This window comes from Denticeps clupeoides, chromosome 5 (assembly GCF_900700375.1).
Source record: "Denticeps clupeoides chromosome 5, fDenClu1.1, whole genome shotgun sequence".
NCBI lineage: Eukaryota > Metazoa > Chordata > Actinopteri > Clupeiformes > Denticipitidae > Denticeps > Denticeps clupeoides.
The window spans coordinates 390,183-462,271 of NC_041711.1; the positions used below are offsets into that span (position 1 = coordinate 390,183).

At 47.7% G+C, this 72,089-nt stretch overlaps 3 protein-coding genes across 4 annotated transcripts; all 3 read right to left on the reverse strand.

Annotated features, from left to right (window-relative positions):
• Positions 1 to 669: 669 nt before the first annotated feature.
• LOC114789849 (gap junction alpha-3 protein-like) lies at positions 670 to 5,397 on the reverse strand. Of its 2 annotated transcripts, none has more exons than XM_028979255.1 (2): positions 5,262 to 5,397; positions 670 to 3,950 (listed from the first exon to the last, which is right to left on the reverse strand). In XM_028979255.1, the coding sequence occupies exon 2, from the start codon at positions 3,931 to 3,933 to the stop codon at positions 2,728 to 2,730; it is 1,206 nt and encodes a 401-aa protein (XP_028835088.1). In that variant the 5' UTR covers positions 3,934 to 3,950; positions 5,262 to 5,397; the 3' UTR covers positions 670 to 2,727. The 2 variants fall into 2 exon arrangements, with proteins under 2 accessions (XP_028835088.1, XP_028835090.1); XM_028979257.1 differs by lacking the exon at positions 5,262 to 5,397 and adding an exon at positions 5,120 to 5,189.
• Positions 5,398 to 31,483: 26,086 nt separating this feature from the next.
• Positions 31,484 to 32,257, reverse strand: LOC114789805 (gap junction beta-2 protein-like). Its single transcript, XM_028979203.1, has one exon. It carries the CDS (start codon positions 32,255 to 32,257, stop codon positions 31,484 to 31,486), a length of 774 nt encoding a protein of 257 aa, XP_028835036.1.
• Positions 32,258 to 42,992: 10,735 nt separating this feature from the next.
• Positions 42,993 to 44,333, reverse strand: cxcr4a (chemokine (C-X-C motif) receptor 4a). The gene is made up of 2 exons (XM_028980468.1): positions 44,282 to 44,333; positions 42,993 to 44,199 (listed from the first exon to the last, which is right to left on the reverse strand). Exons 1-2 carry the CDS (start codon positions 44,294 to 44,296, stop codon positions 43,132 to 43,134), a joined length of 1,083 nt encoding a protein of 360 aa, XP_028836301.1. The 5' UTR covers positions 44,297 to 44,333; the 3' UTR covers positions 42,993 to 43,131.
• Between the last annotated feature and the right edge of the window lie 27,756 nt (positions 44,334 to 72,089).

Genomic DNA, 72,089 nt, shown 5'->3' on the forward strand with positions numbered 1-72,089 from the left:
GCCACCCCCCAAACCACCCCCACCCCGTCTCTAACTGTTTTTGTTTGGGCTCAATCCTGCCCATTCAGAGCACATAAAGAAAGAGCTTGGCTCAGCAGGGTCATGTGGGATAACCCACAGGAAAGGCGAGGGGCAAACTATAGGCGGCGATTAGGTCCCCTAATGTCCGATGAATTGTCAGTCAATCACATGATATGAACCCATGTGGCCATTTGGTAATAAGACAACAATGCGGCCAAAGTCCAGGCTGTGCTGCCCTGCATTGTGTTGGTGTTTCTTTACATTCCGTCAGTGCACAGAACCTGTAAAATATGATTATGTTCAGTCTCCTCATGTATTAGCACCTTCTCCCCTGCAAAGGAACTTCAGCAGCTCAGAGGCTTGAGTTCTGTCCTCTCAATTATTCTTATAAATCATAAAAACTGATATTTTGAGCTCATGGTACAAAAATTTTATTTGGCAACAGTTTTGTAAACATTTGAGGTAAATGAACATTTACATAAACTTGATCTTACAAATTTTTGTACACAAGGCACTTCTTTCATAACAGCAATGCAGCAGGCCTCTCTTTTTCTTTGCGAGTATGTTCCGTAATTTTCTTTTCCCTGATGGGCCAGAGAACTCTGGTTGCTCTGAGAATGTGAAAAGTCCTGATAAGTGGTTCCGGGAATGACTTGCATGGCATCTGAGCATCAGATAGATGAAGTGCCGTGGTCAGATGGCATGGCCTTTCTTTCTGAAAGGATGGTGATACGTCGTCAGGGTTACAAGACAGAAGATTCTGTGAAACATCGCCAGGCTATTTGCATACAACATTTTTCAAACAGTCAAGGGATTAAAAAAAAAAGTCTTCTTCAAATTATTGCCATAAAATCGGATTCCATACAGCAGGTTACAGTACTGTAGGTTTTTACTTTACTCTCCTCCTTCCTCTATGAGCCTCTTGAAAAGAACCTTTTCGGTTTAATGTGCAAATTTTATTCTTCAGTGTAAACTTTTAGGAATAGAAAGGGACATAAACATGCAGCTCTATTTCTACAATAATAAGGGTCAAAAAACATTTGTCCCAAAAAAGTTCTATGCATAACTACAACAACAACAACAATTATTTATTTGTATAGCCCAAAATCACAATCGGTATGTCTCACTGGGCTATTTATTACTATTTATCATCATTTCCATGTATAATACTGTTGAGGGTGTATTTTCTGTTATATAATTCAGATAATAGATGCACACATGGTATAAACATCATTTTTTAAAGTCAGCCATTTTTGCCGTGACTTTTTTCAGTGCTCAGCAATAATAGGAAGCATTAATTTTACCGTCTTTGAGGTGTCGTACAGGCAACTCCGTCTGTATTTTAAACGGGCAAGTGTAAATGTACGTACTTTTCCAATCCTGTCCAGAACGCTGCATGGAGCAGACGTGAACACTTTGTGACCTGCTGGACGTGGTATGAGGGAGTAGGAGGATTTAAGGATAAATGGTCAGACTCTTCGGTAAGTGCTTTGAGGGGGGGAGTCCTATCTTTGCGCCCGGGGGACTGGCAAGCATGCCACCTCACAGAACGCACATATGAACTAAAGCAGCAGTGCACAGCAAGCACGTTCACAGCCAAAAACATTTCCACAGCGCTTACAGAACAGCGAGAAGGGAAGAGAGCAAGGGGTGAAAGATTGTCCGATTATTGATCCCCATCAATTCAGGACATACTGTAAAGTGCCAATGGTTTGGTGCCTTTGCAAATGCTACTCATGAGAAACTAGTCTAGCTCTGGACCAAGACACTTTTCTGAATCTGGGAGTTTAACAGCTATTACCTGAATTTAAAAGGGGTTACAGTTGAGTGAGTAAAACCGGGAAACTGCTTTAGAGAATGATCACTTTTTCAAAGGGAGCCGTTTTTATACTAAATAAACTGGCAGGAATTTACATAGACAAAAATGCACCAGATTCACATTTCTACTGCTGAACTTGATATGTTTTACATATCAAATGTTCCACCTGCTAGCTGTTCTAGTGCCTTGTTCCAGTGGCAGCTACCATATCTTCACACCTATCTTCTAATGCTCTAATGTACAGAATATCAGCGAACCTCAACTCTCTACAAACACTGCAAACATTATAATGGTGGGTTTAACTATGTACTGTATATTATTTATATATGTACACTTCATTTTATTTTTAGGCATTGCATTTATACCAATATACCCTGATGAAACTGCAAGGATAGGAAGAATATCTCTCTTCAAGACAATAAAAAACAAGACCTCCTGGTTCCAATCACACACACACAGTTCTGTTAAGGCCTAAAGACAAGTCTCAGTTTGGGATCTAAAATCGATCTTCTCACCAGAAAGTTTAGGAGATCTCCAAATCTCAAGTCACAGTGTGAGATCTTCCCACTCTTCATCGGTCTTTAAAGGCAGAGTAACCATTGGCAGACAATCACCGGAAAGGATTCACAAAAGAGATGGAGATAAACGTACACTGTTTAAAAGAGTGGTGACTATGGGTCCACCTCAAGATCTGCCACAACAAAAGGGGGGAAAAAAGAGTTAAAAGTGCATACCTCTGCCCAAATTCCTCCTCAAAACCGTTTCAAAGTTGAAATAAAAAAAAGCCTGAAGTGGTGCTAAAGTCCAAATTGAATTAAAAACCCGGCGCGTCTTCATGGTTCCGTTTGGCAGCAGGTGGGTGGCTGGCGCTCTCTGGATGACGGGGGTTACACGGCCAGGTCGTCGGGCCGCGCCCGGGCGCCGCTCACCTTGCTCGCCCGGCTCAGCCTGCGGACGTCTGTGGGCGCAGGAGGCGGTTGGTGCATCTCCACTGTGGTGGTGGTGGTGCCCTGAGGGTCACCGGCGCCGGGGGCCGGATCTCCCGGCTGCGGGGCGTTGCTGAAGGAGCAGGTGGAGGAGGATGAGGACGAGCAGGGTGGCGTGGGCTTGGCTTGGCTCATCTGCAGCTCGGCGGCGGCGGCGGTGAGCTGGTAGTTGCTGGTGCTGCTGCTGTAGAGAGAAGAGTGCTCAGGATCGCGGTCTTCATCAGCGGCCGTGGACTGGGTCAGGACCACGCTGTTCCCGACCACGGTCACGTCGGCGTAGTTTGGCAGGCTGCTGAGGACGGGGAACGCCGCCGCCGCCGCCACCTCCCTGCTTTCATCGGGCAGCGATACGCGCTCCGTGACAAACTTGTTGGTCACGCCTTGCTTGACTTTTTTCCAGCCCAGGTGGTAGATTTCTAAGAGGTTCAAAAAAAGGGACACACAAGCCACCACAAGCATGAATATGATAAAAATGGTCTTTTCTGTTGGCCTGGAGATAAAGCAGTCCACCGAGTTGGGGCAGGGCCACCGCGCGCACTTGTACAAGGGCCGGAGCTGGAAGCCGTACAGGAAGTACTGGCCCATGATAAAACCCACCTCGAACAGGGTTTTAAAGATGATATTGAATATGTAGGTGCGCAGCAGAGCCCCCCTGATTCGGATCTTGCCATGTTCGTCCCGGATTGGGGGCTTGTCTTTCCGCCCCCCTCCCCCGCCCGCTCCGTTCCTGTAGAGGTCTTCGTCCTCCTTGAGCCGGAGGGACTTGCGCATCTCCTCCTCCTTCTCTTTGCGCTTCTCCTCCATGCGGACGATGTGCAGGACGTGGCCCAGGTATATGAGAGTGGGTGTGGACACGAAGATGATCTGCAGCACCCAGAAGCGGATATGGGAGATGGGGAAGGCCTCGTCGTAGCACACGTTCTCACAACCAGGCTGCTGTGTGTTGCAGGTGAAGTCCGACTGCTCATCGCCCCAAACCTCCTCCGCTGCGGCACCCAGGACCAGAATCCTGAAGATGAAGAGGACAGTGAGCCAAACCTTCCCGATCACCGTTGAGTGCTCCTGTGCGTTTTCCAACAGCCGGCCTAGAAAACTCCAGTCCCCCATACTTTAGAAGTTCTAGCCTGAAGAGAGAGGACAGGCTGGTGTGAGTCAAGATGGAGAGAACTGACACAAACACAATCATATATTACACAGGCATGACAGCACGTAGAGGACACGATCGCGCCCAGGTACTTCTCTACATCTCAACTTCCCAAGCAAATAACGCATTTAAAAGTCTGATTCTTAGAAAATCGTTCAATGACATTGAAAGACAGGGCTGCTGATGAATTAATCAATTTTGATATCAAATGATAAATAACAAAATGCTACAAGTCAGTCCAGCTGTAAATGAACCGGCTGCTTGCGAATGTCCATGAAGTAAAAACTTCACTAATTTTTCAACATGAAATTAACAGCACACATTTTTCTTTGTCAAGATTTTATAGGAATTATACTGAAATAACTGAAACAAATGCTCTCTAAAATATTCTTTAAATGTCTGGGAGCACAGTGTTCAAAAACACTTTTTAAAGACAAAGAAATCAACTGAAACATGAAATGAGACCATGATAAATACTGGTTGAAACTGATATTTATACACCAGCTACTGAAAAAATACATTAAGTGAGATCATTGTTGAAATGCCGCTTTGAATAATTAAAAATGTGAATGTTGTTGGAATAAATAAGTGAAATAAATGTGCACTTGAGCACAGTTAGTGAGTGCTGGGCTCATCAGAATGCAGAAGTGCTGATGAGGAGAAATAATTTGCCCTGATGTGCCGGCGGACGTCCCCAATGGGCCATTTAAACAGTCTAAAACAATTACAGTACCATGTCCGAGACGATTTACACCCCGTAATCATGCGGCCCTGGAGCGGCTTCATATGGGAGACTTTTTATTGCTTAATTTTACATGCTAGATACTTTGCTTTAGCTGAAATGAAGAATATGCCTGTTGAAATGTGTTTAGAATGTGATTAGAAGTCATATTTACTCTACAGTGACTGACGGCATGACAATAGAGAAGGTGCCAGATATTCTTTGTGCCTACAGGAGCAAACTGTTGAGGCATCACTGTTATTGTCATTGGCATTGTGGTACCTTCTCACGGTCAGTCATCACAGAGTTAATAGCTTTGAGTTAAAAGTTACCAGAGTGAGTGAGAAAAGTTTGGATTGTAGTAATGACCAAGATAGTTTTGACTCTGGATGCCTTCTTGGTCACTTGACCCTGACCTTCATAGCTACCTGGCAGTGCTCTGGACGCAGATGCCGGCTTCCACTGATGCCATGTTTTGAGTGCGCTGGAAATCATACAGACCTCCCTATGTTGCAAGAGCCCTCCCCTCTCCTCCCATTTCCCAAAATCCCAGCAGCTTTGACAGCTTACCAAAGTCCTTTGAAATCAGCTGGCCAAACTTTTTCCCCAGAGTGTAGTCTTCTCGGCACGCTGGAGCAGGGGCCAGCTAGTTTATGGAGGCGCTTTGGGCTTGGAGATGGGCTTCCGTGAAGCGCTGCTGCCTCCCGTTCCCAGCCATCCCGAGTGTCACATTGGGTGACCATGCATGAGTGAATTCATACAGTGGTTACCCTGCACAGGGGCATGCCACGCCCCTGTCCACTTCCAAAATTCATCACCAGGCTCCGCATAATATGTGTGGCTCCACCAGTGAATGGAAAACAACCATTTTCTTCTCATTTACAAATTGAAATGATCTGATGGGCTTCCGTTCCTGAGTGTTTACTGTTCACATTCCAGCCAAATTCCTTGGTTCCTGGTCATGATCCAGGCAGTAAAAAAAACGTGTGAGTGTCTCAGTATTGAAATTAGACTTCATTACTTTTATGTCTAAATTTGACCTAAAAACAAAAATAACCCACAGTGAATGTTACAACCTAAACCTAACCTAAACCTAGGTTGAGCTCAGGTGCATCCTGTTATAACCACGGACAAACATCTCTGGAAATGCAGGCTTCAATTTTATTGGTCATATACACAGTCATACACAGTACGATATGCAGTGAAATGCTTTAGCGACTGTACAGATCTCAATATTGCAAATATTGCAAGTATCCAGTTACTGGTTTTTACTGCAGCAGTTACTGTGCAAACGGAAAAAGGCAGGGAAAACCATTATAGATCCCTCACACCATGGACACAGACTTCCTGATGGGAAGGACCCCCAACTATGAATACAATCTTTTTATTCACTCTGTTCTAGTTTCTATACAGAAGTCAGACAAGAAGAAGGTTACAAGTTCATCTAAATATTCTCTAAAGAGGAAGGTCTTGAGCTGCCGTGTGAAGGTGCTCAGTGACTGAGCTGCAAGTTCATTCCACCACCGAGGGGCCAAGACGGAGAAGAGTCTAGATGAGCATATTCCACCTAAAAAGTCTGATATCTGTGTGAAGGAAGGAGTTCCTGTGGCGCTCAGTGGAGCATTTCAAAACTTGTTAGTCTATTGCTGAAAAACTCCTCTGCACTCCCCTCCATCAGCATCCTCTGCTCCGCCACAGTCTCCAGCGTGTCCAGTTTTACTCCCACCACGCTGCCAGCCTTCTTGATCAGCTACTTTCATGCTGTCCCCCAGCACACCACTGTGTAGAAGATGGCACTGGCCACTATGGAGAGCCCTCAGAGAGCCCCTGGGCATCACCGGTGGTTATGGTGTTGAAGAAGGGGGTAAGTGGCGCTTCTGTGTGGATTATAGAGAGCTGAGGGATGTCCAGGATGACCAGAGGAGGAAAGTAGGTAATTTTGTAATTTGTCATTTTTTCATCTGTTTTTGAAATAGGTCATTTTACTTTTACTCAAGTACATTTTGAGCCAAGTTCTTCCTCAGATTGACAAAGTTCCGTGGATGCAGAATGAAACGTCTCTACCTTAAAAAAAGAGAGAAAGTCCAGTTGCCGAGACTCAACTTTCAGACGCTATAAAAAAGTGCTGGTCCTTCAGCTGGTTAATTACCAGCCAATCAAAAAAAGACCAGGCCTACACAACAGCCAATCAGAGAACAGCAGTGTTGTTTCTGGGCAGAACGCAACAACCAATGAAAAGGCATCCGGGAATTCCTCACGTTATTCTGCTACTTGCGAGGGGGAAAAAGTACTGAAAGAATGTATTATGGAATAGTATCCTTTATTTTGTACTGAATTTAAAATGAATTTGGAGTAAACGTTGCTTAGTTACTTTACTTGATGTAAAATCCAATCCAGCAGTAGTTAGGCAGAATAACGTACAAACTATGTTCAGACCACCCCATACACACGAGGGTTCTAATCACTCCCATCTGACGCTCATTTGGCGTGGGTGATTCGAACCCTTTATATGTTGCTTTTCTCCCTCACTCTGTCGATGTTGGGCTGCTTTTCCTTTATTAAAATCCTCTTCTTTTCAGATGTTGAGCACAGCAAGACCTGGAACGGTGCGTCTTCCTCCCTGGAGATACCAGCTGCCTGGTGTCCAATGATGTAGATGAGGACGCGTAGATTGATCCGTGGCAGGGGGGGTGTTATGGATTTGACCGTCCGTCCCCCTCGAGTGCTGGGCAGCAGAGGTCCTTGGGACATGGGACAGTGATGAGGAAGAGTGCTTCTGCACCCACCAACCTCCCCAATCGCTCACGCCGCTCTTGTGGGTGGTGCCGCACTCACCACGTCGCCTATGGAACCTGCCCCCCCCTGCCGAACCCAGAAGTGGCAGAACCTTCAGCTGTATGGGAATGTCCAACCAGCTGAACCGAGGGTCGCCGCCCGTGGGTCTTGGCATAGATTAGTAGAGTCCTTTATGTTTGTCCCCTCGCTCCCTTGTCCTGCATTATTGAGTGTTTTAGGCCATTGCGCTGGTGTCTCTTTTCCTTTATTAAAACAGGTTGAGCGTTTGAGCCTCCTTTGAACACCACGGCATGTCCGTGTTTTTATCATTTTAGTGTTATTCATTTCTCAGCGAAGATTTGATACATGACAGAAAATCAAATGTTATTTAGCCTATTTGGGGAGAGACTATTATAATGTGAGAATATCCCAGTCATCCTGTGTTAAGAAAATGTGACCTATAGACTGCTTGTTCAGCTAACAGGCTGTAAATGTTTAGGGTACAGACACTCGGCCTTGATGCTAATTATCCGGGTAATATTCAGCGGCCACGTTGTCATTGTGTCAGACAAGTTGTGAATTTGTTGTAACATTAAATCTTGAAGTGACGCGCTGAGCTCTTATGGATAGGGTTAACAATTTTTGGAAGATGCAAATGATTCCTGGGTGCCTTTTCATTGGTTGTTGCATTTTACCCATATTACTGTTATTTTCTGATTGGCTCTTTTTTTATTTGGTTAATAGATGACAGGAACAAGGCCTTGCTTGTTTCATAGTGAGGCGCTAATGTGCCGCGTTCTGAGAAATACTGGACACCGAAGCCCAATGACATTTACATTTTTTGTTGTCGCTAAAGCATATTAGCCTACATGATTTTTCAGCGCGAGGGTTTTTCAGGGTTCACTTGGGTTGTGGTGGAGCCGGGAAATTCCCCCACTCCCACATTACAAGGTAATGTTATTGTCCATTTTTGGGGTAATAAATATTAAACTAATGTAAATAGTGTTTCTTCTCATACATTTTTAGTAATATCAAAGGGAACGTTTTACTTATTTCCTTCAAATTCAGAGCAAATAGGAGAAGCACTCATGTAAATAACAATAACTTACTGTGAGTAGTGTGCACACATTACACATTTTTTAAATTGTTTGTAAAGTGTACATTTACACTCGTCTATACCTGTGGACCAGCCAGGTGCCACACCCATGTGAGTGACATTTAAACCGGCTCTCCTAACTTCGACCTCAAGAGCAAGACCAATCCTCACCTCTCTGTGTCCTCGTCCGTTCCGCTCAGCGCTTTGTGGTTTTTGGTCTGGTTCCCTGCAAACGCCGCGAAACAGCGCCACCTAGAGTCACCCAACGCGGTACAACCCCGGCGCGCTGATTTCAAATCATGACGTCACACGCCACGTCTCTTTATTTACACGTTTTCGCGGCCTTTTTAATGTCTTTATTCGAAGCGTCTTTGTTTTTTTTAACACTTTTCTACAGATACTATTCGAGACGACTGACAGGATATGCGGTAGTTTAGTTGTAAATTATGAGTGACTGTTTCCTGTAATCACGTGTAAATTATGTAACCGAGTGAATTCCTGACATGTCACATATAAAGTTCACACACACACACCAATTTTATTGTATGTATATACAGATATTTTGAATTCTCCGACTATTTATTGTATAGTGAACTTCTTATATTACACTTATAATCAGGCAATAAAACTGGCAAAATGCACAAGACACTGCACAAATATAACCAATGACCAACCACTGGAACGAACTCCTAAATGGGGGCAGATGCATAAACTGCAGTCATCATTCATCCTGAATAGTGCGGTGACTTCCATATTTTCATTCATGCTCAAGGAAAACAGAATGACCATCTCTGAAATGATCTTGGCCTCCACATCTCTGGTGTGGACACCAAAGGTGCAGACAGTCCTGATCTTCTGTCTGTCTCCTGGTGAGAGCTGGCCACTCAGCATGGAGATGAGTGTGTTGAGCTGATGGACCTGCTTCTCGTTGTATTGCTTCATGGCATTCTAATCGCCTTCCTCCAGTCGGGCAAACACCAACTCTACCTCCAATGCCCACCGTATCTGTGAAGACGTGAGAGCCACCTGGAATACACACAACACACATGCAACCCTTCATCAACATACATACAAACACGGATGCAAAGATCCCAATCCCAGATACACAGATACAGGGCTCAACAAAAAACCCAATCAATGATAACAAGAATGAATATGTCCATGATAATTATACACCTAGCACTGCTTAAAAAATGTAATAAACTAGTCCACACCGCTCCCTCAGGTCCTCTGGTGTGGGTAATAGTCCAGGTTTGTTTGTGGCCTCAATAATATCGGGTGCTTTTTGAAGGTTGTCAGCCAGCTCTTTAAAATCTGTGTCGATGCATCTGGGGTCCTGTGTAAAAATGACACAGTTAATATGGGAAGAAAAACGTACGTAGAAACACAGAAGAGTGAAGAAATGAGGTTTGCACAGTCAGTTTATATCAAACATCGTGTTCTAACCTCAGCTAACTGGGAACAAATGTCAATGAATTTGCTCATCTGGTGGGACAAGGTCCTCTTTACCTCCAACCAAATGGAGATGACTGATTGAGCTGTGGAGAACCGCAGCTGCAAGTGTGAAGTCTGCTCTAGACTGTGAGCATTGTGTTTAAAGGTCACGAGAGGTTCTGAAGCTGTACTTGGTTCTCCTCCAAGGTCTCCATCAACTCCTCGTCGGCATTCAAAAGTTAAATCAATATGAATGCAGGTATATTTGAATTTAAATAAATGGCTGCCCAACTCAACCAGTGTGGTTTCTAATCCTCTAATGAGATAAAGAACACTGAAGTTAAACTCTGAAATAGTGTTGAAGATTTAACCATTTTTAAAAAAAGTGTTAATTTAACGTTGGAAAGTGTGGAGCTATACCTATGAACACGTCCATACTCTCCATTGAAGAGAAGGTCTCGGATCCGAGCAGATCTTCACTGTTCAAGTTCTCCGCCGTCAGCAGTTAGGATGCTGAGTTTGTGAATAAGGTGCGCACTGCATCGTGGGACCTGTAGTTTGTACCTTATCAGCGCCTCATATTGCCGGACCATGAGCGAGCGGCGTGGCAGCCTGAAGGACTCTGTCCTGAGTGCTGCTTTAAGTGGGCGCTGCGTCATGTGTAAACCAGTTAAATGGGCCAACGCACAGTACTTTACTGCACCCTGGTGGACAGCTCTCTGTCTCCAGCAGCTTCCCATCACAGCCTGGGAAAGCATGAATGGTTCACTTTATTTGGGTTTATATAGCTTTTTAAAAGGCTAAAAATCACTAATTCAGAGTAACATTAGAAGATTAGACACAACGCCGGTTGACTTACATTTTTACTATTGGTCTCCTGTGTCGATTCAAAATGTTCAGAATTAATTCCAGCAAAAATACTTTTTGAGAAATAACATTTATTTTTGCATTCATACATTTGAATTAAACAACAACGTTTATTTCTTATAGAGCCCAAAATCACATACAGTATGTCTCAATGGGCTTTGACAGGCCCTACAGTTGACACCCCCCACACTTGACCCTTCTGCACACAAGATAAAACTCCACACAAAAAAACTGTAGGAGAGAGAAAAAAAAGAGAGGAAGAAACGTTGGGAAGGAGTGATAGAGAGAGGGACCCCCTTCCAGGGTAGAGTGAGCCTGCAAATGGTGTCAGTGCAGGGTTGGATATGATATAATGATAAGTCCTACAGTTGTAGGGTTGGAGAAGTCCAGGATGTATTCAGTGTCATGGTATAGATTACGTGTCCATAATGATGTTACTGGTCCATTTGAAGATCCCTATAGCTGTAGTTGTAATGGTGGTGGTGGCTGTGGTGACCCTCTGGTTTGTTTCATGGTATGTCCTTGTTAAGCAGTTGTCAGGAACCAGGATTTATCTGCTGGTCTCTTCACTGGGGTCTGCCAGTAGTCTGGGTGCTTGATTCCGTGTCTCTGAGAAAAACAAACAGAAGCAGCGGCAGACGGTTGCACTGTACGACCGATACTGAAATCTGTGGTTATAGTGGTATATTGGTGCTACAGGGGTCTGGTACCCTAACTAGGACAGCCTAACTGGTGAATTTAACTTTGTCTGTGTCTAACAGGGGGACTCTGTGATAAACTGGACTTTATAATTGACACTGCGTCAAAGTGAAGTGAAATGAGGGTCTAGGATTTTAACAAAAAGCCAGAGAAAACAGATAGGTTTTGAGATTGGATTTAAACACTGAGACTGTGTCTGAGTCCCTTACACTGACAGGCAAGCTGTTCCACAACTGCGGAGCTCTATAGGAGAAGGATCTGCTCCCAGCTGTGACCTTCTGCACCTTTGGTACCAGTAGTGACCCCGCACCCATTGATCGAAGGGGGCGTGGCGGTTCGTAAGGAACCAAAAGTTCACTCAGGTACTGTGGGGCGAGACCATTTAGAGCTTTATAGGTTAAAAGTAGGATTTTGTAGTCAATCCTAAATTTGAGGGGTAACCAGTGCAGTGATTGTAAGACTGGGGTGATGTGGTCAAATTTCCTGGTTCTAGTTAGAACTCTGGCTGCAGCATTCTGTACTAGCTGGAGTTTACTCATGCACCTACTAGAGCATCCAGACAATAATGCATTGCAGTAATCTAACCTTGATGTAATAAATGCATGGACCAACTTTTCTGCATCATGCATTGAAATGATATTTCTTATTTTCGCAATATTTCTAAGGTGAAAGAATGCTATCCTAGTGACATTATCTACGTGCGAATTGAATGAGAGACCTGCATCAATGATGACACAGATCCTTCACTTCAATACTCGGTGAGATACAAAGGTTATCCAGGGTTATTGTGTAGTCAGCCAGTTTATGCCTGTTTGCGGATGACGTCGCCTAAAGGTAGCATGTATAGAGAAAAAAGTAACGGTCCTAGGACAGAACCTTGTGGAACACCAAACTCTACTTTACTATGTGAAGACGAAACACCATTGATGTCCACAAACTGATATCGGTTGGTCAAATATGATCTGAACCATTCAAGGGCTGTTCCCTTAATCCCGATAACATTCTCTAACCTGGCAAGGAGAATAGCGTGATCGATAGTGTCAAACGCTGCACTCAGATCAAGCAGGACAAGCAGCGAGATGCATCCCTGGTCAGAGGCCAACAGCAGGTCATTAACCACTTTAACCAGCGCTGTCTCAGTGCTATGATGAGATCTAAATCCTGATTGATATACTTCATGGATATTGTTACAGTCTAGGTATGCGCTCAGCTGCTGGGCTACGACTTTTTCTAAGATTTTTGATATGATTAAACCATCGTGGATGCAGGTGTAATGTACAATCTTTTATCTGACACAGTGTATGAACTACTTATGATTTATAAGATCAGATTTTTTTATTAGAAATCATTCATATCTTCGTTCTAATATGAACGCATGATGGTGATCATCAAACTTCTCTGTGAAGAGCTTTTGCGTCCAGAATAAAATGTGATCAACCAAAACGCTGGAATACATTTAAAGCGGCCGTTCCAAATCACCTTCGGCGGATTTGCTCCAATATACAAACGTTTTCTGCTACTGGAGGGCAGCTCCAGTCCCGTGTTGGGCCCTCAGAAAAAGAGACAGTTTAAAAATATAACTAGAAGCCAAAATTCCAGGGGAAATTTTGATGGGTCTGTCCGGGCATTGGTCACAGCTGCGGGCATGGAATTTGTAAAATGGGGCTTCTTTACTGTGGTACTGCAGTATCACTTCAAAGAAGTTTTATTTTACAAATCCGTTGTTTCTTTACGTTTGACGGTCTTTGCGTGGCGGTCTTTAACGTAAGACATGTTCTTTTTTGCCATTCTCAGCACAATAATAAATGGTCTGTCTTTCTGACAGACCCAATAATATAAAATAAATGTTTTTATTAGAACAGCTTTTTTTTTAAACACTGGCAGACTCCACAGTCTTATTAAATAAAAAAGGTGATGGCTGCGCTACCAATTCAAATCGGGCAGTTGTGGCCTAGCGAGTAAGGAAGTGGACCCGTAATCGGAGTGATGACAATCACTTCTTTTTTCACTAAATCGGCAAGGTCTTCTTTAACTTTAACTTTAATTCCACCGCTACATTCAACTCTGCGAGATTATCTGTGCGTAATTCACACATGTCACATGGGAATTATGCTGGGATCAGAGGAGATATCTCTGATCCCAGTAAAAATCACACGTGACATGTTCCCAGTATTCTCTTCTGTGCCTTCTGTCCTCTTCAGTTTCATTTAATGAACTGGAATCGAACTAAAGACTGTCCTGGAAGACGACGAGTTCTTCTTCATCTTCTCTGAAAACGATTGGTTCCATTTTCAGGATATTGATAAACTCCCTGTATTGAGGACATTGAAGGAGTTGCTGCATGGTGCGGAACTTCGGTGGTCCAGGACTTTTCCCAGTGAGGTACAGGAATCTGTCCTTTCCCAGTATCTGTATCCAAGTGTCCTGATGCTCCTCCAGCTTCTTTTTACATGATAATAAGTCAGACTGGTGAGTGAACATTAGCAAGACGTCCAACTGGGGAAAGAGCATTTCGCACGTATGATCACTGCAATAGTGAAACCAATAACCACAGTGCCACATATATCCCAGGACAAATTTAAAATACCATAATGGGTCACAGCCATAATTTAAAATTTCCATCAAATCCTGCATCTTGAAAGTATATCTTAGTATTTTGCTCAGTGACTTTGAGTAGGTTATGGCTCTGTCAAGACAATCATTGTCTGTTAATAAAGTAAACTATTCTACCTTTTTCATGATTGCTAGTATGTCACTGGGAGGTTGTTACAGTATTTTCATATATATCTTCCAAACATATTTACAGAATTCATCGTGTCCATAAATCATTGCAGGAAGAAGTTTATAACGGAATAAATAGTCTTCATAGGAATAATAGATAACTTTCTTTATCGGCTCTTTGTTTTTTAAAGATTCGTAAAATTTCATATTTTATTTATTAGCTTTTGTTAAAAGATTTTTTGTAGTAGTTTAAATAAATTAGCGTGAGACTTTGCCCACATTACTTGGCCATATAAAGAAGTTCTGAAATCTGTTCGGGTGTCAGGATTGACGGCAGCTGTGCTCAACACCAGTGGCCAATCCTGACGGCGCATAAATGCCGGATGTTTCCGCCCCTTCCAGGTCTCCGGCATTTTCGTGAACTTGACATTGTAAACGTGTAGGTGTTAGTATTTTCAGTTCTGGCAATCGCCACACGCCTGCGGGTTTGTTCGTGTTGTTCCCCTTTATTTCCCGTTTTTGGCCACCGGCGCATTTCTTTCTTTGTGTTTATTGTTTGTTATAATAAAAACCCCTCCCAGCATGTCAGACCTCTGCGCTTCCTTCCCCTGTAAGTCCGTAGTCGTGACATCTGACGGATGTTTAATCTTCGCCTGAGCAGAAAAAGAAAGTACGTCAATTAAATTCTTTTTTATTCTTTGTTCTTTTTGGTCTCTTCTTCTTTAGTTAGTTCTTTGTTATTTACTTTACTTTACTTTACTTTACTTTGCAGATGCGACTTACAAGACGACACCAGCAATTCTCATTCGGTTTCTGTAGATTTTGAGTTACAAAACTAAGAGCCCTGATAAGGAATAACTTGTCAGGAATAGAACATGCTGGGAATTGTTAAGTGCTGGACGAAGAGAATAGTCTGAGAGTCTTTGCAGTTGCTTACTTTGTCCTGGAAGTATCTGCTCTTTGCTGTAGTTACAGCAGCAGAGAAGGATTTCAGGAGAGATTGATACTTACTAAGTTGAAGCGGGCACTTGAATTTCCTCCACTGCCTTTCAGCTGCTCTAAGACATGTCCTGTGGCGGCGAACCTCGTCAGAGATCCACGGCGAGGGTGGTGAGAAGGCAGTCTCTCAAGGCGAGAGGTTAGTGTGGAGCAGAGGATGTCTGTGGCACAGTCAGGGTCATGAATAGAGAGGATTTCTGGGGGGGAAAGCTCAGAGGAAGCAACAGAAGACAGTCGAGTAGGGGAGAGGGTGCAGAGATTGCGGCGAAAAAATGTTGTGATGCAAAAAGTCAGCATTTTAGAGCCTGCGACAACAGCTCATTTAATCATTTTTATAATCTTTACAATAATTTGTTAAACTAGATAACAATACACTTCCAGCCTTATGCACCTCCTAACAATTGCACATCTCTGCTCTTTTTGCACATTTCTGCTGATTTTTGTCTTGTGTCCTGTTTGAAATATCCAGCATATCCTCTTACAAGCAACATCTTACATGATGTTGTCCTGTTTGTCCTTGTTCATTGTACAGAAAAGTTCTACTTTTCTACTATAGAGATGTGGGGACGTTTAGTGTGTATATTCTTTCTTCTACCAAAACGTAATTTGCATAAGGAAAAATAATGAGAGGAAAAGGAAAGGGTCATTTTCAAAATTTTATGGTATTTGCTGTGTTGTATATTCATGTGATCTCTTCGTCAAAAAAAAAATTAACAAAAAAATTATTTATATAAATTCTTTTTCTATTTAAAAATTCTTTACAGTACAAAATACTAATTTCTAAACATATTTATGTTACATATGTTAAAACAAGAAAAACCAGAAATTTCTTTTTCAAAACATGTTGTCTGTCTCAGAAGAGTGTCCCACCTGTCCTGTGTGCCATGATATCTTTAAGGATCCTCTGATTCTGTCCTGTAGTCACAGCATCTGTAAAGTTTGTCTGCAGCAGTTCTGTGAGAGTAAAGGATCTCCAGAATGTCCAGTCTGTAATAGAAGGAACACAACAGAAGATCCTCCTCTTAATCTTGCTTTAAAGAACCCGTGTGAGACCTTCTCAGTAGGAAGAAGTCACTCTCCTGTGACTCTGAATCCCATCACAGCTCACCCAGCACTCGTCCTGTCTGAAGATCTGACCAGTGTGAGAATCAGTGACAAGAAACAGAATCTTCCTGATAATTCAGAGAGATTTAATAACATCTACGCTGTTCTGGGCTCTGAGGGCTTCAACTCAGGGACTCACTGCTGGGATGTTGATGTCGAGAAAAATTCATTTTGGATACTGGGTGTCATGAGAGAATCTGCAAGGAGGAAGGGGAACATTTACAGCAGGAGTGGAATCTGGTACATGTCTTATTTTTTGGGTAAATATTATGCATGTTCTACACCGAATCCAGATTCTCTCCTCGGTGTTGAGAAGAAGTGGCAGAAGATCAGAGTGACGCTGGACTGGGACAGAGGAAAGTTGTCGTTCTCTGATGCTGATAATAACACACATATACACACTCTCACACACACTTTCACTGAGAGAGTCTTTCCCTACTTTTTTACTTGCTGTAAAAATCCTCCTCTGAGGATCTTACCAGTGAAGGTTTGTGTATCAGTAGAACAGCAGAGCTGTTCTGGTGCTAACTCATGTACCACCTCCCTTTAAGAGGAAGATGTGGTGCTGTCCTACACTGACCACTGAGAATCTGTCATGATGACTGTCATGACTACATAGACCACTGTAACAACAAACATTTGTAAACATTGAAATAAATAAACAAACAAGTAAATAAACAAATAAATGAACATGCTCGTGAACTTACTAACGGTGGGAGTTCTCTTGCGAGTCTCCCCCCATGCGCATGGTTAATTAAACTTGGATAAATTCAATTGACTTTCTTTGCAGCTCCCCAGACGGGAAAATTCCCACCACAACTTTCCTTCTGGGCCCTGGCTGCATGGTCCGGGTTCCACCCTGGTCTCCTGGAACCAAAAATGTATCTTCATGTTTCCAGTAGTCACGTCCTCGATTAGGGGAAGTGAGTTACGTGACAGTGCTCCAAAACATTGTCACGTTACACGGTGTCTTTATTTACAGTCAGGTCAGAGGGGTCAACTAGTTGGACAGAACGAATGTGTTACCGAGGCTACTCTATCTACACTACAAATGATCCCTTTTTTGTTAACCAACAAGGTCATGAAGGTTCTGGAGGGTTGCCTAAGCTCCTGTATTTGGAACTTAAAATGGCTAAATTGCAGCCAATTGTCGTGTGAAATCGTGCGAATGCGTCCTCCTTTATCGCCATGTCCAGCCCACCCGTGACAATGACATATATATGTGCAACAAGGAGCAACATTATTACCACTCATGCACCAGATTTTTGTATGTTGATATATTTCATTTATGAATTATTGATATGATTATTGAATATATTGATATGAATATGAATATATTGATATATGAATATGTCTCTGTCACGGGTGGGCTGGACATGGCATGAAGGAGGACGCATTCGCGACAGGGGTTTAATACAGACTACACACGAGACAAGGGAACATTAACACGCACAATGACCCGACGCGAACAGACACGAACAGGATAGTTTTATACAATTATATAAACAGACAGCAGGTGAACACGATCAGGGAACATTACACAGGACGAACATGAAACTCCGGATCCGGAGTAATCCCTGCCGGTCCGGATCATGACAGTCTCCTTGTCTTGTCCCTTAGGCCGTGTGATCCTGCATTGTTAATAAGCGGGACCGTGAAGATTTCGCAGTTTAACACACTCACCTTTCACCTTTTGTGTGAATTGCCCTGAACTTGCAGTCAAATATAAGTCTAAGAATCTCTGCAAATGTCAACCCTATTATTAATACTGTTATTAATACTTATTCCTTTTTCTTCCTCCCCAGCGTTATTCCAGAATATCCCACTTTCTGAAGATGTCTACTGCCAACCAGCTAGGACCCGATCGGGACTTTTCTACATTCTTCCTTTTCAGAAGGTCATTTTGCTTGGGCCTGTGTCAGTACGTACACTGATGATGCTTCTGTACCTCTGCTGACTGCAACATCTGACCTGTTTTAGGCCACCTGGTAAGCTGGGATGGGACAATTTGGGCTACAAATTCTCCCCGAATACTGGCCAGTAGTCACTTTTGGGGTCGCCTCGGCCAGACGCCCTGCTCCCGGCTCTCCTTCTGCTGCTGCCGCCACCGCCCCCTTGTCTAGTCCACTGTCCCTTGGACTTGGCCGATGAACCACATCCTCTAGATATGGTACCAGCCGGTCCCGGTGAAGCACCATTTGTTTGTTTGCCATTGTCTTCACCTGATAAACCACATCTGACAGCCGTGTAAGCACCACACATGGTCCCTCCCAGCTCAATGTTAGCTTCGGGCAACACCCTCTCCTTCGTTTTGGGTTGTACACCCACACTCGCTCACCCGGCTGGAACCCACGTCCCTTGGCTCGGAGGTCATAGGCTCTTTTCTGCCTGACCCCGGCCTGCCTCAGATGTTCGTAGGCTAACTCATGTACCACCTCCATCCGCTGTTGCTCAGCCACCACGTAATCCAAACAGCGTGTCATCCGGAGGCCGCCCACACATCAGGTCAGTTGGTGTCAGCAGCTCCCTGCCCATCATGATGGCAGCCGGGGTGCACCCTGTTGAATCCTGTACCTCGCTCCGGTATGTCAGTGGTAACAATGGCACATGCTCATCCCAATCCTGCATGGCCAGCTGAGTAGCCGGGGTCCTGTTGAACCTCTCGACCAACCCGTCGCTCTGAGGGTGGAGTGGCGTTGTCCTGGTCTTGGAAATCCCCAAGCGGCCACACAGCTCTGACACCAGGCGGGACTCAAAGTTACGTCCTTGGTCGCTGTGTAGCTCCCGTGGGATGCTGAATCGACAAAACATCCCCTCCATCAGGCAATCCATCACTGTGACCACTTCCTGGCTTCTGGCCACTTAGTAAAGTAGTCCATTACAACCAAAACGTATCTATTTCCTCGCCTAGTGGTCGGAAAGGGCCCCAGCACATCCATGGCTACTCTCTCCATTGGTGCCCCCGCTTGTAACTGTTGAAGGGATGCCCTTGACTGGCTCAGTGGCTGTGCAGACATCACAGCGTTTGCAGAACCATTCCACGTCTCTACGGCTTCCTTCCCAGAAGAACCTCTCCGCCAGCCATCGCCAGGTCTTAGTGATGCCAAAGTGTCCCGCGCCACTCAAGCCATACACCAGTTGGAGAGCCAGGGTGCGCATTCCTCTAGGCACCACCAGCTGCAGCACCTCACGAGCCCCCGTTGCACGGCTCCACTTCCGGTAGAGCACACCCTCTTTCAGCTGCAGGGCGTCCCACATAGCCTCCATACTTTTTGTTGCCCCGGCTTGTGGCGCCAGTTCCTCCAACCAATCTCCTTCCACCCCAGCACTGGCCCGATGATGGGGTCCTCTCGCTGGGCCTGCTGCACCCTGGCTGGCTGCCAAGGATCGGTGGCCTCTAGAATAGTGGTGGCCCTCACTTCGCTCTTCTCCCCCTCCTTCTCTATCCGTAGTCGAAAGTCCACGCCCAGCAGGTATGGTCTAATGTGTCTCACCCCCTCCACCAGGGCCAGCAGCTCCCGCCGAGTTACACAGTAGTTCCGCTCAGGATGCTGAGGGCGCAGCTGAAGTAGGCAATTACTCGCTCCCCCTCATTGTACTGCTGCGATAATACTGCGCCCAGTCCTGCTTCACTCGCATCCGTGTCCAGGATGAAACCCCTCGCTGGGTCAGGAAGTGCCGACACCAGTGCTGCCTTCAGCTGGTTGAAGGTGGCTTGGCACTCATCGGTCCACCTGAAACGCTGACCTTTTTCAGTAATACGATGCAGAGGACGAGCAATGCTGGCAAACCCTTTGATGAAGCATCAGTAGTAGGAGGCTAATCCTAAAAAACTGCGCACCTGCCGCATGGTTGTCGGTACCGGCCAACCTCGAACGGTCTCCACCTTCGCTGGGTCAGTGCGTATTCCCCCAGGCCCCACTACATGTCCCAGGAACTCTGTTTCCCGGCAAATCAGCTTGCACTTCTTGGGGTTTAGCGAGAGTTGTGCCTGCTCCACTCGCTGGAACACCAACCTCAAGTTCGCCAGTGCCGTCCCATAGGCAGTCGCATGCACCAAGAGGTCATCCAGGTACACGATGCAGGTGGAAGGTGGTACTGCCTCCAGGACCCTCTCCATTAACCTCTCAAAAGTAGCCGGGCTGTTACAAAGGCCTAAGGGCCTCACCACAAACTCGTAGAGGCCTCGGCCTACCGTGAAGGCCGTCTTCTGGCGCGCCTCCGGGGCCAATGGCACCTGCCAGTAGCCAGACCTTAGGTCAAGTGAGCTGAACCAGGTGGATTGGGAAAGGCTGTCCAGGGCCTCATCAATGCGGGGAAGTGGGTACGAGTCCTTCTTTGTCACCGCATTCAGCCGTCTATAGTCTACACAGAAACACACTGACCCATCTTTTTTCTTTACCAGTACCACCGGTGAAGCCCAAGGGCTTTGGGATGGCTGAATGATGCCCGCTGCCAACATCTCCTTAATCTTGTTGTCTGCCTCCTCCCTCAGTGACAGTGGGAGGCACCACGCTCTCTGCCGGATGGGTACCACATCCCCCATATTCATTCCATGCTCCGCCAAGCTTGTACGGTTGCAGCCTCTATCGTTCACCGCAAACAGATGACTAAACTCACAGACAAGAACCTTCAATCCAGCCAGTTCTTCTGGTTCCAGCCCCTCCGAGCTCTGCTCTAACAGCTGGGAGAGGGCCTCTCTGAGCTCCGGCTCTAAGTCACCCCATCCGTCATCTGGCCTTGCAAGCTTCCCTTTCCCAGCCTGCTAGCAGGGCCAATGTATCCCTGCACTGTTTTTACGCTCTCGCTCCAGCCCGCCACTGACGCTGTCAACTCAAACTGCCGCTTGTATGCTACCCAGGAGCTCTTTCTGTCGTATCGCTGCACCTTTGGCAGTGTCGATATTCCAGCGGAGGTGCCCCACGATGAGGAGTCTGTGACCCATTGCTCTTGGCTAACGACATGGGAAGGCGGAGACAAATCCAGAGGCCTGCTTGAACCGCCTAACTCCTCTAGCGACCGCTGCAGATCGCGTAACAGGCTATCTATCTTGCGAACCAGGCGGAAGCACAAACGAACTGTACTTCTACACACTGTACATTTATTATGCATATTACGCTCATTTTATTCCCTGAGTTTACCAAAGTTGACCTCCTGCTACCCATGGGAATGAGGCGACCAAAATTCATTTCCACCATGCTGTATATTGCCCATTTAGAAGTAGATGAGGCCGGTAGTGATGGAGGGGGAGTGTTAGTAATTGAGATGGACAGAGTTTTATTTCGGTGCTAGCATACGCGCTAATTGTTAGCGCTTGGAACATGTGCTGCACCACGTTCACCAAGCATTTACATTTCATTTACATTTACATTTACAGCATTTATCAGACGCCCTTATCCAGAGCGACTTACAATCAGTAGTTACAGGGACAGTCTCCCTGGAGCAACTTAGGGTTAAGTGTCTTGCTCAGGGACACAATGGTAGTAAGCGGGATTCGAACCCGGGTCTTCTGGTTCATAGGCGGGTGTGTTACCCACTAGGCTACTACCACCCCGTTTCATGTTTCTTCTGCACCCACAACCCAAAACGTCAGTTGCAGCCAAGTTACATTTACATTTACATTTACAGCATTTACCAGACGCCCTTATCCAGAGCGACTTACAATCAGTAGTTACAGGGACAGTCCCCCCTGAAGCAACTTAATGTTAAGTGTCTTGCTCAGGGACACAATGGTAGTAAGTGGGATTTGAACCCGGGTCTTCTGGTTCACAGGCGAGTGTCTTACCCACTAGGCTACTACCACCAAGTTCCGAGTCCTGCCTCTCAGGGTGGAGATGAACTCTGGAAAGGTGTTTCTGTGTAACACAAATGGAAATTAAAACAGGAACTTGACAAGAGAAACGATCCTGTTTATGGTCAATTTAAATAATTTTTTACATTTTCATCTTCAAATTATGCCTGAAAGCATAATCACATGTTCTTACAATTAACACTTTACAGGCAGATCAAATATGGCACTAAATGACATTACAAAGCAGACTGGGCATTGGGTACATAATGAAAATGAGTCTGTATGAATAAACAGTTAAATAAATGTACAGCCTGGATGTTACTCAACACAGAATACAATATACAACAGTGCTTCCATCCCATGTTCTGGTCTAAGACGTAACCCCCTCAGGGTGTTAGTGGTACAGAAGCGCCTCCAACAATCGTCACCACAATAAACTTCAGTCCTGGATTGAAGAAAGAATGAACTGCCCGGCTGAAACAGACCTTTTAAGCCTCTGAAAACAGCAGATGAAGTGATAATCAGTGCGGCCACGCTGAGTCTGATGTTCTGCGAGTGACCTCCTCCAGGCCTGTCCACCCATTGCGCTCCAGCACCTGCAATCAGAAGAGCGTCCAGGACGTTCTAGGACACCAGCGGACATCTGCATGCCAGACAGAGGGATGTAAGGTCCACTGAAGATGTAGACCATGTCTTTAGGCACTCGCAGGTCGTACTCTTCATCTGACTTTGGCACCTTCACCGGCACACAGGCGGCGTCCGTCAGTTTAATCCTGCAGAAAACCAAACAGCCTTACCAGCGACAGCTTCGTCTTCAAATCTCGGAACCCCGACACCGTAACTCTGAGAGGAGAAGCGGGGGCAACAAGAGGTGAAAAGCTACTCAATTCTCCAGAAGCTACAGGATCCCTCACCTGAAGATACTGAGATTTCAGAGCACGGTACTCTTTGGGGAGGAGCCCTGGCGGAAGAACAGATGAAGATTAAAACGCCTCTCCTCACCTGGAATCACCCACCCAGACCAGGAACCGACTCACTGTTCTCTGTCAGGGACAGCGGACACAGGAGCCTCAGGCTCTCAATCATCGATACCTTCAGGCAGTGGCAGTTGAAGTTCTGAGCACAGTTGCTCGAGATCTTTGTTGAAGGACTCTATACTTTACTTTACTTTATTTAGCAGACGCTTTTATCCAAAGCGACTTACAAGAGGAAGACACCAGCAATTCTCGTTCGATTTCTATAGAATATTGAGTTTACAAACTAAGAGCCCTGATAAGGCTTAGACTTGTCAGTGAAGAGCATGTTCAGAGATTGTTAAGTGCTAGACGAAGAAAAATTATAATGTATTTATACATTTTTGTATTTGGTTGTGTATTTGGTCGTTGTCTTCCTCAGCGCCTCCTGCTCCTCAATCACCCTGTCCAGCGGTTCCTGCAGGGAACACGTTCAGGTCGGAATACACCGTCACGTTTTCTCCGCCACTCACCTGAAAGTTGATCTTCACCTCGTTCGACGCTGGTCTTCTGGGATTCCAATCTCCTCCCAGATGTCTTTCATCTTGCGGAGAACCTCGTTCAGGCAGATTCTGCAGCAAGCAGCTCACTGACGGGGCGCTGAATCCTGATGGTTCCTACAGTGTTCCATTTTCAGCAGCTCCTGGAAGTCCTGAAGTCCTGAAGCTCCTCCTGGAGCTCGCGCCACGACTCGTAGGCCATCTGAAAGGAAGCATGGAGAGTCGACTACATGACCTTTCACCGACCTGCACGTGGAATTCTGAACTGGAAGCAGCGGCGAAGGTGAATGTAGCCGCCAAATGTTGCACAGTTAAAGGTTGTAATATCCTGGGTGGAACACAGGGTGGCGCATGCAGGTATTCAGGTATAAAGGTAGCACAAACTATGTTGTTGGCAGGTGTTTGACCCGCAAGTGCAAAGGGTTTTTTGACCGCTTGCACGTACGCTACGCCAATGCTTACTGGACTGTTTGCTGTACTTCCAACTGCTAACTGGTGATATCTGCTATGTGCTTTGGAATAAATGTACATTGTGGTATTAGCTATCGAGATTCATTTACTTGTGTAGCATAGAACGGAACCAAAGAGTATAGCAAAGTTACATCAAGCGCGTCAGCCAGGCCACGTCCCGTGTCAGGCACCTCAGTAGTTCGGTAAAAGACCAAACTCCTTTAATAGTGAAAATAAAGCTTGTCAGTAAAAAGGAGGCGAAACAGAAACGTGTAGGGTTGATTATGAGACCGTGGCACATCACCGTACACCTTGGAAAACGGTCCGTAAAGAGAGTGCAGCAGATGCAGGGCGTTTCCCGCCGTCTCCACCCAATGCTGGTCTCCTTCCTGAACACAAGGATCACATGACCCACAACTCCACCCCACTGAACAGCAACAGCGCTCACCAACGTGTAGGATGCATAGTAGGATGCAGTGTCATACCTGTCCCAGCAGGTAGATGAGCTGGTGCCTCGCCAGCCTCTTCGGGCGGGTCGGGGGCATCTCTCCAGCCGGGTTGTGCCATGGAGAGTAAAGTGGCACGGCAGACTCCTCACTCCACACTCACACACCTTTGTAATTTCCGCCCCTTTATTCTATTCTATTTTTCTATTTTCTTGCTCTATTTACTACATTCATGTCTGCACTGATGTAGCTGCTTTTAATCTCAATGTACATGCGTATAATGACAATTAAAGGCGTTCTATTCTGTTCTAGTCTATTCTATTGCACATAGAGAACGCTGTTCAGTTCTGTCCTGTCTTGATGTCGTAATTATTCTTTTGGTTTGAATGAGAAGATGCGATTCTTTACCCCACGACAGTATTCGGGGTGTGAGACATGGCATGTTGGGCTGCTGCCAGTGACGTACCGGGCCTCCGGGGCGTGTTTCGAGCAGTGTAGGGGGCGTTTCCACGAAGCGCGTATCGAGGCTTGCTACGTTTAGGGGAGGAGCCTCGCTGCCGGCTGTACCACGTGACTGCTCTGGGAAGCGGTTCAGTTTTTGCTGAGGTTTGAGGCAATATAAACCCCTCAGGCTCCAGTCAAAATGTGGAGTTTTTATGGAGAGTTGCGGTCAGTTCGGATGGAGTTTTAATAGTTTGGAGAGCGTTTATATAGTTTGGAGATCCTTTGGAGAGGCAAAAAGGACCATATCCCAATTTGTAAAATCTTGCTCTCGCATTTTTTTTCTGTGCTGTGAAAGGGTGTTTTTAAAGGCCAGAGAGGTTGTCAAAAAAAAGGAATCGCTTAAATCCAAAAACAGTTTGTGTGAAAGTGTTATTTCTGAATAAAAATGTATAAAAATTCCCCTGTTCTGTACATTACTGTCCAAGTTGCATGACTTGCCATATCATATAATACTGCCATTTTGTGAAAATATTCACACAGAATACACTCAAATAGTATTTTATTATACACATATGTGTATGTGTATATACATATACGTGGTTTGTAATTATACACCTGGCCAGTACGTGGTGTCGAGTGCACATGAAGCTTCGAGAAATGGACCCTTTTCTCGAACCGTTTGGCTCAAGTGGGGCGATGCCTCATGAGGCTTCATCCCACCATCACTAGCTGCTGGCCAGCTCTGCACTGCCAAGATACGTGACATTTGTGGTGACACATATTCGAATGGAGGAATTATTTTGCTCATCGAACAGCAAATGACGAGATGACACCAAGAGATTTGCTTTCCCATGTGTATTCTGCATAAAAAGCAAATTCGCGTCAGAACATGGAGTCTCCTTCCTGCACCGCTCTCTCAAGCCCACGCCATGTGTTCAAGAGAACTGAATAATAACTTTACACAAATACAACTTATAATGCAAAAAAGAAAGGTCGCATCAGAACATCGCGTCACATCGCCTCTGTAAAAAAGACCGTGTGGTGAGGGGTATGTAGAAAAACTCTTTCTCCCTCCACACAAAGCACTGTATTCAAACCACTCCAACTTGATGTTACCTGGCAGAAAGAGGCATGGCACAACTCTAAATTAGAGTTTCTAATTTATTAACACCAGTAAATAAATATTGTAGTTACATGTGAATATTGAATGTAAAAAGGTACCAAGGTTACAGAGAAAACAAAAATGAGAAGAAAGAGTAAAGGGGGAGAGAGAGAGGGAAAGAGGCAGAGCCATGGGAAGAAATAAGATGATAGAGCAGGCTCAAAACCAGAAGATCCGGTTTCGATGGAAAGACAGCTGGGAAAAGAAAAGAAAAGAAAAGAAAAAGAGTCCCTTCCCCACATGTGAGCAGACCTTTATACCCCTGGCCTACAGGAAGTTGTCACTGGCCTACAGGAAGTTGTCACAGACCAATCAGAACCTGTTGTTTCTGATGTCACGCCCCCGGTGCCTCCCATCTGGGGAAGACAAAGAAAGTGGGCGGTCCTGACAGCCTACACCTCACACATTGCCATCTCACAAAAGGCATGAAAAACAGAGGTGTTGAATCTTCATGCACAACAATGGGCACAGGAATGTCACATTTCTATGCAAGACAAAAGCATGGTGCTGCGACGGCCAACCTTACTCTACAATATAAAGTAATCTAAGAACATGCACATACAGAATATTCCTAATATGTACATCATTAATAATTAAAATAAGTAACATTCTGCGTACCACGTACCTCTTACAGCCCACGCCACGTGTCCAAGAGAACGGAACCAGGTCTCAGACCCACTTACCCAAGGGCACGACCGCTACCAATCAAGTTTCATAACTCACATAACTTTTCACAATAACCATAAATTGAACAAACCAAAACTACAGAAACACTAACACACTTAAACATTCTACAATTACACACCCGGATTGTCATTATAATTCCCTCACCCACAGCAGAATACAGGTAACCAAAATAAAAGACTTATAAGGAAATAAAAGACACAGAGCACACATTTAGAGAAATATACTTATAAATCTAGAGTAACCGCATCACTCCGGAACACGAGCAACACACCAAACCCGGACAACGCGTCTCCTTCTCTCCGGACAACAGGCTTCCCTGGCCGGCTTGCTGGCAGCATGGTGGCACGTTTTGATGAAATCGCGGTGCTAAAGGCGATGGGATGAGCGGAGTCCCGCCCTGGTGAAGAGCGATGATCAGCGGGACAGCTCCTCCGTCCCTGCCGGAACCTCCAGACAAAGACGCTCTTAACGCTGGGACTGTGGCCATCTCAGCCTGGCGATCTATGAAGTTCAGCAAATCAGCAAATTTTGCTCTCCTGCCTTCCCCTTCTTTAATCTTGTAAGCATCAATGCACCAGTTTCTTTCATTTTGTAGGGTTGTTTGCATATCACTATCCGTAGATTTGTAGGATTATCCATCTCCTCCAAAAATTCAATGTCCTCCATGGAATTGCATATGCATTTAATGCCTTTCCATCATCGGTCTTCACCTGTGGCCATTTGAGGGCTTTGTTGATGTATGTACTGGCAAACCGTAGCTCATCCCCATAATGCCGATAAAGTAGGCTTTTTGGTAGCCTTTACTAGGCATCATATGCACACAAGTTGCACTTCACCGGCTGTAAACTGCTCCAAAAAATAAAGTCTATCTTGATCGTTATCGGTCTTTTGTTCAATTGCATGCTCGAATGCCCTCATGAAGGGTTTGTATTGCAGTGCATCGCCCTTAAATACAGGAATGTCCCTTGTTGGTAGCTGAGTGAGTGTGCTGCACTTGTGGTTGTAAGTCGCTCTGAATAAGGGCGTCTGCCAAATGCCTTAAATGTAAAATGTAAATGTGGTTGAACATGAGCATTAAAAGTAGTTTGTTGTGGTAGAATCTCTCTTTCTTTTTATTAATTCTCCGTAGCTTCTGCTCAGATGTACAACTGTTAACACCATCTGCAGAGTTTTCATTTTCTCTTAGCACTTTAAACCTTGCTTCGCTTTCAGCTAATGCCATTTTTAAATCTAACTTTTCCTTTTTCGGCTTGAACTCATGCTGCTGCAAACTCCAGTTGTTGGGCTGTAAAGGATAATGTTGTTGTCACATTTCTAGAATCCCCAGTGTCTCTGACTGATCCACATCGTTCACCTTCTGTTCTGGTTCAGTGCTGACATACAGTACATGCCAAACGTTTGGACACCTTCTCATTCAACGTGTGTTCTTTATCTTCATGACCATTTACGTTGGTAGATTCTCACTGAAGGCATCAAAACTATGAATGAACACATGTGGAGTTATGTACTTAACAAAAAGTGGAGACCTGACCTCCACAGTCACCGGACCTGAACCCAGTCCAGATGGTTTGGGGTGAGCTGGACCAACACCTCTGTGAACTCCTTCAAGACTGTAGACTTTTACTCAGTTACATTTTTCAGTACTCTTTCCACCTCTGCCGACAATATGCCAACTGTGTAATATAAGAAGATCACTATACAGTAAATAGTCTGAGAATTCAAAATATCTGTACATACAATATATTGGTGTGTGTGTGTGTGTGTGTGTGTGTGTGTGTGTGTGTAAACTAGACATGTGACATGTCAGGAATTCACTCGGTTACATAATTTACACGTGATTACAGGAAACAGTCATTCATAATTTACATTTACAACTAAACCACCGCATATCCTGTCAATCGTCTCAAATATTATCTGTAAAAAGCAAAGACGCTTCGAATAAAGACATTAAAAAGGCGAAACGTGTAAATAAAGAGACGCCGCCTGACGTCACAGTGGCGTGTGACGTCATGATTTGAAATCAGCGCGCTGGGGGGAATTTCCCACAACAGCGGCATCTTTTTATCTCTTCTTCTACCTCAAGCTGCATTGTTCCATTGTCTAGCTTTTCCTTTTCTTTCTCTTCTGGCGCCCTAGTGATTAGACCCCTTTACAACCCTCCACCCGGGGGCAGTGGTGACCTGGCGGGCAAGGAAGTGGCCCCGTAGTCAGAAGGTTGCCGGTTCAAATCCCTGAGGTCCCCTTGATGAAGGTCCCGTCCCCACACACTGCTCCCCGGGCGCCTGCCATGGTGCCCACTGCTCACAAATGGTGATGGTTAAATACAGAGGACACGTTTCACCGTGTTACTGTGTGCTGTGCTGCACTGTCTCACAATGACAATGCCGGGTCCTCCGGTTGCTGGTAAGGAGGGCGGGCCAGGCATGGGCCTGCCTCCAGAGGGGCGGTGCTCCACAGAGCATGAGGACCCAGTTGGGACAGGCAGGAAGAGGCCCTGCTTGTCCCAACAGACACAGAAGGGGCTAGCTGGACAGTCTGGCGAAGCCCCCACACTGCCAGCGGGGACGTGCAGCAAGAGGGGCTGCATGTACCCCATTTCCATTACCATTTACCAGGCGCCCTTATCCAAAGTGACTTACAATCAGTAGTTACAGGGACAGTCCCCCCCTGGAGACACTCAGGGTTAAGTGTCTTGCTCAGGGACACAATGGTAGTAAGTGGGATTTGGTGCATTGTACGGTCGCCGGAGCATGCAGGGACAGAAGCTGGCTGCTCTGCCAGCGTGAGGGGCTGCATGTTCCCAGAAGGCACCAGACAGGGGTGCTGTATGTGGTTGCCGGAGGGACGGGGACCACCTCCCTGCGCGTGGGAGGGAACGACGCAGGAAGCGTCAGAAGGGACGTGCGGGGACAGGATCGGCCCTGTTTTCTGTGTGCAGTTTGGAGGGACCGAGGCCGCCATGCGGGACGACATCGGGGAGCCAGCCAGAGGGTCCGGGTCCACCAGTGGGAGGACACAGCAGGGCGGTAGCCACCGCCCGCCCCGCCTCCTCCGCTGATGGTGCTGCTCCTCTGTCATGGTTCCGCCCATGAGCAGCGGCGGCATTTTCGTGAACTCTTTTGGTGAACTTGACCTTGTTGTGGCAAAGTTGTGGCAACTTTGTGTTTTGAGTTTTGGAAATCGCCACACGCCTGCGGGCTAGTTCAAGATCTCCTGGTTATTTCCCGTTTTTGGTTTCTGTTATAAATAAGTCCTTGTTTTCAGAATGTCCCATCTGGACGCTTCCTTCCCTTGCCAGCTCGTCGACGTGACACTAATAAAGAATCAACTTCACCCTTTCCATGCCTGCAAACATATGGCCCAAACAAATAAGTAATAATAATACTACATTTTATTTATATGCATCTTTCACAGCACTCAAGGACACCACGCAAAGTTACATAGCAAAACACACACACACACACACATATATAAATATATATATATATATATATATATATATAGAGAGAGAGAGAGAGTGTGTGTGTGTGTGTATATATATGTATATATATATATATATAGAGCGAGAGAGAGTGTGTGTGTGTGTGTGCGTGTGTATATATATATATATATATATAGAGAGAGAGAGAGAGAGAGAGACAGAGAGAGAGTATAAAATGAGACCATGCATAGAAATAGAATTCCCTGCTCCCCATAGCGATGCGGACAAGCTCAGTCAGATCCAGAGAACCATGGTTATGTATAAATAACAAAAAGAAGGGGTTCCAGGACAGACCCCTGGGGAACATGTGCATGAATATGGTTTAAGTTGGATTAACTGTGAAATAAAATATAAGATTTAAAGCAGTTTAAAGGGCTATGAGTTATTCCAACAGAAACGAATCTGCTGAAAAGAATAGAGCGAGACAACGTGATTCTCACATCAAAGAGATTCAGTGGCCATGAAGGGGTCACTGGGAATAAGTGCTGTGAAACTGGAAAGACTGGAATTGTTCATTTTGAGTTATATGTCGGGACTTGTGTAGCAGTCATGTTAGTGAGAAAAATAAACTTCTCCTCACAGGTTATCACACTAGCATGGACACATGCACAATTATATCAAGATGACCAACTGGTGGAGGAAGGCAAGGGTTGTTTTCAGAGGAGACTGGGAATATGGTTATTGCCAATATTTCCAATGATATCAATGTTATCTGAAATCAGTGGTCTAGCTGTTGATGGTTCATGTGTAATGGGAAGGTTGCTGGTTCGAATCCACCAATCACCAAGGTGGCACTGAGGTCCCCACACACTGCTCCCCGGGCGCCTGTCAGGGGTGATGGTTAAATGCAGAGGACACACTTCACTGTGTGTTGAGTGCTGTGTTTCACATATGGCAAATAATCGCCTTCGCTTCACTTTCACATTAAGAAAGTCTGATAAATGATAATCTGATAAATGGCATAAATGAAAATCTGGTGGTAATTGAAAATAAGATGATTTCCTGATTATCAACCTAAAACAAGCAGTAATTTACTTGTTATGACCGTGGAACTATAAAACCAGATGAGCCTTTTCACAATATCGTCACTACTTTTACTATGTGTGTGTGCAACACTGACTTCTCACACTGCGTTGGCACTGGATGCTACAAATGGAGATGAGGACGGCTGAAACGGGCTCTGGTCTTTGGGGGGTTTGTGAACTTGTCTGCTTGCAGTCACCTTGGACCCCTGCAGTAGCAGCTTGACCACTAGGTAGGCCAGCTCAGCTGTGTTGAGCACAATGCATGCCCCGGATGCTGAAGCCATGAAGACCGTGAAGACCGTCTTCTCAGTAGGCCGTGACACAAAGCAGTCCACCTCATTTGGACAAGGCCATTCCTTGCACCGAACCAGCCGCGGCATCCAGAATCCATCATAGATGGCGTACAAGGCGTACATGAAGGCAGCCTCAAACAGCAATCTGAAGACCAGGCTGATTGTGTAGGTCCACCAGAGGGTTCCGGAAATGGAGAGCCTCCTTGTTCTCACACTCTCCAACTCCTCCACCTGCTTGGCCCTGGAGGCCCTGCGGTTCAGGATGGTACGCTTGACCCCACGTTTGTGATAGGCGACATGCATGGCCACAAGGAGAGGTGGCGTGGAGGCGAACACCAGCTGCAGGCACCAGAGGCGCACGTGAGAGATGGGGAAGAAGTGGTCGTAGCACGCGTTCTCACAGCCTGGCTGCAGGGTGTTGCACACAAAGTCGGTCTGCTCGTCCCCCCACACGCCCTCCACCGCAACAACCAACACAGTCAGGCGGAAGATGAGGAGGACCGACAGCCAGACTCTGCCCAGGCCGGTGGACTGGCGGCTCACCCCCGTCAGCTGACAATACAGCGTCCCCCAGCTCATGCTCCGGAGACAACCGGACAGACCACCATGAGACGAAAGAGAGGAAGTGGCCAGACCAGGGCGGGAGAAGGAAAAGCACAGGAAGAACCAATTATTATTATTATTATTACAAACCTTTCACCTCATGGCCAATATAATGCTGTATAAATGTTTGAATATATTAACACTAAACTACAGTTATTTCAATATTTTAAAGCAGGCAGATCCCCTTCAATACAACTCAACACAATACAATAATGCAACTCTTGCCATGTCACTTATTCCATGTACAGTGTTGCTGAATCCTCCAAAATCCATTTTCTTTTCTTTTAGGATTATATAATTCATACTTCATGTAGCATTTGTATTGAATTTGTATGTATGATTATTAATATGTTATTCTGCTCCCCCTTGCTATATCAGACAGACCAGTGTCTCCTGTGGAGACCTTCAAGTTCCTGGGTTCCACCATCTCCCAAGTGGGAGACCAACGTCTCCTTGAGAAGACCCAGCAGAGGATCTACTTCCTGAGGCAACTGGAGAAGTCCAGTCTTCATCACAGTCTGGTATGGAGCAGCCGCTCAACACACACCTACAGCATTGCGGCTGCCCTTCATCTACACGTGGATTATTTCTTTCATATTTCTATTTTCTGTAAATAAGATATTAGACTATATCATATATTAATACTGTTTAATACTGTTGTGCTTGAGAGACACCATCTACTGCAATCTAATTCCTTGTATGAGGTCTCGCACCTACTTGGCCAACAAACATTATTCTGATTCAGATTTTCTCCTGTACGTTGTAAATGTGAAAAGAAATATTTGAATATCAAATCAACAAAAAAGTTTTGTTTAAAACTGGTTCTTTGGTCTCTCATTAAAAAATACGAATGACAACAAATCAGCAACAAATATCGAGCAGTCCGGTCTTTCATAAACTCACCTGGTCCAGTCCTCAGAACCGTAGCTCTGTGTGTAGAAGGAGGTTCTGTCTCAGCTCAGCATGAGGGATGTTCTCTCTGGCACCTAATCATTGTTCTAACGGGTTCAAACACACACACACACACACACACACACACTTCACAGGCTGCGCTCTTGAGGATCTGGGCAGATATGTTTGACTCGTCACATACATGGGTGGGACATTCGAATCTACCAAGTCTACAAAAGAGACCAAAATTTCATGACTGCCACTTAAATATTGCTCTATATAATTTTTTATTCTTTTTAATTATTAATTGATGTAAGCACTATTTCTACATACGTTGCACAACATGGCTTTAGGCTGCAGTTTGAGATAAAACGTCTTAATTTCTGTACAAAATAACATTTCTTTATGCATAAATGTGTATTCTAACAAAGACTTATAAAAAGGCTAGTCTGCACCTTCATCGGATATTTATATTCTGAAACTGTCCTAATATGTACATAATTCTATTCTTATTGCGCTTTGTAAGTCACCTGCTGAAGTGGTAATGGAACGGTCTATGAACAATACCCTACTTACGGTAGATCACATTCATGACCTGTCTCCCAAATAGAAACTCTCTGTATCTCACAAACAAACGTCACTGTGTGTGTCGGCCCAGATGAGACAGTGGCCTTTACAGTACTTCCCTTTCATTCCACTCGGCTGTCCACTCCCACCATATTCCATTTCCTGTACCCACACAGTGACCAGCGGGAGAGCAGGCAGAAAATCATGCTACTTTCATATCTCAATAAACTGCTGCTAATGTGCAATATGAACTGAATCCAATGTTTTTATCAACTCTACAAAAAAGACTGTATTAGTAGACGTAGAAAGTAGTGCCAGTAGTGGCTGTGGCGGCCTGATCTGAGTACGGCCTCCTCCACACGGACGTTCGACATACGCTTTGTAGCTTCGTTCGATTGGTGTTTCACTGCTGTCCGCTTGATCGTCTTACATATACATATATATACACATCTTACATGTATATATATATATTTTTCTAGTCTGCCAAAAAGGAAATTCACTAGAAAGCAGCAAGGGATCTTTAGTACCATGGACAGTTCATGAAATAAGGCGGCATCAAATTGGCCTACAAATATCAGCTCCTAGTTAATGAAGCAAAATACAAAAGTCTAACTCTGAATACGATGTGTAGATAAAGTGTAGATTTAACCAACCATGGACCGCTCATCTTTTTCTATATCTTCACATTTCTGAGCCTGAGATGTCCAGAAGTAACGTAAAAAATGTTTCATTTTATAACTGGGAAAATTGGTGTATAACTGTTTTAGAAAAGAAATTGACATTTTAAGAGCACCTGCACAATGGAAGCCTGAAAAATATTACTGTATATGTCACGGCGGGACGGCATCACAAATGGGGGGTTTATTGCAATTAAAAACAAGATTTACCGATTATGGACCCAAATGCGAACAACAGCTGCACACAAACAGGATAACAGGTACACAATGAAAATGCAGCCCGAAACACAGAGCTGGAGCCAGTTCATTCTCTGGGTGGTATTTTGGTGATTTAAGGCATTTGTCCATCTTGATTTTTGGACTAATAATCCAGAAAGTTTCACATCAATGGAAAGGACTAGCATGGAGGGAATGAAGGAGAGACAGAAACAAAGAACATGACCCCCCAACCCAAAAAAAACTCCAGTCCTCTCCCCCAGTTGGAGTGAGAGGGGAAGACAGAGCATGTTGTTGTTAAAAGAGCCATCAGCTCAAGCAGGCCTGAGGAACAACAACAGGCCCCACTGTGACGGAGCCCTCAGGGGTCAAGGGTCTGTTGAGGGGTCAGCATGTGACTGCAGAGCAGGTTTCACAGAGAGAGAGAGCAACGGAAGGGCAAGGGCAGGGTGTCTATCCCACACCATCTCACATGGCACATATTCACACACTGTGGCAGGGGGCAGCCCACCCTGCACAGATGTCCTGTGGGTGACACTTGCAGCTGATAGTTACAATTCCTTCATTACAAATATCTCAAAATAATGACATGAAATGATTAGACTGTATTTCAATATAAGCAGATATTAATAAAATATCTATGGCATGTTTGCATTTGAAATTAGTAAATTGTTTTTTACATCTCCTAAACCATTATTAGGATGTGTTAGAATGAAGATATCATTTAAAAATCATCTAGATAAAATGAAAAAAATATTTTTAACTGAAAAAAGCTAATCCACAACCGCAAACTTTATCACCATGGATGGACTTTTTTTTTCTCAGTTTCCTCTGATTCATCACAATGCACAGGATCTATCTAAACTATCTAAAGATGTACTTTCATTTTGTAGCCAGATAGGGGCGCCACAGGGCCATTTATGATTGAGAGCTCCAGAACCAGTAGGGTACATTTCCTTTTTTTGGAAGTTATATGTTCTCTGACCTGCATTGTGGTTGAAGCCTCTTACGTGTTAAAACACCACGTGGCCTAATGAATAACGCATCTGCAGTCAGATCTGAGGGTTGAAAGTTCGGGTCCCTTCGTCCCCCCCCCCCCTTTTTTTTTTTTTTTTTTTTTTTTTTTTTTTTCGTGGTTGATTTAGTGTCCCAGTGGTTGGCCTAGCGGGTAAGGAAATGGAGCAGAGCACATTTCGTTGTGTGCACCGTGTGCTGTGCTGTGTTTCACAATGACAATCTATCAGGCGTCTGTGGGGAGCCCATGATTCGGGGGGCTGTCACAGCGGTGACGCTTGGTGGGAAAGCCATGGTCCATAGGGCCGCCATTACGGTGGCGCTGGTTGGTTGGAGAGTGGTCAGGTAAAGATCGTCCGTGAAGCAGGCAACGTCGTTGGGAGCGCAGGGGTCGAAGATCATAAACAGTCAGTGTCAAAACAGGTCAAAGTAAAGTAAAGTGATTGTCCCATGTGATACACAGCAGCACAGCACATGGTGCATACAGTGAAATGTGTCCTCTGTATTTAACCATCACCCTGAGTGAGCAGTGGGCACCATGACAGGCGCCCGGGGAGCAGTGTGTGGGGACAGTGTCACGGAGTCACGGTGACGTGTCAATCGTCACTTTCTATATGTCCGCAGAGGCCTCCCCAACACCGTCTAGACAGATCTTTTCCTCAAGGCGCTGTGAAACTGAAGTTTCATACCTTTTGGCAGCTCTTCTGATCAGAGACGGTAATTGCGACAAACTGAAAATCCATCAGCCAACACCAGATTCTCAGAAAGTGATAAAAGCTCAGATGGAACAGATCTCCGTTCCTCATAATGTGTCACTCCACAGGGTGTGAATGAGGCACGAACGCTTGACATAAATGAATAAATTGTCAAATGGACCGTGTGATTTTAATGCAGAGAAAAACAAAATCACAGATGCGATGGCCTGAACCACAAAAGAAGAAACAGAAAAGCAGCATAACCGTGAAACAAGTAAAAAATGCCAGACAAGGGAGTGAGGGAGACAACAACATATACAACAGGGGCACAGCGCTGGGCTTGCAGGAATCCCAGAGGGGCATGATTCAGGCACGGAGGCGGGCCGCAGCGTTCACAGTGCCCGCCCTGCCCTGCCCTGCCAGACAGTAAGGCGGGGCTCCAGCCTCCTTGCCCCTCCACCTTCTGGCACCATAGCTGGAGTCCCTAAACCATGTTGCACCTCCCCGGGCGCCTGTCGTGGCTGCCCACTTTTCACCAAGGGTGATTATTAAATACAGAGGACACATTTCCTTGTGTCACAATGTATTGCGCTGCAGTGTTTCACAATGACAATCACTTCACTTTCAAAAAAGACTTGGGGCACAGCACCTCAGGGAAGGGCAGAGGCTCGCTGTGGTCGTGTGGTGGGGCTGTGCGACCAAGGCTGGATGTGGACTGGCAGGCGGGACATCTTTGCTTCCAGCCATTCTCGCTGGTTGCTAACAGCTCTCCCGCCGCCTCTCCATTTACATTTACAGCATTTACCAGACGCCCTTATCCAGACCGACTTACAATCAGTAGTTACAGGGACAGTCCCCCCTGGAGACACTCAGGGTTAAGTGTCCTGCTCAGGGACACGATGGTAGTAAGTGGGATGTGAACCCGGGTCTTCTGGTTCATAGATGAGTGTGTTACCCATAGGCTACTTCCACCCTACCAAAAATCCACAGGCTACCAGGAAGATGGTGCACAACGTGGGGCGTGGTCACAAAACATACAGAAATGAAGAAACAGAAATGTGAGGACCAGAGGCGGAAGGAGCAGGTGCGGTCATGACTGCAGTTGTCACCCTTGTTGAGCAGTGGGCAGTCATGTAAGGCACCCGGGGAGCAGTGTGTGGGGACCTCAGTGACAGCTTGGCAGCAACTACAGACCCTAGTGCTACTTAAACAGAGACAGAAGGATTGTGGTGTCACGAGAGACGAAAATGAACATCTAACCCAAACACTCTTAGAGATTTATATTTCTGGCATTTTTCAGACGCCCTTATTCAGAGAGACTTATATACAGAGTCCTTCGGACCAGAGTTTCATGTTGTTATGTTTCCTGGTTGTTTTCACCAGTGTAAGATTGTATAAAGCTGCCCAGCTTGTGTCTCTTCATTGTTACTGGATGTCTTCCCTGTCCGGTTTCGTGACGTCGTATGTATGCGTCCTTCTTCCTCATCATGTCCAGCCATCGTTCCAGGTCTACTGCCTCACCATGTCAAACCTGCGTGACACTTTCTCAGGGACACAATGTGTCTTGCTCAGGGATACAATGTAAGAGGCGCTGTAACTCCCTGCTCTCCTTGTTTGGCATCTAGATCTCCTTTGCAGTGAGTTAAGCACACCGGATTTCTTGTAGCTGCTGCAGCACAACCACAAACGTGTTGTGTGTTTGGGGTTATAGGTCAGGTTGGAGGTGGGGCTAATATGTCAGACAGTCAAAGTGAAAGTTTTTGTGAATCACTGCAGCACAGCACACAGCGACACTGTGAAATGTGTCCTCTCTATTTAACCATGACTCTTTTTGAGCAGCCATGACAGGCGCCCGGGGAGCAGTGTGTGGAGAGGGTGCTTTGCTCCTCAGTGGCGCCTTGGAAAATGATTGGTGCTGCTTCTTTACCCACTAGGCCACCACTGCGGCCCATAATGTTCATAATTTTACTTGTAGATGTTGAATTTTTCTGATTAGGAAAGATAAGCAGGTCCTTGTCACTACAGCCCTTGCACATTGCTGAGTTCAGGCACTTCCTCTACACACTAATCATGGAGACCTGAAATGAGCTTGGGGTTAAAGGTCAGCATTTGAGAGGTCACGTTTGAGGGATGGTTCAGGGAAAACAAACAGAGCCCAGCTCGCTACTTCAGCGTTTCAACACCAACCTTCTCACAGTCCTGTAAGTCCTTAAGGGATTTAATTGCATGTTACAAAACTAGAAGCATGAGAAAATCCCCTGTCTTCAGCACCTTCTTTGTAATTACTTCTCCGTGCTCCTCAGAACCTGTACAGACCTGTGTAGGTTTTGTGCGTGAGATCGCATATGAAGTGCATATGGATGAGAGAAAAAGAACTTCTGCTCATCAGCCTGGCCCAGTAGACAAGGCCTCCTCGTCTTGGTCTACTGGAGTCCAGTGGCTGAAACCTGGTCCACTGACGGCTGCCATGGTGCATTTGTATCTGGTGCAGGATAATGGTTTTTGGTAGCATAAGAGATGTTATTTCTAACAAAGTTAAAAAAAAAAAAAACGTTCAATTTTCCAATCCTAAATGTGTTCATGCTGTCTGGATTTGTTGCTTTTGCTTTGAAGGTGTGAAAGGGGGCGTTGATGCTGGACTCTCGTTCCCACCATTGTTTGCTCGGAGCTGCAGGAAGTGTAGCCTCTCGCTGACAGGAAATAAAGTCTCGCTGTTCGATCCATAGAGCTGAACTGGAGCACCTGTCTGTTCCCAGGCTGTCAGGGTCTTGGAGAAGATTCGATCAGTTCCCATCACAGCAACCATCAGAAGATATGAGGAAGACAATCAGCCTGGTAATATAAAAAGAAGGCACTTGGTGAGCGTGTGAAGGCGGGGAGTTTGTTCAGTCGATGGTCTGTGACGGGCACACGAGTGGGTTATAAACCTCCCACAGAAGTGGCTCTTCTTCAGACCACCCACAGAGCAGGTCACCTGCGTGCAGAACACAAGGCCACCTGTCAAACAGGATACGGTGGCACGAATATCGACTTCCTCCAGGACACAGCTGAGCGAGGGATGGAACGCGAAGCCGCATTCATCGTCTGATGAATGAAGAAATGAAGGACGTGGTGCTGGGCATAAGGAAGCTGGAAGGAAGGAGGAAGGAGGAAGGAAGCTTTTGTGTGTTGTTTTATTTTTAGATGCATCAACAAAGAAAAGTCCGAGTTCCGCACAGCGAGTGTTTGGGTTTTCAGAAATGACCCGGTTCTCACAGATGTGATACGTTAACATGGGAGACACACGCCATTAACTGGGGAGAGAGCGAGATAAAGCGCTTTATTACAAACCGGTCAAAAGTCTAATCACATAAAAACAGAGGAAAGCACAGAGCACCATAGACAACTCACAATCCAGGAAATCAGGCAGCTCAAAATGAGCTTGTCAGGATCGGTAAGCGGGAGAGAGAGAGATGGAGAGAGAGAGAGAGAGAGAGAGAGAGAGAGAGAGAGAGTTGCTCATTGAAAAAACATGTGTGTTCTCTCCTTACTGTTTTTTCCCCCTGAAATTAGTTGAGATGAAGTGCTTCCTGTTTTGGTGGATTCCAGAGATTATATAATTATAGAATGTGTGTGTGTGTGTGTGTGTGTGTGTGTGATGTTCCTATGGATGTGTTTATACATGCCAATTACACACAGCACTGCATGTGTTTGTTTGTGTGTTTGGGTGTGTATTTTAATGAGAGGAACAGCCCTGTCTCAATTTGTGTGTGTGTGTGTGTGTTCAGAAATGTCAGATTCGGAGTAAATATCCCTGCACAGAGTTCCAAGTTAGTGTTTTTTACGTACACAATAACAGGATCTTGTGTGCTGTGTTGTCAGATTAGACAGATTTGCATTTAAAAAATAATTGCTTTCCCAGAAATTGTGGAATCATTTTAATGTGTTAAGTAATTTTAATAGATTTGGTGCTTTGTGCAGTTTTACTACTTCTGTGACATAATGACAGAAAAAGGTTGTTTTTTAGGACGTTTTAGGACATTTGATTTAAGTGATTAGTAGTGATTAGTAGTATATCTACACAGGCACGTACATTATGATCAATCCGGGGAAATGATCATTACATCCCAGCATTGCACTTCTCCACCATATAAAAGCCTTTCTGCGGTGGTGGTGACCCTTTGCTCCCAGTTTGGTTGGACATTAATGTGAAGTGTCAGCCATCTGAGCCCAGCAGATCTTGAAGATTAAAGACAATGACTTGATGATAACATGCTCTACAGAATGGGCCTTTGTTTGGCTGAGAAATCCAGAGCTCTAAACACAGGAATCACAATACAATGGGCATCCTTCGCTGTAAACACCTCCTCCAGATACGTGCCACCTTTCTGTTAACAGCTGGCTGAGGGATCTTCCTTCTGCTGCTGCCTCTCTTCTCTTCCACCATTCAGCCACGTCCACCTCCACCAGCCTCCTGAACTGGACATTTCGCCCAAGACAGATTCTGCTGATCTGGTTTGATTGATTGTATCCTTGAGGTTTGCAGTGATCAAGGGGTGGTGGTAGCCTAGTGTGTAAAACACTCGCCTATGAACCAGAAGACCCAGGTTCAAGTCCCACTTACTACCATCATGTCCCTGAGCAAGACACTTAACCCTAAATTGCTCCAGGGGGGACTGTCCCTGTAACTACTGATTGTAAGTCGCTCTGGATAAGGGCGTCTGGTAAATGCTGTAAATGTAAATCAATATTATTACACTTTTATTAAACTGATCGTATACTGATTACACGTTGCTCTCCTTTTTGTATAGTGTCTCTAAGGCTTAAAAATATTAAAAGTCATTCAAATACACTTTAATCTATGTTTTTTTTTATATGACATCCTTCCACAACCCTCAATGTAAAATCTTCTATGAAAAGGAATGGTCTGTACACAATTAAAAAAAATTGATCTGTCACGACTAATATTTTAGCATTGACGTAATCTAAATAAACCAATGAAACCTGCTGTAACCTGTTTATTTATATTATGTCAATGCTAAAATATTAGGAGTGACAGATTGTTTACAGTGTTAAATTTTTGCAGTGTAGGGGAAGCTTTTTGATCATGGTTTCATGGGGTCAATTTCACAGAATATTATCAATAATATTCTTTCATTTGATCTTCTCTGGAGTGATTTTCAGCACAGCTCTGAAGTGCAACTTGAACAAATCGTTCTTATCTCCAGTCAGTCCTTATCACCAATCATGTGCTATAATTGTGGAGTAAATTTGGCAGCGCATCACAGAGCTGTTTACACACACACACACACACACATTTACATTTTACAGCACTTACTAGATGCCTTTATTCAGAGCGACTTACAATCAGTAGTTACAGGGACAGTCCCCCCCTGGAGACACTCAGGGTTAAGTGTCTTGCTCAGGGACACAATGGAAGTAAGTGGGGTTTGAACCTGGGTCTTTGTGCTCTTCTGGTTTACAGGCCAGTATTTTACCTACTAGACTACTACCATCACCCGACACACACACACACACACACACACACACACAGGAACACACCCAGGCCGTTTTTCAGCACTTTGCCGGTCTTTTTAATCCCATCTTTCATCCTCCACTTTTAGAGGGTGCAGCTGCCCCCTACCCTGAAATCCACACTCCCAGATCAGATTGCAAGCAGAGGAGAGGAGTTTGTGTTGTGTTGAGATTGTGTTGTGTCATTCGGAACTGCACCCATCCACCTACAAACAAATGGCTGCGTCACTCGGCAGCGACCAAACAGACGTATTACTGTGGCAATAAAACTGTCACTTTCTGTGGCTTTACCACCATAAATCAAACCTAAAAGGTCTCGGTGCCACACAGACCCTAAATACAACCCCAGTGTCCTCACCCAGTGACACACACACACACACACACACACACACACACACTTTTCTGCGTTTTTGTCCACACCTCCCTCCTGAGTGCTTTCACAGCTCTGAAAATGGACAGTGTGTGTGTGTGTGTGTGTGTGTGTGTGTGTGTGCGCGCTCCACTGAGGTCAGAACAGCAGGAACTCTGACTGGCCACTAATGGTCGTAGACATGAGGGGTTTCCTGCTCTCTGGATGTCGATGGCTTTAGCCTCTAACCCCTGGTGGAGTGGAAAAACACATGGAGAGAGGGGGCTCGACTCGTCAAAATGTGAAGGTGGGTGGTAGAAATGACATTAACATGAAGGCCACTGCAGCATCTGCTCTACTCCTCAGCCCTGGTGTCCAGCTAATCTCCACCATCACCTTCAACTAAAGAGCACATCAGATGAGCAGATGAGTGTGGTGGTGGCCCAGTGAACCAGAACACAGAGGTTCACTTACTCCCATCGCGTCCCTAAGCAGGACACTTAACTCTGAGTGTCTCCAGGGGGACTGTCTGGAATGATAAGGCTGGAAAGGTAGATGAAGGTTCCAGCTTGATGTCCTCACTTATGATCTAACGGCCACAAGTCATCACGCTGCCAAACATGCTCACTTTTATTCTGGAATAACAGTTGAATTGGATATCAACCACACAAACAGTGTCTGAGAGACGTTTTTAATAAATAGCGTGCTTCATAATGTCAGCCACTCTTCAGTTGTTAAAAACACACAGAGCAAAACACAAAAGAGTGGATCTGGTCAGATGGTACCTGGATATCATATTTGGTGCAGGATCATCCACCACCACCACGCACGTTTAATACGGTTCATTATACAAAAAAATATAGATATGTAATAAATAGAATACATTTGATAAGTGCCCGGGACGGAAGTCTCTGCTGCCCCTCGCCGTTAGCTGGAGTGGAAGCTGGAGGACTCGGACTCGGTGGAGATGGACGGCACGCCGGCGCGCCTCCTGGACAGGATCTTCAGGCTGGAGCCGCGGCTGGGCGACAGGGCGTTGCGCGCCGACTTCTTGAACTTGGCCCCGAGGAAGGCGTACAGGATCGGGTTGAGGCAGCAGTGGAAGTAGGCGAGCGCCTCGGTGACGGAGATCCACTTCTCCAGGCCCTGCTCCAGGGCGCAGCTGTGCGCCACCACCCCCAGGGTGAGCAGCGTGTCCACCAGGATGCCCGCGCAGTACGGCAGCCAGCAGCCGAAGAAGCAGACGATCAGCACCACGGTGGTCTTCAGCGCCTTGCGCTTCTGGGTGCCCTTGGTGCCGCTGGAGAGCCTGGCGATGATGACGCAGTAGCAGGTGAGGATCACCAGGCCGGGAACCACGAAGCCCACCAGGATGTGCTGGACGCGGAACGCCACCAGCCACGCCACGGCCGAGTCCGGCGGGTAGATCCGCTCGCAGATGGTCCTCACCGTGACGTCCTCGGCCTTGGCGAACACCAGGTCGGGCACGGTGAGGAGCAGCGCCGGGAGCCACACCCCCGCGTAGATGACGCGCTGCGCCAGCACCTTCCTGGCGTCCTGGCTGCTGGTGGCGCGCACCACGGCCAGGTAGCGGTCCACGCTGATGAAGGCCAGGATCAGCACGCTGCTGTACAGGTTGACGGTGTAGATCATGTGCACGGCGACGCACATGAAGCCGCCGAAGTACCAGTCGCTGGCCGCGTCCGCCGCCCAGAAGGGCAGCGTGAGCACGAACAGCAGGTCGGCCACCGACAGGTGCAGCCGGTACTTGTCCGTCATGGTCCGGGACCTCCTCTGGAAGCCCATCACCGCGACCACCAGCGCGTTCCCGACGGTCCCCAGGAGGAAGATGACGCCGTACACGGCGGGGAGGAAGATGCGGCTGAACTCGTGGCTGACCGCTCGGTCACAAGGGACGTCGAACTCGGCACCAAAGTCCCCCGAGCCGGACTCCGAGCTGTTGTCGCCCAGGATCTCATCTTCAAAAAGGATATGCTGAGAAACGAGAAAAGGAGAGTCAAACAAGGACGACATCACACGCCTGTAACGCGCCTATTCAAGCAAGCAGACGCCTCACCTCGTAATAAGACATCCTGGTCTGGAGAGCAGGTTCCTGCTGGTCCCCTCCGCCGAGCCGCTCCGGGTTTAAATACCCGCCGCAGGCCGTGGCTCCGCCCAGGGGCGGGGCTTGGCGCTGTTGCAACGCCCTCCGAGTCCCTGCACCTTTACAGACACGGATTAATTCCTTACTAGGACTAATGAATTATAGTAGTTATATAATAATCTCTGCTGGGGCAGCGGTTAAGGAAGCGGCCCCGTAATCAGAAGGTTGCCGGTTCGAATCCCGATCCGTCAAGGTGCCACTGAGGTGCCACTGAGCAAAGCAATGTCCCCACACACTGCTCCCCGGGCGCCTGTCATGGTGTCCACTGCTCACTCAGGGTGATGGATTAAATGCAGAGGACACATTTCACTGTGTGCACTGTGTGCACCGTGTGCTGTGCTGCTGTGTATCACATGTGACAATCACTTCACTTTACTTAATAACTATTATTAAGATTATTGTGCTTTTAATATAATTCTGTGCAGCAAGATCAGATATGGACCTATAAAGCTCCATGCTGAGATATGTGCGAGGTGAAGTGTGTAGTCAGTTCAGGAACATTCTACCCCAGATAATACAGACACCGACATTTCATACACGCACAACAATCCCAAGAAAACAAGAAGTCCACAGAACCACGCCAAGGTGTTAATTCATGAAAAACACTCAACACTGATGTATTTATGAAATTCGTTTCATTTTAACCTTTACTGTACGAAAGAAGAGCATCTCCAAACGAACTGTGCTTATGACAGTTAAAAAAAAGGAATTAATAGTATTTCGTGTTTGCCTGCTCCACACATTGTTATGCAAAATTGCATTTCAGGGCGTGGTTACGCTGGAGGACGGTGACCTGTCCTATCAACCGGTGTGCTGCTGGTGAAGAAATTGATGTACTTTCACAACAGACCGAATTTCCAGTTTACTCTGAGATTAAATCCCCTGCTCACTCTCCGACATTGAAAAGGAAGTGTGTGTGTGTGTGTGTGTGTGTATGTGTGTGAGAACGATTGTGTGTAAATGTCGTTCTGTGTGGTGTGAATAGTCTCTGGTCTCTGGTGTGATCGGAGGGATCAGAGAATTTAATGACTGACTGTATTTTAACCGTTTTTACCACCTTACAGTCATTAATGGAAATTCATCATTATCGGTGGCTTTGTCTCTCTGTGTGTGTCACAGGCCTTCTAATAGGAAGCTGCACTCTGGAGGTTTTGAGGTTAAAAATGTCCTTGAGAGAATGTTGGTTATTGTTCTTGAATATTGCAGGATGTCTGGCTCTGGAACCTGTGTGCATCTTGCTGAGGTAAGCAGCACCTCCTTTTTACAGGTCTTCTTAAACACGGTCGTTTAAGTTTAATAAAAGGTTGCTCTGTTGCAGCATGTGTTTCACTAAACTTCTGCTTTTTGCGTGCATGCGAGATCCACTCATCCAGAGCTGAAGTTAATAAGGCCTTCACCCAGCAGTCCCCCCAGGGACGCCTGAGGACAGGGAGAGGGATGCTGATAAGGAGACAATCCACCTGAAACATCAGATAAGACAAACAGATGGTCTGGAAGGACAGTCCATCATTCGGTATCTATGCATGCGTGGAAATGCATGGAAAAGAGACGCAGGTAGAGGAAGACAAATACAAGAGAGTGACAGAGGGACGGTTACAGAATAAGAGCCAGACAGCAAGCGAGGGAGGGATGGATTGGGCTGAAGGTGCATTTGCATGACCAGAGGGGGCTACCTTCCCAAATCCTGCTCCGGTGTCTGGCTGTCTGAAGGGCGGCCACTAAAATTCCTGCCTCAAGGCAACTGAGAACAAATCATGACTCTCAGGTGGCGTTCTTGGGATAAAAGAGGAGTGAGTAACAGAGACACCTGTTCAACCTCAGATGCTTTTCCCAGTCGTAACACCATCAAGTCATTACCTTGGTAAGGAGCTCTGAACAGAATTCTCAGCAAACTGTCGGTGTTGCATTCTCACAGGTTGCATCAGGTGGCTGCAGATGCTGCTAAAATGTAGTGATTCAAGTGGGTAATAACTTCAGAAGATGAGCAATGATGGTTCCGCACCACATACACACATTATTCTAAACCTTTCTGATGTAAATAAGTATTCAGTCAATCATTCTCCATGACTGCCTGGTCCTACTCAGGGTTTACACACACCCATGCACAAGTGCCTTAGTTTACATGCCTTTTTGAGGTTGGTAGGAAACTGGAGAACCCAGAGAAAACTCACACCAACACACGCAAGGTCCAAGCCGGGATGGTGTGATGTTGAACGCTCGGGGAACATTTTGAAGAACCAGAACTCTGAGTCAGCAGTAAAAGTTTGGTAACCGCTTCTGTGGTCTGCTGAGTGAGTTTAGGGCAGTTGTGCAGGGACCGTCTCTGTAGACCAGACACCAGCCCCGCCCAGATCACTCCCTGCCCCCACACCCACTAACTGATTATCATGCAAATATCTCACATCTAACTGTCTGTGTGTGAAATTAACACCGGAACCACCCAGTAAAGCTGGTATGTGAAGTAAAAAAAGGGTTGCAGATTTTTGACAATTTTGCATGGATAGAAACAAACTTACTGACAGACAGATATGTAGACTGGTGTGCTCCTGCCATCTGAGGGAAGGTCTGGCTTTTACTACTGAGGCGTGGCTACACAACCACTTACACAATGCTTCCCAAAAGAAGGATTATATTTGTTTCAGAAAGAAACATGCAATGCAACATTAACTACACAGTGGCCATAATTATATAACAACATTACAGGTATAATAAATCACACGTCTACAGGGACCAGTGAAAACTTTCAGACTGATTTCTACATGTACAGGGTCAATTTCATATACAATGTGTGAAGTGTTTTATTTGCCCGGTCCAATAATGTTCAATATTTTAACAGCAGTTCTGCCAGCTGCTGGTGAGACCAGGTAAGTGCAGCTCAGAAAGTCATATTAGTGCACAGCACAGTGTGATGACAGCACATGGTGACACGGTGAAACGTGTTTTCTGTATTTAACCATTACCCTTGGTGAGCAGTGGGCACCATGACAGGCGTCCGGGGAGCAGTGTGGGGTGGTGGTAGCCTAGTGGGTAACACACTCGCCTATGAACCAGAAGATCCAGGTTCAAATCCCATCTACCATCCTGTCCCTGAGCAAGACACTTAACAACAACAACAACACTTATTTCTTATTTAGCCCAAAATCACATACAGTATGTCTCAATGGGCTTTGACAGGCCCTACAGTTGACACCCCCCACACTTGACCCTTCTGCACACAAGGAAAAACTCCACACAAAAAAAACTCTGGGAAAGAGAAAAAAGGAAGGAAGAAACCTTGGGAAGGAGTGATACAGAGAGGGACCCCCTTCCAGGGTAGAGTGAGCCTGCAAATGGTGTCAGTGCAGGGTTGGGGATGATATAATAATAAGTCCTACAGCTGTAGGGTTGGAGAAGTCCAGGATGTAGTCAGTGTCATGGTCTAGATTAGGTGTCCACAATGATGTTACTGGTCCACTTGAAGATCCCTGAAGCTGTAGTTGTAACGGTGGTGGTGGCTGTGGTGACCCTCTGGTTTGTTTCATGGTATGTCCTCGTTTAGCAGTTAAAAAAGTGAAAAAAGTGATTGTCACATGTGATACACAGCTGCACAGCACACGGTGCACACAGTGAAATTTGTCCTCTGCATTTAACCCATCACTCTGAGTGAGCAGTGGGCAGCCATGACAGGCGCCCGGGGAGCAGTGTGTGGGGACGGTACTTTGCTCAGTGGCACCTTGGCGGATCGGGATTCGAACCGGCAACCTTCCTTAACCGCTAGGCCTCCACTGCCCCAGTTGTCAGGAACCAGGATTTATCTGCTGGTCTCTTCACTGGGATCTACCAGTAGTCTGGGTGCTTGATTCCGTGTCTCGGAGAAAAACAAACAGAAGCAGCGGCAGACGGTTGCACTGTACGACCGATACTGAAATATGTGGTTATAGTGGTATATTGGTGCTACAGTGGCCCGGTACCCTAACTAGGACAGCCTAACTAGGGTGAATTTAACTTTGTCTGTGTCTAACAGGGGGACTCTGTGATAAACTGGACTTTATAATTGACACTGCGTCAAAGTGAAGTGAAATGAGTGTCTAGGATTTTAACAAAAAGCCAGAGAAAACAGATAGGTTTTGAGATTGGATTTAAACACTGAGACTGTGTCTGAGTCCCGGACACTGACAGGCAAGCCGTTCCACAACTGCGGAGCTCTATAGGAGAAGGATCTGCTCCCAGCTGTGACCTTCTGCACCTTTGGTACCAGTAGTGACCCCGCATCCATTGATCGAAGGGGGCGTGGCGGTTCGTAAAGAACCAAAAGTTCACTCAGGTACTGTGGGGCGAGACCATTTAGAGCTTTATAGGTTAAAAGTAGGATTTTGTAGTCAATCCTAAATTTGATGGGTAACCAGTGCAGTGATTGTAAGACTGGGGTGATGTGGTCAAATTTCCTGGTTCTAGTTAGGGTCTGGCTGCAGCATTCTGTACTAGCTGAAGTTTACTCATGCACCTACTAGAGCATCCAGACAATAATGCATTGCAGTAATCTAACCTTGATGTAATAAATGCATGGACCAACCTTTCTGCATCATGCATTGAAATTATATTTCTTATTTTCGCAATATTTCTAAGGGGAAAGAATGCTATCCTAGTGCACTCTGCATCCTGCGTCAACGTCGTCGTTTCCTGACCATCGCGAACACGCCCAACATCCTGCGTCAACGTTGCAGTTTCCTGACCATCGCGAATGCGGCCAACATCCTCCGTCAACGCTGCCATTTCCTGACCGCCGCGAACGCGCCCAACATCCTCCGTCAACGTCATTGTTTCCTGATCAGCGTGAATGCGGCCAACTTCTTGCGTCAACGTCGTCGTTTCCTGACCATCGCGAACGCGCCCAACATTCTCCGTCAACGCTTCCGTTTCCTGACCATCGCGAACACGCCCCAACATCCTCCGTCAACGTCGTCGTTTCCTGACCGTCGCGAACGCGCCCAACATCCTCCGTCAACGTCGTAATTTCCTGACCATCGCGAACGTGCCCAACATCCTCCGTCAACGTTGTCGTTTCCTGACTCTTGCGAACACGGCCAACATCCTGCGTCAACTTCGGCGTTTCCTGACCGTCGCGAACGCGCCCAACCTCCTCCGTCAACGCTGCCGTTTCCTGATCGTCGCGAACGCACCCAGCATCCTGCGTCAAAGTCGACGTTTCCTGACTGTTGCGAACGCGGCCAACATCCTGCGTCAACGTCGGCGTTTCCTGATCGTCGCGAACGCACCCAGCATCCTCCGTCAACGCTGCCGTTTCCTGATCGTCGCGAACGCACCCAACATCCTGCATCAAAGTCGACGTTTCCTGACTGTTGCGAACGCGGCCAACATCCTGCGTCAACGTCGGCGTTTCCTGACCGTCGCGAACGCGCCCAACATCCTCCGTCAACGCTGCCGTTTCCTGATCGTCGCGAACGCACCCAGCATCCTGCGTCAAAGTCGACGTTTCCTGACTGTTGCGAACGCGCCCAACATCCTGCGTCAAAGTCGACGTTTCCTGACTGTTGCGAACGCGGCCAACATCCTGCGTCAACGTCGGCGTTTCCTGACCGTCGCGAACGCGCCCAACATCCTCCGTCAACGCTGCCGTTTCCTGATCGTCGCGAACGCACCCAACATCCTGCATCAAAGTCGACGTTTCCTGACTGTTGCGAACGCGGCCAACATCCTGCGTCAACGTCGGCATTTCCTGACCGTCGCGAACGCACCCAACCTCCTCCGTCAACGCTGCCGTTTCCTGATCGTCGCGAACGCACCCAGCATCCTGCGTCAAAGTCGACGTTTCCTGACTGTTGCGAACGCGCCCAACATCCTGCGTCAAAGTCGACGTTTCCTGACTGTTGCGAACGCGCCCAACATCCTGCGTCAAAGTCTACGTTTCCTGACTGTTGCGAACGCGGCCAACATCCTGCGTCAACGTCGGCGTTTCCTGACCGTCGCGAACGCGCCCAACATCCTCCGTCAACGCTGCCGTTTCCTGATCGTCGCGAACGCACCCAGCATCCTGCGTCAAAGTCGACGTTTCCTGACTGTTGCGAACGCGCCCAACATCCTGCGTCAAAGTCGACGTTTCCTGACTGTTGCGAACGCGCCCAACATCCTGCGTCAACGTCGCCGTTTCCTGACCATCGCGAACGTGCCCAAACATCCTGCGTCAACGTCACAGTTTCCTGACTCTCGCGAACGCGCCCAGCATCCGTCAACGCTGGCATTTCCTGACCATCGCGAACGCGCCCAACATCCTGCGCCTACGTCGTCATTTCCTGAACAGTGCAGTGATTGTAAGACTGGGGTGATGTGGTCAAATTTCCTGGTTCTAGTTAGGGTCTGGCTGCAGCATTCTGTACTAGCTGAAGTTTACTCATGCACCTACTAGAGCATCCAGACAATAATGCATTGCAGTAATCTAACCTTGATGTAATAAATGCATGGACCAACCTTTCTGCATCATGCATTGAAATTATATTTCTTATTTTCGCAATATTTCTAAGGGGAAAGAATGCTATCCTAGTGCACTCTGCATCCTGCGTCAACGTCGTCGTTTCCTGACCATCGCGAACACGCCCAACATCCTGCGTCAACGTTGCAGTTTCCTGACCATCGCGAATGCGGCCAACATCCTCCGTCAACGCTGCCATTTCCTGACCGCCGCGAACGCGCCCAACATCCTCCGTCAACGTCATTGTTTCCTGATCAGCGTGAATGCGGCCAACTTCTTGCGTCAACGTCGTCGTTTCCTGACCATCGCGAACGCGCCCAACATTCTCCGTCAACGCTTCCGTTTCCTGACCATCGCGAACACGCCCAACATCCTCCGTCAACGTCGTCGTTTCCTGACCGTCGCGAACGCGCCCAACATCCTCCGTCAACGTCGTAATTTCCTGACCATCGCGAACGTGCCCAACATCCTCCGTCAACGTTGTCGTTTCCTGACTCTTGCGAACACGGCCAACATCCTGCGTCAACTTCGGCGTTTCCTGACCGTCGCGAACGCGCCCAACCTCCTCCGTCAACGCTGCCGTTTCCTGATCGTCGCGAACGCACCCTGCATCCTGCGTCAAAGTCGACGTTTCCTGACTGTTGCGAACGCGGCCAACATCCTGCGTCAACGTCGGCGTTTCCTGACCGTCGCGAACGCGCCCAACATCCTCCGTCAACGCTGCCGTTTCCTGATCGTCGCGAACGCACCCAACATCCTGCATCAAAGTCGACGTTTCCTGACTGTTGCGAACGCGGCCAACATCCTGCGTCAACGTCGGCGTTTCCTGACCGTCGCGAACGCGCCCCAACATCCTCCGTCAACGCTGCCGTTTCCTGATCGTCGCGAACGCACCCAACATCCTGCATCAAAGTCGACGTTTCCTGACTGTTGCGAACGCGGCCAACATCCTGCGTCAACGTCGGCGTTTCCTGACCGTCGCGAACGCGCCCAACATCCTCCGTCAACGCTGCCGTTTCCTGATCGTCGCGAACGCACCCAGCATCCTGCGTCAAAGTCGACGTTTCCTGACTGTTGCGAACGCGCCCAACATCCTGCGTCAAAGTCGACGTTTCCTGACTGTTGCGAACGCGGCCAACATCCTGCGTCAACGTCGGCGTTTCCTGACCGTCGCGAACGCGCCCAACATCCTCCGTCAACGCTGCCGTTTCCTGATCGTCGCGAACGCACCCAACATCCTGCATCAAAGTCGACGTTTCCTGACTGTTGCGAACGCGGCCAACATCCTGCGTCAACGTCGGCATTTCCTGACCGTCGCGAACGCACCCAACATCCTCCGTCAACGCTGCCGTTTCCTGATCGTCGCGAACGCACCCAGCATCCTGCGTCAAAGTCGACGTTTCCTGACTGTTGCGAACGCGCCCAACATCCTGCGTCAAAGTCGACGTTTCCTGACTGTTGCGAACGCGGCCAACATCCTGCGTCAACGTCGGCGTTTCCTGACCGTCGCGAACGCGCCCAACATCCTCCGTCAACGCTGCCGTTTCCTGATCGTCGCGAACGCACCCAGCATCCTGCGTCAAAGTCGACGTTTCCTGACTGTTGCGAACGCGCCCAACATCCTGCGTCAAAGTCGACGTTTCCTGACTGTTGCGAACGCGCCCAACATCCTGCGTCAACGTCGCCGTTTCCTGACCATCGCGAACGTGCCCAACATCCTGCGTCAACGTCACAGTTTCCTGACTCTCGCGAACGCGCCCAGCATCCGTCAACGCTGGCATTTCCTGACCATCGCGAACGCGCCCAACATCCTGCGCCTACGTCGTCATTTCCTGAACATCGCAAACGCGCCCAGCATCCTGCGTCAAAGTCGCCGTTTCCTGACTGTTGCGAACGCGCCCAACATCCTGTGTCAACGCTGCCATTTCCTGACCGTCGCGAACGCACCCAACATCCTGCATCTACGTCGATATTTTCTGACCGTCGCGAACGCGCTTAGCATCCAGCGTCAATGTCACTGTTTCCTGACCTTCGCGAACGCACCCATCATCCAGCATCAATGTCGCTGTTTCCTGACCATCGCGAACGTGCCCAACATCCTGCGTCAACGTCACCATTTCCTGACCATCGCGAACGCGCCCAACATCCTGCGCCTACGTCGTCATTTTCATGAACATCGCAAACGCGCCCAGCATCCTGCGTCAAAGGCGCCGTTTCCTGACTGTTGCGAACGCGCCCAACATCCTGTGTCAACGTCGCCATTTCCTGACCATCGCGAACGTGCCCAACATCCTCCGTCAACGTCTTCGTTTCCTGACTGTCGCGAACACGGCCAACATCCTGCATCTACGTCGATATTTTCTGACCGTCGCAAACGCGCTTAGCATCCAGCATCAATGTCGCTGTTTCCTGACTCTCATGAACACACCCATCATCCTCCGTTAATGTCGCCGTTTCCTGACCATCGCGAACGCACCCAACATCCTGCATCCAGGGTGGTAGTAGCCTAGTGGGTAACACACTCGCCTATGAACCAGAAGACCCGGGTTTGAATCCCACTTACTACCATTGTGTCCCTGAGCAAGACACTTAACCCTAAATTGCTCCAGGGAGACTGTCCCTGTAATACTGATTGTAAGTCGCTCTGGATAAGGGCGTCTGATAAATGCTGTAAATGTAAATGTAAATCTACGTCGTCATTTCCTGACTGTCGCGAATGCGCCCAACATCCTCCGTCAGCGCTGCCGTTTCCTGACCGGCGCGAACGCACCCAACATCCTGCATCTACGTCGTTATTTCCTGACCGTCGCGAACGCGCTTAGCATCCAGCGTCAATGTCACTGTTTCCTGACCTTCGCGAACGCACCCATCATCCAGCGTCAACGTCGCTGTTTCCTGACTTTCGTGAACGCGGCCAGCATCCTCCGTCAATGTCGGCGTTTCCTGACTCTTGCGAACACGCCCAACATCCTGCGTCAACGTCGCCGTTTCCTGACCATCGCGAACGCACCCAACATCCTGCATCTACGTCGTCATTTCCTGACTGTCGCGAACACGCCCAACATCTTGCGTCAATGTTGGCATTTCCTGACCGTCGCAAACGCGCCCAGCATCCTGCGTCAAAGTCGCCGTTTCCCTGACTGTTGCGAACGTCTTTTTTACCTGACCCTGTCGAACACGCCTGACATCCTGCATCAACGTCGTTACTCCTGATTGTCAGGAACGCACCCAACATCCTGCGTCAACGTCGGTTTTACCTGACCCTGTCGAACGCGCCCAACATCCTGCGTCAATGTCGCCGTTTCCTGACTGTCGCGAACACGCCCAACATCCTGCGTCAATGTCGCCGTTTCCTGACTGTCGCGAACGTGCCCAACATCCTCCGTCAACGCTGCCATTTCCTGACCGTCGCGAACGCACCCAACATCCTGCATCTACGTCGATATTTTCTGACCGTCGCGAACGCGCTTAGCATCCAGCATCAATGTCACTGTTTCCTGACCTTCGCGAACGCACCCATCATCCAGCATCAATGTCGCTGTTTCCTGACCATCGCGAACGCACCCAACATCCTGCATCTACGTCGTCATTTCCTGACTGTCGCGAACACGCCCAACATCCTGTGTCAATGTGGCCATTTCCTGACCGTCGCAAACGCGCCCAGCATCCTCCGTCAAAGTCGTCGTTTCCTGACTGTTGCGAACGTGCCCAACATTCTGCGTTAACGTCGTTGTTTCCTGACCATCGCGAATGCGCCCAACATCCTCCGTCAACGCTGCCGTTTACTGACCGTCGCGAACGCACCCAACATCCTGCATCTACGTCGTTATTTCCTGACCGTCGCGAACGCACCCATCATCCAGCGTCAACGTCGCTGTTTCCTGACTGTTGTGAACGCGCCCAACATCCTGCGTTAACGTCGTTGTTTCCTGACCATCGCGAATGCGCCCAACATCCTCCGTCAACGCTGCCGTTTACTTAGCATCCAGCATCAATGTCGCTGTTTCCTGACTCTCGTGAATGCACCCATCATCCTGCATCCAGGGTGGTAGTAGCCTAGTGGGTAACACACTCGCCTATGAACCAGAAGACCCGGGTTTGAATCCCACTTACTACCATTGTGTCCCTGAGCAAGACAATTAACCCTAAATTGCTCCAGGGAGACTGTCCCTGTAACTACTGATTGTAAGTCGCTCTGGATAAGGGCGTCTGATAAATGCTGTAAATGTAAATGTAAATCTACGTCGTCATTTCCTGACTGTCGCGAATGCGCCCAACATCCTCCGTCAGCGCTGCCGTTTCCTGACCGGCGCGAACGCACCCAACATCCTGCATCTACGTCGTTATTTCCTGACCGTCGCGAACGCGCTTAGCATCCAGCGTCAATGTCACTGTTTCCTGACCTTCGCGAACGCACCCATCATCCAGCGTCAACGTCGCTGTTTCCTGACTTTCGTGAACGCGGCCAGCATCCTCCGTCAATGTCGGCGTTTCCTGACTCTTGCGAACACGCCCAACATCCTGCGTCAACGTCGCCGTTTCCTGACCATCGCGAACGCACCCAACATCCTGCATCTACGTCGTCATTTCCTGACTGTCGCGAACACGCCCAACATCTTGCGTCAATGTTGGCATTTCCTGACCGTCGCAAACGCGCCCAGCATCCTGCGTCAAAGTCGCCGTTTCCTGACTGTTGCGAACGTCTTTTTTACCTGACCCTGTCGAACACGCCTGACATCCTGCATCAACGTCGTTACTCCTGATTGTCAGGAACGCACCCAACATCCTGCGTCAACGTCGGTTTTACCTGACCCTGTCGAACGCGCCCAACATCCTGCGTCAATGTCGCCGTTTCCTGACTGTCGCGAACACGCCCAACATCCTGCGTCAATGTCGCCGTTTCCTGACTGTCGCGAACGTGCCCAACATCCTCCGTCAACGCTGCCATTTCCTGACCGTCGCGAACGCACCCAACATCCTGCATCTACGTCGATATTTTCTGACCGTCGCGAACGCGCTTAGCATCCAGCATCAATGTCACTGTTTCCTGACCTTCGCGAACGCACCCATCATCCAGCATCAATGTCGCTGTTTCCTGACCATCGCGAACGCACCCAACATCCTGCATCTACGTCGTCATTTCCTGACTGTCGCGAACACGCCCAACATCCTGTGTCAATGTGGCCATTTCCTGACCGTCGCAAACGCGCCCAGCATCCTCCGTCAAAGTCGTCGTTTCCTGACTGTTGCGAACGTGCCCAACATTCTGCGTTAACGTCGTTGTTTCCTGACCATCGCGAATGCGCCCAACATCCTCCGTCAACGCTGCCGTTTACTGACCGTCGCGAACGCACCCAACATCCTGCATCTACGTCGTTATTTCCTGACCGTCGCGAACGCACCCATCATCCAGCGTCAACGTCGCTGTTTCCTGACTGTTGTGAACGCGCCCAACATCCTGCGTTAACGTCGTTGTTTCCTGACCATCGCGAATGCGCCCAACATCCTCCGTCAACGCTGCCGTTTACTTAGCATCCAGCATCAATGTCGCTGTTTCCTGACTCTCGTGAATGCACCCATCATCCTGCATCCAGGGTGGTAGTAGCCTAGTGGGTAACACACTCGCCTATGAACCAGAAGACCCGGGTTTGAATCCCACTTACTACCATTGTGTCCCTGAGCAAGACAATTAACCCTAAATTGCTCCAGGGAGACTGTCCCTGTAACTACTGATTGTAAGTCGCTCTGGATGAGGGCGTCTGATAAATGCTGTAAATGTAAATGTAAATCTACGTCGTCATTTCCTGACTGTCGCGAACACACCCAACATCCTGCGTCAATGTCGCCATTTCCTGACCGTCGCAAACGTGCCCAGTATCCTCCGTCAAAGTCGCCGTTTCCTGACTGTTGCGAACGTGCCCAACATTCTGCGTTAACGTCGTTGTTTCCTGACTATCGCGAATGCGCCCAACATCCTCCGTCAATGCTGCCGTTTCCTGACCTTCGCGAACGCACCCATCATCCAGCGTCAACGTCGCTGTTTCCTGACTTTCGTGAACGCGCCCAGCATCCTGCGTCAATGTCGCCGTTTCCTGACTGTTGCGAACGTGCCCAACATTCTGCCTCAACGTCTTTTTTACCTGACCCTGTCGAACACGCCTGACATCCTGCATCAACGTCGTTACTCCTGATTGTCAGGAACGCACCCAACATCCTGCGTCAACGTCGGTTTTACCTGACCCTGTCGAACGCGCCCAACATCCTGCGTCAACGTCGTTACTCCTGATTGTCAGGAATGCACCCAACATCCTGCGTCAACGTCGGTTTTACCTGACCCTGTTGAACGCGCCCAACATCCTGCGTCAACGTCGGTTTTACCTGACCCTGTCGAACACGCCCAACATCCTGCGTCAATGTCGCCGTTTCCTGACTGTCGCGAACACGCCCAACATCCAGCGTCAATGTCGCTGTTTCCTGACTGTCGCAAACGTGCCCAACATCCTGCGTCAACGCTGCCATTTCCTGACCGTCGCGAACACACCCAACATCCTGCATCTTGAAGGAATAAATTTGTGAGACTATTGGTCTTCTCCGCGGGTCCTTCAACCCAGGTTCTTTGTTGGAGGATTCATTGCTCAAGGCTGAGAAAGAATGAAGACTCAAGACTCAGTCTGCGCAGAAGGGGGAATCTTTAATGTTCACAGATGATCACCATCACCGTTCTGTGTACAGATTCCGATGTTTCAGTGCGTGCTCAGCTCTTTTATAGGTAGTGACAAACAAAGTCTTTTTAAGGTGGAGTCTTCTGCTCGTTCGTGCTGTCTTCTGCAGGGGCCGATAACCTCTTCAGCAGGGTGAAACCACAAGGTGCATAGTTGACAGTTTTAACACGGTCGGCTGCAGGTGTTATGTTCCACTTCCTCTTTGAGCGAGATGTTCCACTTCCTTTATGTTTGCACAACATCTGATAACAGATGTTTTACCAGTCTTTAGCAAAGTAAATATGTCAAAGCAGTATATTTCTACAATTCCCCCTTTTGAACTATATTTAATAGTTCAATAAAACAGAACGGACATATAGTCAAGCTGGAACATCTCCTCTGGGTCTTTTAAGGTTATAGTGAGGAGTAAACAGACATGACAGCCACCCTGCCCTGGGTCGGCCCGAATCGTCCGTAACCTAACAGGAATACATGATAAGAAAATGACCATAATGATACAAAAAGAAGGAAGAAACAATCAAAAGAGTATTTAGACATAAGACCACATTACACCTTCTTCGTCATCACTGGCATCCGGCGGTGGGGTGGAAGGACTGGTAAGCAAAGGCAGCTGGAGAGAGGGGTCCTTACCCTCCGGAGTAAGAGCAGTGACAATAAGTCTAGTTAATAGTGCACGAATGCAGGGAATACAACAACAACCGCAAGTGACTAAAATGGCCGTGAACACAGCGATAGAGACGAGAACAGAGACAACGAGAGTTTTGTATGTACCGAACATATCAAGCCAAGCATCCCACATTTCTGTGTTCACACCAGAATGTTCCTTCATCTTGGTGGTAAGAGCGGTTAGGCCAGTAATTGCTTTGGTAAGAGAACCATCCGGAGAGGTATTGTTGGGGATGAAAGTACAACAGTCCTTGCCAAATATACTACAGACACCCCCTTTTTCGGCCAAAAGTAAGTCGACCGCGATTCTATTTTGGAATGCCATTAAGGAAGTAGCGGAAAGTTGTTCGTGCACTGCGGCGAGGCCGTCTCTGGTGAAATTGGCTAGGAGTTGTACATTGAAATGGATATAGTTTATGCGGTCCACGTTTTTATTGGGAGTAATTGGAAAAAATGCTGAAATGAGTGGGATGTTTTCGAACCCGGTGGCTACCTGGTTAACCAACTTATACTCGTTAGGCACACCCCTTGGAACCCCGATGGCATCAATATAAGTGGGGTTATACGCAGACCCTGGAATGATAGAGCGCTTGCTTCGACCGGGAAACTGGGAGCGTCTTCCAACCTGAGGGTCAAAATCCACGGCCGTGACGGAAACGGGAAGTAATAGAGACACGAGAGCGCAAGTGCCACTGGCACCCAGCGGGAATCCATCATACAATTTCCTGCCGCCACAGTACCACCACAAATCAGCACGAGGAATGGGCCTAAACCCTGGTTGCATTTTAACGATTTCTGTGCACCAGGTTATGTCAATGCAGCCTAGCGGCACGGTATTTCCCGTGAGGTTGACGCAAGTGAAATTATTAGGGGCAACATCCGAAGAGAAATAAGGTGGCTTATGCGATGTTACGTTAGACGTTCTGGGGAAGTACTGCAGCAAACTAGTGCAGATTTGAGGAGGACCGATGGAGTTCATTAGGGACAACATACAGGTTTGGTTTAAGGGGGCAGGGACAACCTTGAGGAGGGGTCTTGGGCCCAGACAGACTATACAGTCGGAATTGATGTCTGCTGCCGCTTGCTCGGCCAAGAGCAACCAATTGTTCGTGTTCCCAGATGCACCATAAACAATTTGAAATATGTCATCCGCCGTAAGTGGATCGGCGGCCATTCTGGCCGTAGCGACAGCTGAGGTCACTTGGTTAACCAAAACGGTGGGTCGAGGCTCAGTCGCCTGGCAAAAGGCTACTTGCCATGAGAGTTCAATCGGCACCTTCCATGGAGCGAGTAAGAAGAGCCGACACCCTTGCGTCAGGTGGGGAAATACCCCAGCGGTAATCGTGAGTAGCAACCCGTCGTTTTTTGGCAATTTTGCTAAAGTGACATTTTTTCTCCACAGCACTGCATCAGCGGTGGAATATGAAGACCAATCGTCCGGGGTTTCAGCAACCAAATTTTTCCATGACCATTCACCGTAGGTGCCACCTAGAGTAAGGTACCATGAATCTGTTTTAAATTGACCAGGCATAACCTTTTCCACGCGATGGTGGGCCCTGCCTAGTGATCTATGTACTACTTTAAATGGAAACGCCGACCAAGGTAGAGTGGCAATGTAGGAGCTATTGGATGGGATGCAAAGAATCAAGTCTGCTGATTTTACCCTCGGGGCCAACTGCCCACAGGAAGAAGAAGACCTTTTGGTCCGGGTTCGGGAAGGTCGCAGCATGAGGGCAGATGGGGTGATCAGGTTAGCAACGGGGAGCGGTGTTGAAGCGGTCGAATTCGCCACGGGTGAAGCCGTAGCGTTGACGGCGCGGAAGAGCTGGGGGAGGCCTTCGAACCCCAGCAAAATAGCGATAGGAACACTGGCCAGTGCACAAAAGACCAGAAAGACGACAGCTCTCTCTCTCCAGGTCATAATGTCTGGAAATGGCCAAGACATGGTTATAGAGAAAATATATAAAACAATATGAACACTGAGTAAATGCAAATTAAGAGTAGTAAAATGTAGGAACTAGTATAATAGGACGCGAAGTAAGGTAATCCCCCTTTGAAAATGTACAACCAGCCGGTTGTATCTTGGGGTCAGTTGTGTCCAGCATCTGCTCTTAGGGCATCCTGGATCTCCGGGACAGTCCGGCCTGGTTCAGGTGCAGCCGCACACTGGGAGAGGTGAAACCAGGTATCTCCTTTTCCTTTGAGCCGAACAGCATGTGACGTCCTCTCGGTGATCTGGTAGGGCCCTGTCCAACGGGGTTCACTCCATTTCCGTTTGGTCACCTTCAGGAGTACGTATTCTATCCCTGGACTCGGGGGGTTGCCTGCAGGCGGCTGGGACCCTCGGCCTGTGACCTGCGTAGAATGCTGGGAGAGAACACTTTGTAAAATGTTAAAATATGCTTTTGGAGACAGTTTTTCAGATGCTTCAGTAGTCATAAACAGTCGTGACGAAGGACCAGGAAAGGGACGTCCATGTTCTAACTCAAAAGGCGTGTACCCCGAGGTTTTATTCACCGAGCTACGAATAGACATTAAAGCCAATGGTAACGCGTCAACCCAGGACATTTTGGTCTGTGCACAGATTTTTGCCAATTTAGTTTTGAGTGATAGGTTCATTCTTTCCACTTTACCTTGTGATTGAGGATGGTAAACCGTGCCAAACTTGTGTTTTAACCCTAAGGCAGATTCAACTGTTTGCAGATCCTTATTTTTGAAATGAGTTCCATTGTCTGACCTAATGGTTTCAGGAAACCCGTGTTGCGGGATGTAATGGTTAATCAGGCACTTGACCACCGTTTTGCTATCTTCTCTAGTCACGGGCCAGGCTTCTGGCCAGCCCGAGAATGCATCTACCATGACTAGAAGGTACCTATGTCGTCCTACCCGTTCAACCATATCCGTGTAGTCAATCACAATTTCTTTTCCTGGGCACAGTGGAATTGGGAAGATGCCCAACATGGGTTTCAATGTGGGTTTTATTCCGTACAGGTTGCATTCCGTGCAGGTTCTCACTAGGTACTGGGCCATATCATGTAATTGCGGATGCCACCAGGTGGACAGATTCCTCATCATTTGGGTTGCCCCCACGTGTCCCACCCCGTGAGCTTCTTCCATGGCCGTTTGTCTTACGCCCGGAGGTAAAATGGGTCTCCCATCCGGGCCTCTCCATAAATCGGTGTTGGTGGCTCCTCGGGCCAACCACAGAGTTTTTTCTTCCGGACTTGCTTTCTCCTGTAATTCTTTTAGGGTGGCTTTGGTCAGATCGAGTGGTGTGTCATCCACAGGAGGTTGTGGTTGGGAGTCCATTACCATGATGGATGAGGGTATGTAACCTGCAGTTTGTTTCGCTATGAAGTCAGCTTGTCTGTTACCTTGGGCAATCAAGTCCGTTCCAGTGCTGTGACCTTTACATTTTATGACGGCCACCTTTTCTGGCTGTAACAGGGCTTCGGCTAGTTCTTTCATTTCTTCCCCATGTTTGATCGGTTTTCCACCAGCTGTGAGGAATCCTGCTCTCATCCACTGCCTTAGCTCTACATGGACTGCCCCTACTACATAGGCCGAATCACTGTAGATGTTAACCTTTCGGCCTTGTGCCAATTTCAATGCTTCAATGACTGCTCTTAATTCTGCTCTTTGTGCTGATTGAGGTCCTTCCAGTTTTTCTGCCTTGACCACTTCCCATTTCATTTCCTTCTGTTCTACTATTGCCCATGCTGCCTGCAACGTTCCTTGGTCTGTTCTAAAACAACATCCGTCGGTAAACCACTCAGTTGTAGCATCTACAAGTGGTTCAGCTTGTAAATATGGTCTAATGTTCTCCTCTTTCTGTACATTCTTCTCACATTCGTGTGGGGTACCTGATGCCATGTGATCAGCCATGTTTATACCTGCGTGTGAGTAGCTAATGTGTGGAGCAGTGAGAATGTCCATTAGTCGCCTTTGTCGTAATGGTGTGAGTGTGAAGGCCTGTGAGGTTACATAGGCTACGACGCTGTGTGCCGTCAGTATTTTCAAAGGATGGTTCATGACTATGTGAGCTGTTTTAGTGATGATTTTAGCTAGTCCTGCCGCATGTTGGGTGCATGATGGATGTCGTTGTTCAATATTGTCTAGCATGACACTGACATATGTGAGTACACGTCTCTCTCCCCCTTTTTTCTGGAACAGTACACCATTGACGTGAGTATCTGTTCCAGAAACATCCAAATGAAAAGTCAACGCATAGTCCGGGATTGCTAGGTCAGAGGCCACGGAAAGTCTTTGTTTGAGAGTGATGAAACATTGTTCAGTGTCATAGGTCCATTCTAATGGTGCGTGGAGGTTTTTCATGCCTTTTGCGTTCACAAGAGCCCTGAGAGGGGTAGTGAGACCCACGTAATCAGGGATATAATTCCTACTAAAGCCAGTCAGACCTAAGAAGGAGAGCATGTCCTTGACAGAATGTGGACGTGGATGGTGTAGAATAGAATTTCGATGGTCTTTAGATAGAGAGACCCCTGTCTGAGCAACCATGCGCCCTAAGAAGGAAACTTGTTTGCGGCAACATTGTAATTTGGACCTGCTAACTTTGAAGCCGACTTCTGCTAGAAAGGTCAATAGTGAGCGAGTTGCTTGTAGGCAAACGTCTGCCGTGGGGGCAGAAAGTAGTAAGTCGTCAACATATTGGACCAGGAAACAGTCAGATGGGAGTGGGCATTGAGCTAGGATAGCCTTCAGATGTTGATTGAAAAGACCGGGCGAGAGAGCAAACCCTTGGGGTAAGCGAGTGTAGCGCCATTGTTGGCCCCTAAAGGTAAATGAAAAGACATCTCTTAAGGACTCCGCTAATGGAAGGCAGAAGAAAGCGTTGGCTAAATCTATACATGAGAACCAGGCGTGTGACGGAGGCAGGTTGGCCAGGGCAACATAAGGATTGGGCACCGGGAGAGATGTAGTTCCCAGGAGAGAATTGATTCTCCTGAGGTCATGGACCATACGATATTTACCCGTACCCTTCTTTTCGACTGGGAGAATAGGAGTGTTCCAGGGGGATCCAGAAGGTTCGAGGACCCCAGCATCAATCAGACCCTCAATGGTCTCGGCAATGCCTGCTTCTGCCTGGGGTTTGTGGGGATATTGGGACTGCCACACAGGAGCGGAAGTATGCAACGTAAAAGTGACTGGAGGGATGCCGACACAACCAACGTCGGTAGGTCCCTGAGACCACAGGGAATGTGGAATGGAATCAAGAATTGAATGTGAGTCGCAATGGTCCGTCATTTCTCTACCATGAGACCGAGACAAGGTGTCATGATGTAACACAGCGGAGTTGATCAAGGACGAAGTGGGCAAAATTTGGTAAGTTGAAGTGGATTCCGAGAATAAAACATATGGTAATCTAGTATTGACCCAATCGGTTGCTGCAATTGCTCGTTTTACTATTCCACCTAATTCCTTGGCCTGATGTCCAGGGTTTAGGGCTAACGAAATGTGTGGGGCTGCCTCAGCGGACATCATATACCACTGTTCCTGTTCCGGTGTGAGAGTAACAGCCGCCGCAACACCCTCCGGAGCCGCAAAAAGGCATGTACTAGTGACAGACCACTGATGACCCTCACAATTATCCTGGAACTGGTGCTGATACCAGGTGGTGTCATGTCTGTCATAAAAAAGAGTGAGGTGGGGTGGGTCAGGAGGAGGCACATAAGGATGGAGTTGGGAGAGCCACGGTTGCCACTGTTGGAACATCGTCAGTACACCTGGGAACGCACTTGGTTCAGTGTTCAGCATAGCCCAGTAGATGTCCGCTGTGGGAGACACATCATGAGCGGGATGTAAAAGAAACTGTCCATTGCCTTCAACCATTTCTCTGCAGGGAAGGATCGTTCCTGCTGGTAAAGACACAGTTAGGCCTTGTGGGGAGCAAGTGATACTGGCCCCCAGTCGTATCAGTAAATCTCGGCCGAGGAGGTTGACCGGCACATCCTTGGAGCAAATGAAGCTGTGTAGCAGTGTCTGACCGCCAACAACTGTGGTGAGAGGTGTGGTGAACGGCAGAACTCTTGGATCCCCAGAGATGCCCACAACTGTAGTAGTGAGGTTGGAGAGTTTACCTCGAGACACAGACTGGACGGTGGAGTGTGTAGCCCCTGTGTCCACCAAGAAGTCTTTTTGCAGTCCGTCTACAGTTATAGACAGCATGGGATCCGCCGTAGGCACCACACTGTCTAGGGCAGTCTGTGGGGTGTCCTATTGGGTACCACCCTCAAAGTGGTCCCAACTTGTCATGGGCATTTGTGGGGCCGGAAAGCCTCCCGGACCTCCACGCGGCTGTTGGAATCTCCCTCGCTGTGCAGGACGGCGCTGATATGGAGTTCCCCAGGCCGGCGGGCCAGTGGGCTTGTGAGGGCAGGTTCGGGCCCAGTGGCTGGGATCTCCACAGGTGAAGCAGCCCGTGGTATGTCCCCCGTTTCCACCCCCCCACTGACCTCTCCCTCTGAAACCACCCCTTCTTTCCCCCGTAGGGGGACCAGCCTGTCCGTAAGGGACAGGTGGAGAGTACGCCGAATGTTGGGGGTATTGTGGCGGAGGCTGCCACCCACCAGAAGGGAAAGACGGCATTGGCGGCTGAGGTGGCGGCGGGGCGACTGCGGCCACTAACTGCTTCTTAGGTTTTTCTGGTTTGCCACCTAATTCTTTTTTTGCTTGTTGTATTTGCATTCGGAGTAACTGTTGTTGCAGGTCTTCCACTGTTTCATCCTTGTTAGAGTCCTTATCCTGACATTTGTTAAGGTTAAAGAGCAGGTGTTTTTTCCATGTGGGGAAATCGCAATCCTGCAAATCAGGGTTGTCTTCCATTTTGTCCGATGTAGCCTCTGGGACCCCCTTTAACACTGCCTTCCTGAACAGAATTGACATTGGACCCGGTGTCCCTGGGTGTTGCCCTGTCCTACCCGTCCAATCATCTATTGCTTGGTCGAGGTAAGCAGGTGGGTTCTGTTTGCGGTCCCATTTAATTCTAGTCATTCCACCTGCCGCGTCTTTTAGTGGAAAGGACTGTCTTAGGGCACGATTGAGGTTGTTGAGGACATTGTATATAGGAACTTCATTGGGGGTCTGGAGAGTCCCGGCATCTCGTTCTACAGCTAACAGTTGAGATTTGGAGGAACACATGGTCAATATTGCTCTAATGTCACCCAAGGCTAGGTCGACGCCGGCAGTGTGTTTTTCCAAGGCCACTAACCATGGATGTGCTCCGTCGTGTATGTTTGGTAATTTGTGAACTAGCCCTGTGATGTCCCCTAAAGTGTATGGCTGATACACAGGCCTTTCCCCTGGCTTTCTCTGGATCAGTGGATAACCCCCTGCTGCCCCTTTCGACTCAAGTCCACTATTTTCCTCATCTTCCTCTTCTTCACTTTCGTTCCTGTGTACGTCATCCCTTTCCCCCTTTGCTAGTTTCCAGCCAGACCCTCCAGTTTCAATTCTACCTCTAGTTCTATGAGCTATCGGTTCCCTGTTCTCATGTCCTTGCTCTGCCTTAGCTTCCTCAACTGCCTGAATCATTAAATCTGCAAGTTCTTCTCCCGCGGTGTTTAGGCTTTCAAGTGATTTTGTTACTGGCTGCCAGTTACCTTTGAGGCATATTGTAATTGTTTCAGGTTTTTGACCTTGCTCAGGTTGTGATGTGGATTGTTTCCTGTAGGTAGTTTCTGACCTTTCCTCCGTCGCGGGGACCTGCTGGGGCTTACTGTGTTTGGCCTGGTACCGGGCCCCTGCATGTTGGAATGGAGCGGAGGGTAACGGTGTCGGTGGATCTGTTTTCTTGGTGTTAGTTCCCAGTGCAGGAGGGGGTGGCATTCCCTCGGTGGGACAGGCTAAGATACCCCCCGTGACTTCTAGGACAGGATATATGGATGCGGGAGGTGTTGGTGGAGGTGGTGCTGTTGGGACAGGGGTGTATGGAGGTGGTGCCTCTTTTTCCTTTTTCATGCGAACTTTGGCGAGTTCCCACCATCCCGCGAATTTATTGTATTTTATCCTTTTGTTCTTTTGTGTTTCTTGTTCCTTCTTATGTTTTTGTCGACTAAACAGGCCAGCACTTTCCAACATTTTTCCCGCTTCTCCCTCTTTTTTCTTAGCTTCTCGCGCTATGGAGCGAAATATTATGCCCCAATTCCCACTGCTCCCTTTACTTTGGCCTTTTTGTATGAGAAGTTTAGTAGCGGTGGTGTCAAGTAATTTCTTTTGCTCTGCTGCCTCTTTGGAAGGATAAGTGATGTCTATTACAAAATGCATCTCGATCAGTTGTTCGCCGAGAGTACTGAGAACGCTTCCAGGAGCCCAACCATCTCCTACCTCTTTCTCCGGCTCTCCTTCCATGTTATTTCCACGGAAGGGGTTGTTTTTTATTTTTTATGAGAATTTAGTCCAGCTGGGGTTTTGCCAATAGGTGACACTAACAGCTGGGGAGCACCGTTTTAAGTCAGTGAGTCAGCACTTGAAATATCCCCCTTTGGTGGTATCAAGCTTCTACCTGGGAGTGCGAATTCCCAGGCGGATACGCCTTGCCTCTGCTTCCGAAGTGGGGGTGCTAGTTGTTCTCACTGTTATTATTCACAATCATTCATTCCCATGTGGTGTATTGTGTTGAATGTACGTATGTGTTTTTGTACTTTTATCCTTATCGAGGGAATACCTGGTATTCACCCCTTATTGAGAATTTGAGGGACAAAAAGGAATCTAATTCCCCTTATTATGTAATCTGTAGACACGGAAGAACAGAGCGTCTTTCCCAGTGTCTCACAGCATTCACACTGTTGTGTTTTATGTGGCCGTGTCAACACAGGACATTCATTCGTCACACATGTATAAAATATCCTACAACAACTTTCAAATGGTACTCTGGGAATTTAAGAGACAATCTATATTGTTTCTAAGGACTCCAACCTTACAAATGTTATCCTGGAATTTAAGAAATAACCTGTGTTATTTCTAAGGACTCCAACCTTCAACTATTTCTTGGTAATTTAAGAAACAACTTCTGGTGTTTCTAAGGACTCCAACCTTCAAATATTCCTTGGTAATTTAAGAAACAACTTCTGGTGTTTCTAAGGACTCCAACCTTCAAATATTCCTTGGTAATTTAAGAAACAACTTCTGGTGTTTCTAAGGACTCCAACCTTCAAATATTCCTTGGTAATTTAAGAAACAACTTCTGGTGTTTCTAAGGACTCCAACCTTCAAATATTCCTTGGTAATTTAAGAAACAACTTCTGGTGTTTCTAAGGACTCCAACCTAACACACTTGCATTTAAATTTATTATGGAATTCAGGAGTAATCTAAGATTACTCCAGGGCCTCCAACCCACTACTGAGACCTCTCGTCGGACCCCAAATTGGACTCGTCAGTACCAATAGTGGTCCAACCTCAGTATTCTTTTATTACCTTTATTGTAATTCCAAATTTTCTATCGTCATTTAATTCGTTTTTAATTCAGTCTTTTTCAGCCTTTATAGAACAATATTCTAATACAGGGTACTTGGAATCTGGACACAAAGTTTATTTAGAGTAGTCAATTAAAGCAGAATGAAAGGTCTGCTTACCTTTTGTGATTCGACCGGTCGCTTTCTGTCCAAACTCCTTTCACCTGGTCTTGTCCAATTTCTCCTCTGTTGATCCAGAAGAAGATCCTGTTCGTGACGCCAATTTGAAGGAATAAATTTGTGAGACTATTGGTCTTCTCCGCGGGTCCTTCAACCCAGGTTCTTTGTTGGAGGATTCATTGCTCAAGGCTGAGAAAGAATGAAGACTCAAGACTCAGTCTGCGCAGAAGGGGGAATCTTTAATGTTCACAGATGATCACCATCACCGTTCTGTGTACAGATTCCGATGTTTCAGTGCGTGCTCAGCTCTTTTATAGGTAGTGACAAACAAAGTCTTTTTAAGGTGGAGTCTTCTGCTCGTTCGTGCTGTCTTCTGCAGGGGCCGATAACCTCTTCAGCAGGGTGAAACCACAAGGTGCATAGTTGACAGTTTTAACACGGTCGGCTGCAGGTGTTATGTTCCACTTCCTCTTTGAGCGAGATGTTCCACTTCCTTTATGTTTGCACAACATCTGATAACAGATGTTTTACCAGTCTTTAGCAAAGTAAATATGTCAAAGCAGTATATTTCTACAATCTACGTCGATATTTTCTGACCGTCGCGAACGCGCTTAGCATCCAGCGTCAATGTTACTGTTTCCTGACCTTCGCGAACGCGCTTAGCATCCAGCGTCAATGTCGCTGTTTCCTGACTGTCGCGAACGTGCCCAACATCCTGCGTCAATGTCGGCGTTTGCTGACTCTTGCAAACACGCCCAACATCCTGCGTCAACGTCGCCGTTTCCTGACCATTGCGAACACGCCCAACATCCTGCGTCAACGCTGCCATTTCCTGACCGTCGCGAACGCACCCAACTTCCTGCATCTACGTCGATATTTTCTGACCGTCGCGAACGCGCTTAGCATCCAGCGTCAATGTCACTGTTTCCTGACTGTTGTGAACGCGCCCAACATCCTACGTGAACGTCGCCGTTTCCTGACCATCGCGAACACGCCCAACATCCTGCGTCAACGCTGCCATTTCCTGACCATCGCGAACACGCCCAACATCCTGCGTCAACGTCGGTTTTACCTGACCCTGTCGAACGCGCCCAACATCCTGCGTCAACGTCGGTTTTACCTGACCCTGTCGAACGCGCCCAACATCTTGCGTCAACGTCGGTTTTACCTGACCCTGTCGAACGCGACCAACATCCTGCGTCAACGTCGGTTTTACCTGACCCTGTCGAACGCGCCCAACATCCTGCGTCAACGTCGGTTTTACCTGACCCTGTCGAACGCGCCCAACATCCTGCGTCAACGTCGGTTTTACCTGACCCTGTCGAACGCGCCCAACATCTTGCGTCAACGTCGGTTTTACCTGACCCTGTCGAACGCGCCCAACATCCTGCGTCAACGTCGTTACTCCTGATTGTCAGGAACGCGCCCAACATGCTGCGTCAACGTCTTTTTTACCTTACCCTGTCGAACGCGCCCAACATCCTGCATCAACGTCGTTTCTCCTGATTGTCAGGAACGCGCCCAACATCTTGCGTCAACGTCTTTTTTACCTGACCCTGTAGAACGCGCCCAACATCCTGCGTCAACGTCGGTTTTACCTGATCCTGTCAAACGCGCCCAACATCCTGGGTCAACGTCGGTTTTACCTGACCCTGTCGAACACGCCCAACATCCTGCGTCAACGTCGGTTTTACCTGACCCTGTCGAACGCGCCCAACATCTTGCGTCAACGTCGGTTTTACCTGACCCTGTCGAACGCGCCCAACATCCTGCGTCAACGTCAGTTTACCTGCCCCTGTCGAACGCGCCCAACATCCTGCGTCAACGTCGTTTCTCCTGATTGTCAGGAACGCGCCCAACATCCTGCGTCAACGTCGGTTTTACCTGACCCTGTCGAACGCGCCCAACAACCTGCATCAACGTATCATTTATCTGACCCTCTCGAACGCGCCCAACATCCTGCGGCAATGTCAGTTTACCTGACCCTGTCGAACGCGCCCAACATCCTGCGTCATCGTCGTCGTTTCCTTACTCTCTCGAACGCGCCCAACAACCTGCGTCAACGTCTCATTTATCTGACCCTCTCGAACGCGCCCAACATCCTGCGTCAACGTCGGTTTTACTTGACCCTGTCGAACGCGCCCAACATCCTGCGTCAACGTCGGTTTTACCTGACCCTGTCGAACGCGCCCAACATCTTGCGTCAACGTCGGTTTTACTTGACCCTGTCGAACATCCTGCGTCAACGTCGTCGTTTCCTTACTCTCTCGAACGCGCCCAACAACCTGCGTCAACGTCTCATTTATCTGACCCTCTCGAACGCGCCCAACATCCTGCGTCATCGTCGTCGTTTCCTTACTCTCTCGAACGCGCCCAACAACCTGCGTCAACGTCTCATTTACTTGACCCTGTCGAACACGCCCAACATCCTGCGTCAGCGTCGTTACTCCTGATTGTCAGGAACGCGCCCAACATCTTGCGTCAACGTCGGTTTTACCTGACCCTGTCGAACGCGCCCAACATCCTGCGTCAACGTCGGTTTTACCTGACCCTGTCGAACGCGCCCAACATCCTGCGTCAACGTCGGTTTTACCTGACCCTGTAGAACGCGCCCAACATCTTGCGTCAACGTCGGTTTTACCTGACCCTGTCGAACGCGCCCAACATCCTGCGTCAACGTCGGTTTTACCTGACCCTGTCGAACGCGCCCAACATCCTGCGTCAACGTCGGTTTTACCTGACCCTGTCGAACGCGCCCAACATCCTGCATCAACGTCGTTACTCCTGATTGTCAGGAACGCGCCCAACATCCTGCGTCAACGTCGGTTTTACCTGACCCTGTAGAACGCGCCCAACATCTTGCGTCAACGTCGGTTTTACCTGACCCTGTCGAACGCGCCCAACATCCTGCGTCAACGTCGGTTTTACCTGACCCTGTCGAACGCGCCCAACATCCTGCGTCAACGTCGGTTTTACCTGACCCTGTCGAACGTGCCCAACATCCTGCGTCAACGTCGGTTTTACCTGACCCTGTAGAACGCGCCCAACATCTTGCGTCAACGTCGGTTTTACCTGACCCTGTCGAACGCGCCCAACATCCTGCGTCAACGTCGGTTTTACCTGACCCTGTCGAACGCGCCCAACATCCTGCGTCAACGTCGGTTTTACCTGACCCTGTCGAACGCACCCAACATCCTGCGACAACGTCGTTACTCCTGATTGTCAGGAACGCGCCCAACATCTTGCGTCAACGTCGGTTTTACTTGACCCTCTCGAACGCGCCCAACATCCTGCGGCAATGTCAGTTTACCTGACCCTGTCGAACGCGCCCAACATCCTGCGTCATCGTCGTCGTTTCCTTACTCTCTCGAACGCGCCCAACAACCTGCGTCAACGTCTCATTTATCTGACCCTCTCGAACGCGCCCAACATCCTGCGTCAACGTTGGTTTTACTTGACCCTGTCGAACGCGCCCAACATCCTGCGTCAACGTCGGTTTTACCTGACCCTGTCGAACGCGCCCAACATCTTGCGTCAACGTCGGTTTTACCTGACCCTGTCGAACGCGCCCAACATCTTGCGTCAACGTCGGTTTTACTTGACCCTGTCGAACGCGCCCAACATCCTGCGTCAACGTCGGTTTTAGTTGACCCTGTCGATTGCGCCCAACATCCTGCGTCAACGTTGTTACTCCTGATTGTCAGGAACGCGCCCAACATCTTGCGTCAACGTCGGTTTTACTTGACCCTGTCGAACGCGCCCAACATCCTGCGTCAACGTCGTTACTCCTGATTGTCAGGAACGCGCCCAACATCCTGCGTCAACGTCGGTTTTACCTGACCCTGTCGAACACGCCCAACATCCTGCGTCAACGTCGGTTTTACTTGACCCTGTCGAACGCGCCCAACATCCTGCGTCAACGTCGTCGTTTCCTTACTCTCTCGAACGCGCCCAACAACCTGCGTCAACGTCTCATTTATCTGACCCTCTCGAACGCGCCCAACATCCTGCGTCATCGTCGTTGTTTCCTTACTCTCTCGAACGCGCCCAACAACCTGCGTCAACGTCTCATTTATCTGACCCTCTCGAACGCGCCCAACATCCTGCGTCAACGTCTTTTTTACCTGACCCTGTCGAACGCGCCCAACATCTTGCGTCAACGTCGGTTTTACCTGACCCTGTCGATTGCGCCCAACATCCTGCGTCAACGTCGTTACTCCTGATTGTCAGGAACGCGCCCAACATCTTGCGTCAACGTCGGTTTTACTTGACCCTG

Bases quoted from the DNA above. Each gene is read 5' to 3' on its own strand.
- LOC114789849 (XM_028979255.1), bottom strand. From the start codon at position 3,933: ATGGGGGACTGGAGTTTTCTAGGCCGGCTGTTGGAAAACGCACAGGAG.
- LOC114789805 (XM_028979203.1), bottom strand. From the start codon at position 32,257: ATGAGCTGGGGGACGCTGTATTGTCAGCTGACGGGGGTGAGCCGCCAG.